General features: G+C 33.5%; 6 protein-coding genes and 2 pseudogenes across 8 annotated transcripts; 6 read left to right on the top strand and 2 right to left on the bottom strand.

The window, feature by feature from the left end:
- Window positions 1-314: 314 nt before the first annotated feature.
- On the top strand, window positions 315-1,428 carry LOC143548779 (protein LURP-one-related 8-like). Its single transcript, XM_077039866.1, has 2 exons — window positions 315-635; window positions 943-1,428. Exons 1-2 carry the CDS (start codon window positions 366-368, stop codon window positions 1,321-1,323), a joined length of 651 nt encoding a protein of 216 aa, XP_076895981.1. The 5' UTR covers window positions 315-365; the 3' UTR covers window positions 1,324-1,428.
- Window positions 1,429-16,679: 15,251 nt separating this feature from the next.
- On the top strand, window positions 16,680-17,817 carry LOC143548780 (protein LURP-one-related 8-like). The gene is made up of 2 exons (XM_077039867.1): window positions 16,680-17,147; window positions 17,436-17,817. The coding sequence occupies exons 1-2, from the start codon at window positions 16,872-16,874 to the stop codon at window positions 17,802-17,804; spliced, it is 645 nt and encodes a 214-aa protein (XP_076895982.1). The 5' UTR covers window positions 16,680-16,871; the 3' UTR covers window positions 17,805-17,817.
- A 9,315-nt stretch (window positions 17,818-27,132) lies between these two features.
- Window positions 27,133-34,499, top strand: LOC143548782 (2,3-bisphosphoglycerate-independent phosphoglycerate mutase-like). Its single transcript, XM_077039870.1, has 9 exons — window positions 27,133-27,331; window positions 27,845-27,972; window positions 28,921-29,071; window positions 30,481-30,684; window positions 31,248-31,672; window positions 31,951-32,143; window positions 32,258-32,353; window positions 33,531-33,683; window positions 34,186-34,499. Exons 1-9 carry the CDS (start codon window positions 27,170-27,172, stop codon window positions 34,345-34,347), a joined length of 1,674 nt encoding a protein of 557 aa, XP_076895985.1. The 5' UTR covers window positions 27,133-27,169; the 3' UTR covers window positions 34,348-34,499.
- Window positions 34,500-39,237: 4,738 nt separating this feature from the next.
- LOC143548783 (uncharacterized) lies at window positions 39,238-45,888 on the bottom strand. The gene is made up of 8 exons (XM_077039871.1): window positions 45,460-45,888; window positions 44,758-44,905; window positions 43,679-43,829; window positions 42,814-42,939; window positions 42,653-42,733; window positions 41,347-41,539; window positions 40,161-40,431; window positions 39,238-39,627 (listed from the first exon to the last, which is right to left on the bottom strand). Exons 1-8 carry the CDS (start codon window positions 45,682-45,684, stop codon window positions 39,407-39,409), a joined length of 1,416 nt encoding a protein of 471 aa, XP_076895986.1. The 5' UTR covers window positions 45,685-45,888; the 3' UTR covers window positions 39,238-39,406.
- Window positions 45,889-52,253: 6,365 nt separating this feature from the next.
- Window positions 52,254-52,871, top strand: LOC143548757 (calcium-binding protein CML42-like). The gene has a single exon (XM_077039846.1). The coding sequence runs from the start codon at window positions 52,254-52,256 to the stop codon at window positions 52,839-52,841; it is 588 nt and encodes a 195-aa protein (XP_076895961.1). The 3' UTR covers window positions 52,842-52,871.
- Window positions 52,872-58,098: 5,227 nt separating this feature from the next.
- LOC143548752 (uncharacterized) lies at window positions 58,099-59,349 on the top strand. The gene is made up of 2 exons (XM_077039840.1): window positions 58,099-58,565; window positions 59,202-59,349. The coding sequence occupies exons 1-2, from the start codon at window positions 58,099-58,101 to the stop codon at window positions 59,347-59,349; spliced, it is 615 nt and encodes a 204-aa protein (XP_076895955.1).
- A 1,995-nt stretch (window positions 59,350-61,344) lies between these two features.
- On the top strand, window positions 61,345-65,793 carry LOC143548760 (protein PIN-LIKES 6-like; annotated as a pseudogene). The gene is made up of 11 exons (XR_013138007.1): window positions 61,345-61,439; window positions 61,873-62,087; window positions 62,234-62,313; window positions 62,576-62,700; window positions 62,873-62,977; window positions 63,073-63,264; window positions 63,348-63,422; window positions 63,970-64,070; window positions 64,164-64,216; window positions 64,742-64,930; window positions 65,513-65,793. The product of XR_013138007.1 is annotated as a protein PIN-LIKES 6-like (transcript).
- Window positions 65,794-68,698: 2,905 nt separating this feature from the next.
- Window positions 68,699-69,989, bottom strand: LOC143548759 (transcription factor MYB13-like; annotated as a pseudogene). Its single transcript, XR_013138006.1, has 3 exons — window positions 69,577-69,989; window positions 69,354-69,480; window positions 68,699-69,196 (listed from the first exon to the last, which is right to left on the bottom strand). The product of XR_013138006.1 is annotated as a transcription factor MYB13-like (transcript).
- Window positions 69,990-72,089: the final 2,100 nt, after the last annotated feature.

Below are 72,089 nucleotides of genomic sequence, written 5' to 3' on the forward strand. Positions count from 1 at the left end.
GGAATCGATTCAATGAATTTTTAAGATGCTTAATTGAAATTCTCCTTTCTTGTCAACCAAAAAGAAAACAGGGGATAATATATATGGGGTCCAACGAATAACAGAAAACCAGAAGAGTGAGTGAAGTAAGCCAAAGTGGTGAGCACACTTTTCACAATTAACACCATCTTCCCATTTCTTACTCATAAATAAATCATTAAAACAACGTTTTTTATTATTCTGTCTCCAGCTCAGGGTATTTTCGTAATTTCACAGCAGGTCATGTGAGAGTATAAATAACCACTTTCCACAACTCAAATCAAATCTCAATTCTCTCGTTTTCAACATAACTAGTTTTACACAAGCCACCCTTGAATTTCTGAAAGATGACAAAAGTACACCCTAAAGCTTTTACTTCTTCTTCCGACCAACAACGGTTCTTTGGTGAAACTGAAACCTCCACCACCAGCCGGAATATTAACCCCGTTGTCCTCACAGTTTGGAAGAAATCACTTCTGTTCAGCTGCGATGGATTTACGGTCTACAATTCCAACGGCAATCTTGTCTTTCGAGTCGATAACTACGCAGGCAGCAACAAGTCGGAAGTTGTTCTCATGGACGCCTCCGGACGCTCTCTCCTCACCCTCCGCCGCAAGGTATGCGTAAACAATATATATATATATATATATATATATATATATATATATATATATATATATATGCATTCTAATTAGATTCAAACTATGGATTTGATTATTTAATTTGTTAAAAGGATAATATTAATTAATTTGTTAAGGTAGCATAGTCATTTTGTTAATATATATAGTGTTATTTACGGGGGGAAATTTAACGTTTACGTGCTAAATATGAGAATCAAGTAGAATAGAATATTATGTAGTATGAGTAATAATTATTTGTTGATCAGTTTTAACTGAATTTCGTTCGTTGATTTAACAATAACAGAAAGCACGCATAACCGACAGTTGGCTGGCGTACGACGGAGAAACTACTGCGAATCATCGTTTCTCGGTGACGAAACACGTAAATTTTATGAACGCAAAGTCTATAGCTCATGTGAGTACTAAAGGAGGATCACCAAACAACGGGAACAAAAAGAACGTGGCGTACGAGATCGAAGGCTCATACTCACAGAGATGCTGCGTGGTGTATGATGACAAGCTACGGCGCGTTGCGGAGATCAAGCGGAAGGAAGCCGTGGGAGGTGTTGCGTTGGGAGGAGATGTTTTCCGCCTCGTTGTACAGCCGGAGATCGGTTCCACGGTTGCGATGGGACTCGTGGTTGTTCTAGATCAGATGTTTGGTGCTTCTTCAACAAAGTTTTAGAAATTGGGTTCGAATGAGTTGGTAGATTGTTAACTTTATTATTGTAGTTATTCATATATTTAAAAGTTAGATTTTATTCATTATTGTTTTTCTTTTGGATTTGCTTTGATTCTTTTGATTGATTGCCTACTTTCCCATATGTTAATATGGGGTGTTTAGCCTAGCCTTTTTTTTTTACAAAAATAAACTTAATTTAGTGTTTAGTTTAGTTTAGTTTTTTAAACTTATGTTTATTAGCTTATATTGACTAATGTAAATAAGCTTATTTAAAGATGGCTTTTTAGCTTATTTGAATAAGTTTATTTGAAGATGGTTTTTTTTACTGATTTGCTCCTCAAATGATGGTGGATTATTGATTAAGCAAGATTTAACAATTTATTAAGATGCAAAATCAATAAGAGACAAATTGTAGATAATTAATAAGAAGCAAATGATAGATTTTCATAAAAGAGACAAGTTGGTGGATTATACGAGGGCATCTGTTCGAGAAGACTAGCAACCAAAATATATTGGTAGAAAAGGATACGTGACGCAAAACATAATGGCGGCATTTGATTTTAACATGTGTTTTACGTTTGCATGGGCTAGATGGGAGGGGACATCACATGATACTAGAATTTTCAATGAAGCATTGCGTAGGCCCGAAGTTAATTTTCCACGTCCAATAGGTGGTTAGTGCCTTTCCATGTTTGCTTAAACCTTAAGTTTTGTTTAACTATTTATATAAGTAATACTATTTATTTTACTCCTTATAGAGAAATATTACGCTGTTGATGCTGGATATCCAATACTAGAGGTTATCTTGCTCCATATAAAGGAACCAACATTCGTTATCATATACCGGATTTTCGTCGTGGAAAAACGGTTGCTAGTCGTACTCCTAGAGGAAATAAAGAGATATTTATATACCATCATTCATCATTAAGAAATGTCATTGAACGAACTTTTGGAGTATGGAAGGCTAGATGGGAGATATTGCAACATATGCACGTCAATTACACCTACGAGACACAAGTGAAAATCGTGTTAGCATATATGGCAATTCATAATTATATTAGAAAAAAAGATACATGTGATGAAGAATTTAACAAGGCGCAACAAGAATCTTACACTCCAAATAATGGTGTTGATAGTCGAGGATCAAGTGACATTAATGAAATAGATGAAAACACAAGTACACAACGTAAAATAGATGATTTATAGATGAGTGCAGTTAGAGATATGATTACCGGAGATCTAACCAAACCAAAATGAATGTTTGTTGAATATTAAAGTATTTGTGTAGAAGTTTTACGTTTACGATGAGTACTCATATAAACAGAGTAAATACATATAAAATATAAGATATGTGATAAAATGTAACCATGCCCCTTTTGGCCATTTTAACATAAGCTAAATAAAAAAAGCTAACACAAACACTATAAAAGAGCTTATCAACTTGTAGAATATAAGCTAATTCAAACACTTAAAAGGAGTTTATCAAATGATATAAAATAAGCTACAAGCTTCAAAAAGATATAAGCATAAGCACAAAAATATAAGCTAGGCCAAACACCGTATGGTCGAAAACATTCAAAATGATTCTTTTGAATGATTGCCTACTATTTCCATTATTTTCTTACTATGTTTAACGTGATATCTTAATCTTAAATCTTAAATATATATAAAGAAAACCTTTAAAACTTTCTGATTGCTTCCTGTATTCTTTTAAGCCATCATATTGTTTTATTTGTAAATGATTGTTTCTTATGCTTTTAACCCGAATTCTCGGGTATGAGTCTCATCAAACCCAGATAACCCTTAAACGGAAATAACATATCATTATATTAAAAATTAATCCCACCAAACATTTGATATGAAAATCCTATAAAATAGGAATATACTAAAATTAATATCCATATTTTAAAAAAAAAATACTATTTATAATTAAGGACAAATTTATAGTAAAAAAATAATAATAAGCAGGTCATATGTCTCATCAAACCCAAATAGATTTTAAACGGGTTGTAACATCTTATTTATTTGTGAAATTTTTTATCGTCAAACCCCAAGTATTTTATTAATTCCCGTATAATAAATAAAATTAAAATAAAAAAATATAAATATTATAAACGAAAAATGAAAACAACGCCCGTAATACGGGGGATATAACCAAGTTATAAATATATTTATGTTACAGTTTTCTTATGAACTTGTGATTTATATGGAAAGCCCATTAGGTGTCGAGCCTTGTATATTTTTTAATTTTACCTCTTTTGAAATTCTATTATTATTTTTGCGGTGCACAATCAAGCTTGAGTCAAGCTCAGGCTCTAATATGGTTTTTTCTCAAAATATATAAAAATAATTAAAACACATAGTTTTAATAAATAATAATTGAGCCGATCCAAACTTAAAATAAACAATTTACGAGTCAAGCTTAAGCTTTAGAAAAAGTGCTTGAAATGAGCCAACCTCGATCTTGAGCTCTTGTAAGTCAAAACGAGTCAAACTCAAGTCTAGTCAAGCTTAGGCTCAACTCGGTTCGTTTACACCCTTAGTTGAAATAAATGGTGAAAATTGGAGCTAAATGTTCTAGGTGTAGTAGGTCAGACCAATCGGGTTTTCAAAGAGGCCTGCTAACAAGCTCAAATAATTTTGTCAAATCAATGAAGTCATACAAATCGTATATGTCACACCCCGACCAAAGGCGGAACATGCCGGGGCGTAACGTATTGATTGGACAGTAGCTCGAAAGACACTAATTAAAGTGACAATAATTATTTAATTCATTAATATCAAAACAAGTACACAAATTCAATAAACAGAACAATTACATCATATTTATTGTTTAAATAAATAACCTATGGTAAAACTAATATCTTCAATCTTGATCAATGTAAATTACTTGTACCTGTAGCATGTATAAAAATAGAGTTTGTCAACACGAATGTTGGTGAGAATACATAAGTTTTAGTTGAGATACATATATAGATAAAAACCACAATTCATATGTAAATGATGAGTATTACTATTTCTATGAAAATGTAAACAACTAAATAGATGTGGACACGTTCTTATTGATACGTGTCACACCCCACTTTAGGGCCTAGGCGTGTGACCACAAGTTGGTACCTGCTTTTTAAAAACATCAGAGTTGCGGGTTTTATTTCAGCGGAAGTCTTTAATAAAATATTATTACTTTGAAAACTTATTAAAAAGTCGGGTTTAAATACCCGTTCATCGTTTACAATACATTTCTTTAGAAAACATAACTCTTTGTAATATTTTGCAATAAAATATCTGAGCCATCAGATAGCATCTAATGACTATAACTCCAATATTCTATTTCCTCTTGCTTGTATGTTCTAACCTTTCTTGTTTCCTTGTAACATGGGGGAAAAATACGTCAGCACAAAGTTGGTGAATAACGCTGACTCTAAAATCTCTTTTCAATACCTTTGTGAAACCAACAATAATACCTTTGTGACTACTCATTAGGCACCCAACTAAATTGGGATCAAATTACCCTAAGTACCATGTACAATTAATTATATACACAATATCATTTCTCTGAACAATCCCGTAGACCTTCATAGGCATGTTGATGATATGCATGGCCTCGGGGAAATGCCGAGTCACCATGTATGTTTGGATCCAGACACATGTATACTCTTAATCAGAGTGTCCGTTTCTTATTATTGTACACAAAGTTTTTAAGGATTCGTAAATCCTATGCAAACATTCTGACTCAATATAAAAGGTTTGGGGCGTATTCACCTTTTATGTTTATAATCAGTTTCTGATACTGATTACTGTTTTCTGATTCTTCTTTTTGTTTTTGTACCTTGGACCTATAGTACGAGAATAATATTTTGTATAAAGAACTAGATCAGCGATCTAGCTTTAGACCTTTAGTCTATTTCGTATAGCTTTAACCTTGATAAAATCATTTGTTCATATAAAACATTTGGACCTTTAGTCCATTTCTTTATTTACCATTTATATGCTACGTTTCTTCTTCAGGAAGAAACATCTATACTGAGTTTCTCCTTCAAGAAGATTCATTAATCAAACTATATTATTTGAATATCACATTTCTTAATAATAAAGAAATGTTATTTATTATACCCTTGGTATATAATTGCTTATGTTTCTTAGTCAAGAAGAAACTATATTTTTATTATAACATTTGCTTAAGAAAATTTATATAACTATTAATCATTATCAAGGTTCGGCTATACTTCCGACTATGGTCTAAGCCATTTATAATAAAATAATAATAACTTAGGCAGAACCCCTTACCTCGCACGGGTATTCGGAGTTAGATATTCCTAAGTTTATACGGGCAACACTTATACTCTATACGCACGTTTATCGAGACGTTCTTGATCCACCTTCCTTGGCACGCAAATCGAGGCAATGTTTGGTCACCGGGTCATGCACGTACTTCGAGACAGAATGTCGGGTTTCTTGAGTGGCACGCACTTCGAGGAAACACCGGGTATTTGACACAGATTACGATGTGATGATTGTCGGGTTGGTGGCACGCAAAACGGTGTTCGGCACGCAAACCGAGGTAGAGAGAGTATAAATTTTAGAGAGAGTTGGGAGGTGTGCATGAGAAATGCCGTGACCTGCCCTATTTATAGCCCATTTTAGATCCCATCGCGATACGCGATGGGCCCCTTCTTCATGGTCATCGCGTAACGCGATGTCGCATAATGTCAGACGTCGCCACGTGGCCCAACACGTGTGCCACCAAAGCGCCACATTGCGCCCAACGCCCTTCGCCATCGCCATCGCCATCGCCATCGTCCTCGCCCGGGCCCGGGCCCGGGCCAGTGCGCGTGCGCGTCGGGTGCTACGCACCCTCTGCCAGGACCACTTGGGGCATGATATTCATAAAAGAATATAACTATGGAAAATCTCTTCCTTATAAAGAGCTTTCACTTCTTTACCACTTTCCATGTGGGATGGATTCCATCTTCCATATTTATACCTTAGTGGAATGCTTCCACTTTCTTACATCTTCCAATGTGGGATGAAATTTCTTTTCATGTAAGTAAACTTAACTTAGGAAATATTTTTATTTCCTTATTTTTCTTATAATTCCTTATTTAATATTTTTCCATTACTTATCTTGAGATTATTTTTGATCCTTCAACTTACCTAAGTTGTCAAATTTGGTTCGAAATTTTGGGGATGTTACAATACGAAATCAATGTACTTGGGTAAATGTATGATCATACTAGATGAGGATAGATGAGGATGAGATACCAACCACCAAGCATAAAATAAACAATTAAGCACATAGAGCATTATCATAGAGCATGCAATAATCACACATAACATATATTGAATTGTGTTTTAAATAGATGTGGACATAAAAATGAGTAATTTAAATAGGGTATACATGCCACCCCCAAAATTGTAAAGCAGTAAAAAGGGGGATATGTAAACTCACTTTGACGAGTGGATTAAAGAAGATAGGATGACGCTAAAAAAATTAAGATAAAACCGCCAAGCTCCTCGGGAAACGTGAACGAAGGTTCCTAGTTGTTAACGATTATACTAATTAATAAAAAAATAATAATAAGTAATTATAAAACACGACTTATGACGGTTTTAGGATTCGATATGGTTGTGTGAAACATTAAAACATTAATAGCTACACTTTCGTTAATTATAAGTGTTATTATTATATTTATATTTGTTGTTGACCTGTTATTATTATTATTCATATTTATATTATTATTATTAGTATTAGTATTATTATTGATTTTAATAAATAAAATAAGTATTAAATAAAATAATATATTGACGGGAAGATACGAGATAAAAATAGTTTGAGCGTTGGTAAGATAACAACACGTCTCATTTGAGAGATCGATAAAAAAAGAATTTATTGTTATTTTACAACATATATCTATATATATGTATGATGCATGGTTAGAAAAAGTCCAATGACACGAAAAACATTAAACCCGGAGTTCGTTTCTTGAAGAAAATGCATATTTAAGTATATAAACATGTATTAATATCAAAAATTTTGATTAAAAGTAAACAAAAATAATAATAACAAGTAAAAACATCAAAACCGGGCCTGGGGGATTCGAACCCGCGCCCCAGGCCGGTTTAATAGTTTGAGAAAACACACGCTGACCATCAGGCCAGCGCGCTAGTTTGTTCTATCAAGGAAACTTTAAATATAAACCCATTAAGCGCAGTTTATGTTCCTCCCCAAATTCAAAGCCCTAGAATTTAAATCCGTATAATTGATTATCGTTGATTCAAATTGAGTTAGGGTTATCAATTGTTGACTAAAAACGACCTAACTACATAGATTAATTACCAGAAATGATGATGGATAAAGGGAGATCGATGAGCTAGGGTTTGTGGCTCAAGCTTGAGGTTGATGAGGGTCGGGACGGCTTCAACTGATGGAATTGACATAGGGTTTATGGTTGCAAGGTAATGAGGGATGTGTGGGCAAGTTTAATTGTAATATGATCGAGTTTATATAGTGTTTTAAGGATGGCTAAGCTGCGGTTCGTTATTAACGAGTCATAGTTGTCACTGGCTGTCAATTAGTTCATAATTTCCATAATTAGAGTGTCGGTGGAACGCGCTAAGGATCAAAGAATGATCTGGTGAAATCAATTTCGTGATTTAGGCCGAGAATTGAGGGCCAAGAATGAGGGAGGCGTTGGTGGTGATAGGAGGTAATAAGAAGAAGATGGTTTGTTTGATGGTTTTGCAAAATAGCCCTTACACTTAGGTGGTGGGTGTAAAAGTGGGTAAAATTTAGCTAAGTGGTGGATTTTGTACAGTCTTATAACTAAAATCAAATAAATAAATAATAGTAATAAAAGAATTTAAACGAGTCGGGTTTTCGGGTCCAAAAATTGACGAATGTTACAGTATTCACAACTTTTTGAAAATTTCGTCCCGAAATTATAGAAAAACATAACATAGAGAAATAAGGTAAGTGTTAAGAGATTTTTTTTTTAAATATAATACCGATCTTCAGGTGACCCAAATAACGCTACAAACGGAAGGCATGATAAGGACACTTATATATAGGATGTACCAGCGGCGTATCCACCATGCCCTTATCACATCGATATTTGTACCGTTACCCAAAATCACCCTAAGTTCCGAGTTATGACACACAACCGTATTCACTATGAGTTTCATGCGAGGATTTCGATAATTATGCGTGCACTCATAATTATTTAGATCGTCGCATGATGCACATGGTTCGTCCCGTTGTGTGGGTTCGAAAAACAAGGTAAATGAAAAGCTTTTAAGTCGATAAATAAATGGAACTATCTGAGCAAGAGCAATAAATAAATAAATGAGTGAAATTTGATTAGCATAAATAACTAGTAAAAATTTTGCAAAATAAAACGAAATTACTAAGTTAATCATCAAAAGTAATAATAACTAAATTAAATAATTAGATAGAGAGAATTTTGAAATTCAATAAATAGAAATACTTAAGATGACAACAAAATTTACGAATAAGTATTCACATAGACAGGTTCACATATCAAACGAATCACATGATTAGAGGAATATAATAACATATAAGACTCGAAATCAAGATTATAAAATCGGATGAGAAAAGAGTACCATGAGAATGAGGTGAGTTTGGAGGGTTTGGGTAGCCATGTATATCGAAATAAAATTTGTATATGTGACTCCTATTAGATAACTATGTACAACACATGTTCATAGTCTCAATTTCTAAAATGTTTGTAGGAAATCGGTTATAGGTAGTTTATGATACAAATACGGTACTATTAGATAACTATGCACATCACCATGCACATAGTCCCGATAAATAACCGGTCATAGACCACTTAAATCATGATAATAAATTGTATAACAATATATATTGCAATAAACGACAAGATATGAATAAATGAGAGATTGAATACCATTATAAATAACCATGATTCTTATTATAAATAAAACTAGAGATTTAATGAAGTTAATACATTAGATTTAAATGAAAAGAACTAAATAAAAGAAACGTCTTTTGCGTAGCATGTCTTCATAAAGGTTTAGGCTTAGACTTGGGAACCGTTGATGTAACACACTTTCCCTTGAGTAGCTTGGTCACTTGAGGTTGGTTGGTTGATTGGGATTTGGTTGACTTGAATTGGTTGAATGGGTTGGGCTTGAAATGCTTAGATGGGTTGAGCTTGGAAAGTTGATTTACTTGGGCTTGGTATGCTTGATATTGAGTGGTTTGAGTTGGGTAGGATTGAATTTGGTTCATGTGTGCGAGTCTTGGGCATGCATTGCGAAAATGGCTAGGGTCTCCACAATTGTAACAAGCTCTAATAGTTGAGGGTGCTTGAGTAAACGGTTGAGCATAAGGTAAGGGTTGGGTAAGAGGTGAGGTAAATGGTTGCATGAAAAGTTGGTTGCGTTCACGACATGTGGTAAAGAGGTGACCAAATCGATTGCAATAGGTGCATTGTCGACACTTGAGGTTAGGCGAATGGTGAAAGTTACACGTATCACATAATAGGTGGGGTCCTGTGTAGGGGTTCTTGGTGGGTTGGGTTTGCGATTGGGCCAAGACATAGTTTTGGAAATTGGACTTTCTTTTATTGTTGCGGTAATGGTAAGAGTTGTTGTGCTTGAATGATTCGGGCTTAGAAGACTCGGGTTTGGGAGATTCGGGCTTAGGTTCTTTGGTGGGCTCGGATGCAGGCTTATCATTGGGCTTCTTGGAATTTTTCCGTATATCTTAAATTACCCGTGTAGCACATGGGTTAGAATAAGTAATTTTTTTTAAATAATAACATAATGTGAAATACAAAAAAAAAATGCATCACGTATATAAAGATATATTATACAGTAAAAAAATACACATTACGCAATTTGGAAATTAAAAATTGTTAGAAAATTCATAAATCATAAATTATTTCTTTGTTATTTTCTATATCAAAACTTAGTTGTAAATGACAAAAAAATTTTTAAGCCAACTCGTGGATAAAAACTCATTCTAATCTTAAACTGCTTTGACATGAACAATGCTTGATATTTTAATCGGTTAAAGAAACCCACGCGTTTCGTATTGGTTACTTATAAAAATTTAATATTAATAACCAATGCAACACATTTTATATTAAACAAATTAATATATTTATGATTGTATGAGTTCTTTTAAATTAGGATGGAATTATTAGAAATTGAAAATGAAACATTAAAAAGAGATATGTAGTTAATATGAGAGAGATGAAGGAAACTTTTGTAATGATCAACATAGTTAACATGAGAGAGATGAGGGAAAACTATTGGACTAAAATCGCAGATTTCGACAAACCAAAGGGATGAAAACCGCAGTTCACTTAATAATAATATATTGAAAAGAAAAAAAAGAATAAAATATAAAACTACTAATACGAAAAGAAATATATATTTAACATGAGAGAAATGAGAAAATTTTGTAAGGATCACTCATGTGTAATGGCATGTGGCATTAAGACCCATGTAGAACACGAGTTAGAATAAATAAATTTGTTTAAATAATAACTCAATGTAAATATGTTCAAAAAGATATAAAGATATAATATATGGTAAAATAAATTACATATTACACAATACGGAAATAAAAGTTGTTGAACATTCATAAATCTCTAAATATTTTTTTTGTATACAATCAATCAATCAATCAATCATGCCCAGTAAAATCCCACCGACGGCAAAGCTATAAGTAGGGTCTGGGGAGGGTGGGATGTAGGCACACCGTACCTCCATCCAAAGGAATGAAGAGGTGGCTTCCAGAGAGACCATCGGCTCTAAGTACATGTGTATGAAGCAAAATAAAGGAAATCAAAGTTTAACAGTTATATACAAACTACTACTAATTATAATAATATTAATAATAAGATCACAGTTTAACAGCTATATAAAAGCTAATAATAATAATAATAATATATGTAAGGGAAATACCATTATGGTATGCGACCTAATAATAATATTTGTATACAATATATGTAATTTTAACCTAAATATCAAAATTAGTAGTTTCGTTTTGTTTTTTATTTCAACTTTAGATAATGAAACACATCACTTACCATGCGTTAAAACATGTTGTTTTTCAAAAACAAATCAAACCATCTATATTGATTGACTTTAGCTTTTATTAATCTTAATTGCAAAACAAACATAAAGTTAAAAATTTCTTTATATGAAATTAATTATATTATCTAAATCAACATGAAAATTGGTTACTTATAAAAGCTTAATATTAATAACCAATACAACATATTTATATAAAATTAAATAATATATCTATGTTTGTATAAAGTTTTAAATTGAAAAATAATTATTAAAAAGAGAAAATAATTGACTAAGAGGGAAAAAAAAGTTAAATGTAAAACTATTGATAAAAAAGGAAGTGTATTTAATAAGAGAGAGAGGTGGGAAAATTTTGTAAGAAGTTATCTTATGTGATGACATGTGGCATTAAGAATTTTTATTTATTATATAGTATAGACTAGTTAACTTTTTGTATCTTATTTATTTAATAATCTAACTCCACAAATACCGACTAAAATATAGTTAAACTTCGTTTTTGTTTTATACAATGTGTATTAAACAATTCTCGATGTTATTTAGTTATTAAAACAACTAGTTTGATGTGTTCATTTACAAAAACGTTAAGACCCACATTTTAAAAACTATTTATAACAAATTATGAAAAAGCATAACGATTTCACTTATATATATATAAAGTGTATATTTGTATCTACATCATGTTTATGAAGTTATATGTTTTAAAATAACAAGATTGTCATTTTTGTTTCTTAAAATGTGCATGATTGATGACAGTTATAATAATAATGATAACATGCAACATATTTATTGTATCATAAATTGTGAAAAAATTTTCTTTATGGAATATTCATCATTGATAGTTATTGTGTCCGTTTTCATTATGTTTAGAATATTATAGCCTGTAGATGTTTAGTTTATTATATGAACTAGGTTAGGTACCCGTGTATAACACGGGTTTAACAAATTTAATTTTGAGGAAAGTGAATACGGTGCTGTTAGGCGTGTAAGCTTACGCGTAAAACTAATCAAAACTACGTAGTTTTGATTAAAATTCCCTAAAATCCTTTTGAAGTGAAGTCACGCTCTTCCAGAATTGCTCTTTCTCCCTTGTTTGTCAAAGATTTCAGTTGCCCATTGTCTGTTTAAAATCATTTCAATCTTTAACCATAAACTCTCGATTTGGCATTAGCCATAAAACCTTGTTTTTAAAATAATTTCCTCTCTTTTTCATTTTCCTCTATTCACTGTCGAATTTTACTTTAGATGATGTACAAATCCATGGTATATAGGTCACAACTGAAAGTATTACTCATAAATCTTTAAGATTTGTTTGTGGTTGCTTTAAACTAAATGGTGCTTCTGATTTTGTGAAGAATTACAACAGCTTAATTAGAATTATAAAATAATTATATCCAACAAATTTCAATTGCAAGTGGTACTTGTGGTTTCGTGAATTGCAGAACCTTACTCCAATATAACACGTCTATCAATAGAGTATTAATTTTAATTGAATTAGGATTGGATAGGACTAGTCAGTCAATGAGCAGAAAGAGGAAGACACACCGTGAAGTAAGAATCAAGGATTTTTTTTAATAAACTTGTGCTCGTTGGACTAAGGATTGAAACGATTTTAACCAGACAATGAGCAGTTTTAATCTTTGATAGAAAGGGAGAAAGAACAATTATGGAAGAGCGTTACTTCACTTCAAAAGGATTTTAGGGAATTTTAATCAAAACTACGTAATTTTGATTGGTTTTACGCGTAAGCTTACACGCCTAACAGCACCGTATTCCCTTTCCCCTTTAATTTTATAAGCCTAAAAACATTCGAATTATCATAAAAAGAATTTTGGTATAAAATAAAGGTAGAAACATACATTGTAGTTAAAACAAATAAATAAATTAGTAACACATTAATCATAAAACGAAAGCAAAATATTATAAGACCGGACCAGATGCAGCTATTCATGGAGTGAGTGAAAAAAAAAGACAAAAAGTAGTAAATTAAAGTACCTTATTATTATAGAAATTCTTTTCGAGTTTAGAAATTATTTTCGAATCTTTGACAGTTTAGTAATTGAAAAATATTCAACATTGTTATTAAGATTATAGTTCTTGATCTCGATCTTAAAGGCGAACTTTCTTTCTAATAAAACGTTGAAAGCAGCAGGGAGCGTTAAAAATTCAGCCGACTGTGGAAAGCATCAAATATATTTATTTCAAACATTAAAAGATACATAATTTCACTATTATAAGAATATTATTATAAACGATTGAAAAGGACACTGTACTTGTTCCTCTTCGTCTAGCACGTCTTTAGCAATTTGTCCTATAAGTTTGTTAGCCTCCCGCTCAAACATTGTAAGAGTCATAGTCAATGCGCAATCCTGGACTATTATGGGGATCTTGTATCTAAAAATAAGAATGATTAAAACGAATTTAAAAGATAAAGCATGGTCACTATTGTAAATAAAAAAGTAAAAAAGAATTAAGAACCTAATACATTTGTACTACTTCATATAAAAAAAACATTTGAATCATCTCCCTTGTCAATTCTAGCCTTTTTGGTTTCAACTATATTTTTACATAAATCACAACTACAATAGTTCTATGATTTTTCATTGCATACAGTTTTGATCTTACCAACAATAATAAGGGATAGAACCTATCTAGTATTAATATAATGTTAATAATAGTATTTCTATGAATCCAAAAACAAATAATTTAAAAAACATAGCATACATCTTTTATTTCATTAATTTCACAAATGTTGATAAAATCAATTTCATTAAGAAATTCTTCTTCCAGTGACTTGACCATAGATGAAACAACGTACCGATGAGAGGGTGTTTCTTTACCAATGTTAGACAGAAAGCTGGTGTGATGGAACTTAGGACAGTAAGTTTTAAAGACGCCTGCCTGCATCTTCGTTCGTTCCCTGAAACTTTAATCTAGTTATGGGTTTAACAAAAGGAGTAGAGAAGTCAACCTTATATATATTTGGCATCACATTATGGAATTTATAACATTATATAATTAACAGTCATTGAATGAGTTTAATGGTATTTTGGTAACACAATTATTTGATTGAGCAAAAATCAATCAATTTAACAGATTAAGTATTTATAATAAATTCCATAACTAAAGCAAATTGTCAAAAAAAATATGAAGTTTACAAAAATAAGTTGAAATTTAAAAATTCAAACAGTTTGTCAAATAATGTACTACATATTTTGAATTTGAGAAATCATTTAATTTAAAAGTTTACAAATATACATTCTCGTTTTTGATAATGGAAACTAATTTAAAACAACTTCCTTGGTTAAACTCGAATAAAATCAAAATGAATCCATTTTGATTAAATTAAATGAATAATAAACAATTTATAAAATTCATTCCAAACTTATAATGTACCTTTTCTGAATAACAATTTTGTTGTTTAATGAATACATAGTTAACCATCCATAATCAGTTTTAAGAAATCTCAAATTTTTCGATCTGAATCACAATGGAAAGACTTTGTAAATCATCATAATACCAACTTAAGTTATAAAATAAAAACATATAAAAAATTGTTTTCTAAAGACTTACGACATGCGGTCGTTAAATGGTTAAGCAGTCCACATGGAGTGCCTTGTGCGTGTGAGCATGATATACAAACTCTATGACCTGTGAATATGTCATTGAAAAAGAGCATACAAAAATATGCATTCTCTGGCAAACAACTTACGCAAGCTTGTTGTGCCAAGTCCTGTGGGTGACGAGCTACTGAAATAATCCAAACCAAAACAATATTAAGCATAGTTAAGTTAATGAAAAGTTTGTCTTCATAATACAAGAAAATAGAGCATACAAATAAAAAAAACACTCAAATACCAAATTCAAATGTTGAACTAAGGGGGTGTTTGGGATTCCTTATTTTACCTCCTTATAACTTTTCATTAAGTTAATAAGTTACAAAATTGTAACTTATGGAACTTTTCCTCTCACATCAAAAGCAATCCCAAACACCTTATTACTTTTCAAAAAGTTTATAAGTTATAAGTTGATGAAAATAAGCAATCCCAAACACCCCCTAAAAGACAAACAACCATATGAACATATAAATCATATATGATGGAACAAAAGACGAAGATTATTCAATCACATTTGTAAACACACTTTAATAAAATAGAGGAAAATAATAAAAATTTAAGCATTATGATTCAAGCACTGCTGTATGTAAAGATTGATTTAGATTTTATTGAAGAAACACTACGAAATCCAGATGGAAATTTAAATAATCACAAATTTATAAGTTATACATGCATAGTAATTAATTACAAAGTTGTATACAAAATTGAAATTTAAACCCTAACATTGAATTGTATCATATGAACAAAAAATTGTACAAAGTCTTTTATGTAGGCAACATAATCACAAATTTATAAGTTATACAACTATATGACTGCCGGATCGAGGAAAACCCTAACATAACAGGAACTATAGACATCTAATAGTATGTAAAACGCATAGAAAGAAACAATTAGGGACAAATTATATACCTAAGTAGCAGAATCGTCAGAGCAAGATATAACATATCTGTTTTCTGATCTGAATAGAAGATTACGGTGGGCAGATCGATGAGACATGGATGATGACGACGACGATGATGGTGATGATAAGACAAAGTGATAAGGAATGCCGGATCGAGAAGACGTCGATTTTGAGTATCGCTCTTTGATAGACTTGCATCATTGGGAAAGGGGAAAGAATGATTTAGGGTTTATGTAAAAGATGAATGTTGTTATGTGGGTTATTAGATGATAACAGGGTCAGATAAGGAGACCCGGTTTGGAAAAGGTGTGTGGTGGGAGGCAGGAAATGGTGAGGAAGGGTGTGGTAAAAAGATGACACGGAAAGTTTTATTTATTTAGTAGTATAGATATGAATGTGAACATTTTTTTCTAGATGAAGAATGTTAAATACATAAAATGTTTTCATATTACATTTTTAACCCCAAAAATCAAGAAAAAAAAGTATAGTATATACCCGTTTTCATTAAGTTTTGATAGCACAACGTGCATACTCGCTTTGAACTTTCCTTCTCTCACTGCTAAAAGCTCGACAACAATGTGAATCATGATTTTTATTCGGATTAAAAGCGTACACCATATAAATTATTTCTAATTTACCATACCTCCTCTTTAACTGAAATTCTCCTGTCTTATCAGACAAAGAAGAAAACAGTGAGTGATTTGAGGGGAATAATATGGGTGCAGGACTCAGGAGTGTGACTACACGTTTCACAACAAATACATCTCTCCGGTCCATTTTCTCATTAATCATTAAAACAACGTGTCTCCAGCTGGGGTAGTTTGGTAATTTCACCACATGTCAAATGAGACTATAAATACCCCCTCCACACCACTTCCCATTCTAAAGTCTCAATTATCTCGTTGCCTATAAGATTAATATTACAATACCTAGCCCTGAACTTGAGCATCATGACAAAAGTACACCCTAAAGCTGTTATTAATCCTTCTCTTGTTTCTTCCGACCAACAACGGTTTTATGGTGAAACCTCTACCACCAGCCGGAATCTTAACCCGGTCGTCCTCACCGTTTGGAAGAAATCACTTCTGTTCAGCTGCGATGGATTTACGGTCTACGATTCCAACGGCAATCTCGTCTTTCGAGTCGATAATTATGCTGGTAGCAACAAGTCGGAGGTTGTTCTCATGGACGCCTCTGGACGCTCTCTCCTCACCATCCGCCGCAAGGTATGTATAGTTAATATATAAATAGAGATGAGATACCGGTACCAACCGTATAGAAAAATACTACACCAAAAACAGATGTACCTATTTTTTTCTGTTTGGTACCGGTACCAATTAAATACGGAAACTAAAGGGTACTAGTACCGAAAACTATAAAAACATGTACCAATACCGGTACCAACTGTGTTTTATGGTAACACTGTACCAGTATTGGATAAATGATGCAACATCTCAAAATATATGCATTTGATTTGAGTTATGACTGAATATGCAATTCTTTGAATTCAACAGAGAGCAAGCATTACCGACAACTGGCTAGTGTACGATGGCGAAACGACGGTGAATCCTCGTTTCTCGGTGGCGAAACACGCAAATTTTATGAAAGCAAAGTCGCTAGCTCATGTGAGTAGTACAGGATCACCCAAGAAAAAGAGCCTGGCGTACGAGGTCGAAGGCTCATACGCGCAGAGGTGCTGCATGGTGTATGATGACAAGCGGCGGTGTGTGGCCGAGATCAAGCGGAAGGAAGCCGTGGGAGGTGTGGCGTTTGGCGGAGATGTTTTCCGCCTCGTTGTGCACCCGGAGATTGATTCCACGGTTGCAATGGGTCTCGTGGTTGTTCTAGATCAAATGTTTGGTGGTTCTTCTAGAAGGTTTTGATTACAAGTAAACTAACTCCATTGATGATCGAAAGTAAATTGTTTGTTTGGGATCTGATTCGGTACAATGATTGCATTTGGATGTTCATATTTCCACCTGATTGATGTTTGAAAATGGATATTGGATTTGAGTGAGTTGGTAGAATGTGCAAATTTATAATTATTTTTCATATAAGATATTTATTTCTGTGATAACTTGATTAATCATAGCTACTACACGCTCTAAACCTATTTTTAAATATACACAATTGCCTTATATATAACTAGCTAGAATTCTCAATCACTTGATAAACAACGTACACCATAATACACCTTTTGAATCAATTGATTCATACAAAGTGTGGTCAAATTTACAACTTAGTTAATCAGACTGGTTTGTCCAAACTTTAAAAATGAGCGATACTCCTGTTGTTCAGTTGTGTAACATACTAAAATTAAGTTAAGCTACACAATTGTTTATTTTAATGATATAGATTCATTAGTTTTAATGTTCGTTTTGATTAATGTATTAATTAATCTATCGGTATATAAAATACAATTTAATTATTATACAATATAAGAAATTAAAAGACGAGTGTATTTTTGTAGTTTTGATATCTAGATTTGAAATATGAGCTGAAGTTAACTACTCGTCGCAAATCAATTAATGAATAATAGCACTACAAAAAAATTTGGCAAAATCAACCCGAATAGGTTTTTATACAGGGAAGGATCTAGCATAGATTAAGAGGTGGTTCCCACGCTATCCTTAACTTTTTTGACAGAGTAGTTTTTTAATGCAAAAAATATTTTTTTCTTCAAAATATTTTAGCTAAAATTAATCCAAAACTTTTTTTCTAGATTCGTCACAGTTCCCACCGATTGTATTATAGCATGTCATTTTGTGGCCATTCAAAATTGATGAGTTTATGTGTTGTTAGCGTGTAACTTATTTGATTTTCAAAACACAGGTGAATTAAAAAATCAAAAGTTTGTCATCATGTTGACTTGCGTATAAATAAAAATATACTACTAATGTTATCTTATACACTCGTTTAATATCAACCGTTCGTTTCAATTATACTTTTAGTTTAAGCAATATATACATGGAATAATTCAACGTATTCTAGTTTAATTTCAACCGTTTGTTTCAATTATATTTTTAGTTTAAGCAATCGATATATATTGAATAATTCAACGTGATCTAGTAAAAAAACAAATGAAAGGATGTATCTTTTGGTCTTTGGATATCTAATCTTTAAAATAAAAGAATTACTTAATGCTACCTATGAAATAACGAAAATCAAATCATGGACACATTATCATAATTAATGAGTATGTCATAATCAATCTGTGTCCTAGGTTTTATAAGATAACAATAGTTTGATTGTTGTCGACTAAGACTTGTCTAGAGTTACACATTAGAAATTATAATTATTCAATAGTTTACCAAAGCCTAAAAGAAAGGTAAACTGTTTACGATTTTCACTTAATTTTTAAAAGCAAACAAAAAAACGCTACGTCATCAACAATCAACATACCTTCTTCTTCTTAATAATAATAAAATAATAATAATAAATGATAGGATATAAGTCGGTAACAGATATGAAAATTCGAAATCAAACTGAAAACATATACGCAACGATTTTTCAAGATACATAAACACCGCCCAAATTGATCGTTGAACAAATTCTAAACTTGGATTGAGATACAATTCCACCACTCAACCCTAATTTAGATACCAAAAGAACACTGTCCAAGTTGCTAACCTTGAACTAGCAATTGAATTGATCAAATTATGAAGGATTAATCTTAAATTATTAGTAAAGTTAAAGGTTTACTTTGTTAAGTTATAATTTAGTTATTTGAATTGTAATAGGATTAGGAAAGGTATGTCTTGAAGAACAAGTTAAGTAGGTCTATATATAGGGTCTAGATTATTAGTTTTATGAGGTGAGAGTTGAGAGAGAGTCAAGGTGTCTCATCTCCATGTACGTTTGATAAGTTCGTGAAGTTCGTTTGTTAAGTTCGTTTGATTATATAAAAAGCGTCGAGGGTTGTCACCCCAATATCGCGTGTTTGTTTGGTTGATAAGTTCGTTTGATATGATTGTTTGATCTGTCTGGGCCAACAATTGGTATCAGAGCTTTGGCTCATTTAATTCTCGGTTGGTTCGAATTGTCGTGTCTAGCTGTTTTTTTTTCGGTCGATCTTGAAAAGGTTTGTTTTGGGAGTTGTTGTAACATTTCGATTTTTCGCATTTTATTTTAATAAATTGTATTTGCATTCGAATCCATATCCGTATTTATAAACCCGACTAAGCGATTTTAGCATTTCATTTGGTTAATAAATAGTTATATCGTATTGATCGATAAGCGTGAAGTTCGTTAGTTTGTCTTCTAGAGGATCGTTAATAAACCGTAAGGATTGGAATGGTCATTTTTGTTAAGAGTTCATATATTCCATTCAAGTTTTAAACTATTAATAAAGGTCTAGGGTCCTTTAGGTAAATTCGCTAATATATATATAAATCTAAACCAAACCCTAGCCCCAATCTCTTTCTCTTATTTTCCGGTTCCGTTTTCCGGCGACCGGAATTGGCTCCTGCGAGTCCCAAAGCACCACCACCGACCTCCGACACCACCACTCTCCTTCTCCGGTAAACCCATCACCTCCGGCACCCTCTCATTTCCTTTCCCTCGTTTTTCCGGCAACAGTTTCGGTGGCTGCAGCGCTGGTTCAGGGCGGTAACTCTCAGCGACGCGGTCGCGTGGATATACTATTTGCTTGATTTCGAGTTCGTATGACCAAGTTATGAGCAAAACAAGAAAGGGTTCGTATTCCGGCTGTCGGGTCAGTTTTCCTGCTGACTGTTTGGTTTTCCGGCGACGGTGAAGGTGTTTTCCAGTGACAAAAACAGGTACAGATAGTGGAGTTCAATGAGACGGTCGCGTGGATATCTTATTTGCCTAAATCAGAGTTCGTTTGTTATGGTTTCGAGCAATTCGACTATTTCTTTTTGTAAGTATTTTAAAGGTTATAAAACTTATAAAAATTAATATTAAATATAAATAAACTTTTTCGTATTAAAACCGAACACCCTTATAACCTGTTTTCTCGGCTCGACTCGTTAAACTAATTTAATCTATATATATATATATATGTATGTATATATCGTAAATATATAAATAACGAACATAACTTATTTAAACACCCGACACCATCTTTTGGGTAAAGTTGTTTACATAAAAGATGTACACTCATGATAAACGTAAGCCTTGAATCAAAATCTGTTAAGTTGGAGCTTTCGGTGGTCAAATCGATCCCGGCCCGTTAAGGGGCATTTTAGTCAATTTTGGAATAATTCGAATACTCTATCTTCTGGTTAGAACTAGCTTTCGGACCAGAAGACTTTTATGTTCGTCATAATATCTTGAGTGTAGTGGTCAGAACCCGACTCCAGACTCGCAGTTCGGATTCTGAACAGTACCAGCTCGCTTAAATATTGTTTATTTCATAACTCAAGTTCTAGACATCCGTTAGACCTGTTTCCAGCGGCTACGTTCTCGTTTTTATTTTTAAATTATTCCCTCAAAGTTTCAGGTTTATCTATTTTCTGACCAGTCAGCTCGCTTAACCACATCCTTAAATTTCTCGTTAACTTTATTATTTCAAGGTGAGTACTTTCATACCCCTTTTTCTTTCTTCCGTTTTGGGGTGACATTTCATACTTATCAAACTAAATGCTTTATTACTTGAACCTTAAACCCACAAACATGATTGTATACTTTACTTGAATAAATGCTTGATTTGGTGTTCTATGCTTACATGATTATGTGCTTATGTGTTTATCGCTTTTGGATGGTGGAACTATAAATCCTAGACCATTTGGCAACCCCTCTTGGCAAGGTGTCGTTAACGTAATGCAATTAACGATAATTGTTAAATCCTAAACTATTTGGCATCCCCTTATAGTTGGGTGTCGCTAACTTGATTAGCGATAACTATGTTTACAGCTTTTGGATGGTGGAACTACTATACCATTTGGCAACCCCTCATGGCAAGGTGTCGTTAACGTAATGAAATTAACGATAACTATAAAATCCTAAACTATTTGGCATCCCCTTATAGTTGGGTGTCGCTAACTTGTTTAGCGATAACTATTTTATGCAAGTTTATAGCTTTTATTTATTGTTTTGTATACAAGTTTTGTGGCTTTTTATTACTATATATTTATATGCTCAAACTTATGAATTGCTCACCAACCTTTGTGTTGACAGACTTTATTTTATGAAATGTTACAGGTTTGATTTTTGTTGACTCGAGGACTTGACGAAAACGTTACCAAGACTATTAGGTTATTAGTAAAATGAACAGTATAATTGCTACTTGTATTCAGTTTGTTTGTGTGAACGGGATGTGTTGTTTATTGATTTGTTGAAATAAAATGAGTTGAATAAATATTGTCACTTTAAATAGTGTCTTGTGTATTTGGGCAATCGGTTGCACCCCGGCATGTTCCGCCGCCTTTGGTCGAGGTGTGACAGTTGTTTTGACACCGTTTGTAAGGAGGAATTAATTCATATTTTCTCTAGTCAAGTTGGAAGTCATCAGTGCGTCACCACGAATTGTATTATTTGTGTTTCTTTTATTGAGATAAAAAATTACTACCACCGCTGGAGATTTGTTTACCCATTCCAGCCACCATATATTAATAGAAATGCAATTGGTTCTTTTTTGTCTTATTCACAAAGAGGAACAGTATATATATTGTTGTCTTGTGTGATACACAAAGTCAACCCGACCAACAATTGATTGTTTTGTTTTGTTTTATATCATCGAGTCATGGCTGGTGATAAAGAGGTAGGAAGCTCAAGAACTATGAAAGAATCGATAGGTGGTTTTGTGTTACAAGCACCGAAGTTAACTTCGACCAACTACGCGTCATGGTCGGTTATGGTGAAAATTATTTTGGGTGCAAACGGTTTGAACGGTGGGATTGATAAAGAAAAGGATGCAGGAATTGAAGAAAGAAAGAAGTTTATGGCATTGGGTGTTATCTTTCAAACCCTACCTGAAGACGTGATGCTTCAGATGGCCAAGTATTCGGAACCGAAAGATGTTTGGGAAGCGTTAAGAGTTCGTTATCTTGGTGCAGAAAGAACTCAAAAAGCTCGTGTTCAAATGCTAAGAACCGAGTTAGATGGATTGAAGATGGGGAAGACAGAAAGTATTGATGATTATGCAGCGAAGTTGGGTGGAGTACAGTCAAAGTACAAGAGCTTGGGAGAGGTACTTGAAGAAGAGGTTTTGGTAAGAAAGTTCTTGAACTCTATGCCGGATAAATATTTACCCGTTGTTTCTTCGATGGAGCTACTCGCAGACATTGAAACAATGGCATTTGAAGATGTGGTTGGACGCTTGAAGGCAAATGAAGAAAGAAACAAATTCAAGAATGTGAATGGAAGTTCATCCCAAAGTCAGCTCATGTTCACCCAAACCGAAAAGAAAGTTGAAAACTACCGAGGACGTGGTAGAGGCCGTGGAAGATACAACGGACGAGGAAGAGGGAATCCAAGATGGAATAGTGAACGTAAGAATGATGAACGGGGTGAATACCGGAAAAGGAACCCTGAAGAATGGGAAGATAGAAGGAAGTATGTAACGTGCTACAACTGTGATAAGATTGGGCACTACTCGAATGAATGTAAAGAACCAAGCAAAGGGAATGATGAAGTGAATTTGACAAAGAAAGAAGATGATCTTGATCCTTCTTTGTTCATGGCAGTTGGTTCAATAAAGAAGTTAAGTTTTAATGAAGAAAGGGTTATCCCTGGTGTGTTTGAAAACGATGAAAAGAATGAAGGTACGTGGTACTTAGACAATGGTGCAAGTCATCATATGTCAGGAAAGAAAGAGTTTTTTACTACCTTGGATGAAGGAGTTTCGGGTCAAGTGAAGTTTGGTGATGGATCCGAGATCGAAATCAAAGGTAAAGGTAATGTGACTGTGGTAAGTAAGACTAGTGAAAAGAAAATGTTTTGTGATGTTTACTATATCCCTAAGTTGAAGACCAATCTTCTTAGCTTGGGAAAGTTGGATGAAGAAGGATGTAAGATTGAAATAGCCAATGCAATGTTGAGGCTATATGATCAAAATGAGAGATTGTTGATGAAGGTTCAGAGAAATCTGAATATGACGTACAACATCAAGCTTCAGGTATGTTGTAATCCTAATAACTTTGAAGATGATAAGAAAGAAAGTTATGATGTGAAACCGATTATGAAAGTGAAGGATATTCGGTTTGGAACGATCCCGAATGACTTGTTTCGAGTACGTGAGAGTATTGGTCTAGAACGAGTTGATGAGAAGAAGCGATTCGAGAAAGAAAATGACAATGTGGTTTCAAAGTTAAGCACTGAAGGAACGAATGCTAAGTTTGAAGAATCGGTGAAGCAAGTAGCTATAGTCAGTTGAAAAGGAGGAACAAATGCAAAAAGAAATACACTTTAAGATTAAGAGGGTGAATGAAGGATTAATCTTGAATTATTAGTAAAGTTAAAGGTTTACTTTGTTAAGTTATAATTTAGTTATTTGAATTGTAATAGGATTAGGAAATGTATGTCTTGAAGAGCAAGTTAAGTAGGTCTATATATAGGGTTTAGATTATTAGTTTTATGAGGTGAGAGTTGAGAGAGAGTCAATGTGTCTCATCTCCATGTACGTTTGATAAGTTCGTGAAGTTCGTTTGTTAAGTTCGTTTGATTATATGAAAAGCGTCGAGGGTTAATATCGCGTGTTTGTTTGGTTGATAAGTTCGTTTGATATGATTGTTTGATCTGTCTGGGCCAACAAATTACTCATAATCCAATGAGATAATTTAACGAATGAACTTTTATCATATATAATAACAAACCGCACATATTGGAAATAAAAGAAAGCGCTACCGAAAACATGCAAACTGACTTTGAGTTGAAATAAAATGCTAAACATAAATTGGATACGTGGGAATTAAGTTGAAATTGGAAATAAATTACAAACTAAAACATGGCTTCATTTTGCTGCAGATGAGTCGAATTATGGCGGGTCTTTGGGTGAAGGTGAGGTTAAGCATGCGATTCAATTAACCAATTTCATAAATCTAACCTGATGTATATCAATAAAGTCAAGTTAAAATATGAAAAAAAAGACGAGAAAAGAATTCATATCTTTGTGTGATCTTTTATTATTATTATTTATAGAGATATAATAAGCATATGAATATTTCTAGGTCTGTTTCTTTAGTTTAGAAAATTCGTATGAATTTAATTTGATAAACAAGTAGCAACATGTTTCTTACATTGTAGAAATAAAATAAATTTCTTTTGTCAAATATTCGTTCACGTAGGTGTTGAATAGCATAAAGTGCAAAAGGATAGTTTATTTATCACAGGCCTATTTTTCAGTTAAGAAAGAATATCAACTATCAAGCATAAAAAGTAGTACATGATGGCCTTTTCGAACAATCGAAATCAAACCAGTATCGGGTTTATGGGCCTATCAGCGTATATGGGCTTGAAGGCCTGTATATGAGTATGTAGTTTGCAGTCCTGTGAACTGTGATGGCCCATGAAGCATATATGGAAAGTTGGATGGTGTTTTATTCTGACTTTGACTTCCACTCAAAATTAAAGAAGAAAGAGGCATGCAAAATGATGGTGTGATTGGTGTCAGAAGCCACGCAGTCGACAGCCACTGTTGGATGACGCATTGACGTGGCTTTCTTAGATGCTTCTCGAATATTCTTTCATTTTCAAGATCAACCCTCCAAATTTGGACTTTGAATGAACTTGCCACCCTCTTTAAGAAGAAAGTCAATGAAAATGGGTTTGGAACAAGTATATCAATAATGTTACATTGGATTGTAAAGCATGTCTCAAGTTTGGCCAAATGCCCGTGTGGTATTTGACAAGTAATTAGCTATCAGGTAATGAACATGCATATAGTTTGTTAAAGTTATCACTTCCTCACGTACTAACTTACTTCCTATTATTATCTTTTTTCCATACATGTGACTATCCATTTTTCATCAAAATTCCCTTGCTGCCACCTATATTAATTTCAAATAAATCTCTTCCTCAATTTTCCAACCTCACCTTCTATTCTTGACCTCGCATAAAAATGGGCTACTTTACTTGCTCAAAAATCGACTCTCAAAACGGCGTTCTTGTCGAACCTGGCTCTAATACCAATTGCCGAACAATGGATTTCCCTCTATAGTATTCCTTTCATGATGTAGTTTGTAGGCGTTGTTGATATTTCCCTTTCGTTATTTGTTTTGTGTTATTAAAGTTGGCCTTTCAAAAAATAAAAATAAAAAATCTATTTATGCTAAACATATAACTTAGAAAACAAGACAACTCATTATAGGAAACTAAATAATCTCTAATATTCTTAACTTCCTAAAGAAACATACCAAATAACTTAACTCTTTTATGAAACACCCCTTTAAGTTTCACTTTCTTTGAACATATAAAATAGGATTTTCAAGACATACAATAGGATTGTTCTCTTTTAAAATGACTAGTCAATGTATTCAAGATATGTCATTGAGTTTCTCAACGACCCTTTTTATGCAACGTGCAAGGTTAAAGAGTTTTCGTTTTATACATGCTTTCCTGTAAAGTTCCCAAACTTCTCATCTGGCCATATCTTGTATACATGACATTCTATTATCTCTTCTTAGACTTCTTACAAAAACACAACCTCTTATCATATCGTAATCCTAATTCCATAATATAAACAAAATCCTATTCTCATTTGGCTAACTTAAAAATTAGTTTTAATATACAAATGATGTGTATAGAAAAGTAAATAAATATATATCAATCACAATCTTAATTAAAAACTTGCAAAAATCACGTAAACATTTTTTCTTATTACTTAATTATTATTTTCAAAATACTTTTTAACCTGCACCGTCCACGTCTCATATAAATATCATTATCTTCCATACACTTGTACACATGAATTCACAATTTTTACAATTCTATACCGATTATGTATTAAACATTTTCAAACCGACCTACTTATTTTTCTTTTTAATTTATATTTTGAAGTTATTATAATCACACTTTGATTATTCTAACATCTTCTAGTTGTTAGTTACAATCATGTGAATTCAATTAAAGTGTTCGTTGATAAACCCATGGGCCATTCTTAACCATGTGCCATACTCTAGGGACTTCCCAGTCCCAAAAATATTACTAAAAAATAAAAAATTCAAAAACCAGTCAAATCACACTATAAATAAATCAGCAGCAGAATAATATCTTCTTCACTATATCTTAATACCTAACATCTTCCTTCATTTTCAAACCCTAACCGTAGATCTATCAATCAATCAATATGGGAAGCACTGGATTCTCATGGAAACTGGCCGATCACCCTAAGCTTCCCAAGGGTAAGCTGGTGGCTATGATTGTTTTGGACGGTTGGGGTGAAGCTTCGCCTGATAAGTTCAACTGCATCCACGTGGCCGAGACTCCAACCATGGATTCACTCAAAAACGTAATTGATTCATCTATGCTTATTATCTATTTGTTAATTGTTGAAAGTGTTAATATGTTTCTGTTTAGATCTGATTGATGACGGAGTTTACAACGCGATCTGAGTTAGTTAGGGTTTATATGTGGTTTTTTCAATATGAATGTACATACCGAGTTTTGTATATATATGATGTTTTAGTTTTGACTACTAGTCGGTGTGGTATTGGTATTCGCTAGCGATTAATCAGCACCATGGATCTGAAGAATCTTACTTGACAAATATGAAATAGTTAGTTAATCATTGTAGAGTATGAAAATAAGTGAGGTTAACTCAAAAGAATGAATTATTTTGACTTAATGTTTTGTATTATGTTTTAGTAAGATTTGAATGTCATGGTTGGTTCAAGGGCTAAACAAGCAATATCAACAATTTTTTTTTATGTTAAAAAGAAGGGTTGCAGGCTTGCAGACTAATTATTTACATGTTGTTTTGATCTGTTAGTAACCAATTGTGTTGGATAATGTTATGATATAGGGTGCCCCTAATAAATGGAGATTGGTGAGGGCTCATGGTACTGCTGTGGGGCTTCCTACAGAGGATGACATGGGAAACAGTGAAGTTGGACATAACGCTCTTGGTGCTGGAAGAATTTATGCTCAAGGGTAATTTTGCTTCGCTCATTTGATCTTAGTTACCCCTTTTGAAATTTTTTCTTCTAATTTAAGTTAATATTAGAGAGAGATTACTTGCTTTCATAGGGTATACTTCTAATTTTGAGCCGATTAAGAATTATCAGTTTCTCAAACTGTTTACTGGAAATAATCAGTTAAGCATAAACACTTTTATTTCATCCAATCACTCAAAAGCGCTTATATGTTTTCAGAAAATACAATAAACAGATATGCTGTTTAAATATGCAATCTCAAAACACCTTAGTTTCTTACACATTATAAATACAGAAGAACAGTAGTCTCTCTCTATTATTAATCGCCAATAAAGGCAACATACTTGCTATTCATTTTCAGATCTTTAGCCTGTAAATTAACCAGCTTTCAGTGAATCGTTCGGCGAGAAGTTCCTTTATTTTCGTTCATTTAATAAACAAAAAATATATGAACACATGTTTTTGTTTAATTGGTTAAATGAGCAAACATAACTCTTCGTTCATGTATGTTCGTGAACGCTCGTTTATGTTCGTTCATTTACATTTGTTTATTTTTGTTCATTTTTGTTTGTTTATAGTTCATTCGTATAAATATTCATTCAAATTTATGCATTACTATTTAAAATGTTTGATGTAACAATGTGTTATTTTAGACTAAATTTTTTATTCACGTTTACTTCTAACTCATGTTGGTTTATGTGTTTTCATTTATGTTCATTTGCGTTCCTTTATGTTTATTTATGTACACTAATGTACTTTTGTGTTTGTGTACGTTCGTGGACCATTCTTTAGAATACTAATGAGTGAACAAAGAACATTCATTTAAGTGTTCGTGTTCTTTCAGTTTGTTTACAAGCCTACGGGCCTATCATACTATGGTTTGTGAATATTATTTAATCTATTCAGCTGTTCTTTACTTATGAATCCTTTGTTTACTTTCTTGTAGTGCGAAACTTGTTGATCTTGCTCTTGAATCTGGAAAAATATATGAAGATGAAGGATTTAATTACATCAAGGAATCTTTTGCAACAAACACCTTGCACCTTATTGGATTGATGAGTGATGGGGGTGTGCACTCACGCCTTGATCAGTTACAGGTATATACAATTGATTGATGCAATGCAGTTTAGGGTTGTAAATGAGCCAACAACCGAGTCAAGCTCGAGATCTGCTCATTGGGATAAAAAATCTTGAACTTGGCTTGTTTGACCCTATGTGTAAACTTGAAACCAGCCCGTCGCATGACCTTTACGTGTTTGTCAGATAAAATTTATTATACACCCGCACAACACGTATATTGTTTATTTTTCATTTTATGGATGTGTTTATATTATTTTAATCAATTATACACGCAATTATATATAAACTCGTTGAAGCTCTTGAGCCTAATTAAGCACAATGTTAAAATTCCGGCTCAAGTAAGGTGTAAACAAGCCGAGTTCGACTAGGCTTGAGCTCGGCTCATTTAACATACATAGATCCCGGGCTCTGGTCGTGAGTGTTTTTTAGGCTCGGGCGCAGCTTGTTTTGAGCTCTACTTTTTGAAGCTTGAGCTCATCTCGGGCTTGGCTCCTTTATTATTTTACTTAATATATATACGTATATTTCTGTATATCCATATATATTTTTTAATAATTATATATACAACATAAAAAATACTTCTTAGTTATTAATAAAGTCATATTAAATAATAATAATTATTATTATATAAGTTAATATTTAATATATTAAATAAATAAACATTATATAGATAACAGGCTCGTTTAGGCTCGCTAGTTAACTCGGGCTAGAAGTGAAGCTTGGTATAGGGGCTTGTTTATTAAACATGCTTACTTTTAGGATCGAGCTTGTTTAAGCTCAGCTCGATTTGAGCTTTTAGCGAGCTGATCTAGAGAAGCTCATGAGCAGCTTGTCTTTTTTACACTCCTAAGCTCGAGCCTTTTACTAAACAATCTCTAAGTTAAGCTTGAGCCCAGCTCATTGCTAATTTAGTTTGAGCCTGCGTGGTTCTTTTACTTGATCTACCTTTGGTGATAATTATGTTTAATATTGGAGTGCAGTTGTTGATCAAAGGAGCTAGTCAGCTCGATTTGAGCTTTTAGCGAGCTGATCTAGAGAAGCTCATGAGCAGCTTGTCTTTTTTACACTCCTAAGCTCGAGCCTTTTACTAAACAATCTCTAAGTTAAGCTTGAGCCCAGCTCATTGCTAATTTAGTTTGAGCCTGCGTGGTTCTTTTACTTGATCTACCTTTGGTGATAATTATGTTTAATATTGGAGTGCAGTTGTTGCTCAAAGGAGCTAGTCAGCTCGATTTGAGCTTTTAGCGAGCTGATCTAGAGAAGCTCATGAGCAGCTTGTCTTTTTTACACTCCTAAGCTCGAGCCTTTTACTAAACAATCTCTAAGTTAAGCTTGAGCCCAGCTCATTGCTAATTTAGTTTGAGCCTGCGTGGTTCTTTTACTTAATCTACCTTTGGTGATAATTATGTTTAATATTGGAGTGCAGTTGTTGCTCAAAGGAGCTAGTCAGCATGGTGCCAAGAGGATCCGTGTTCACGTGCTTACAGATGGACGTGATGTCTTAGATGGGTCAAGTGTTGGTTTTGCTGAAATACTCGAAGCAGAACTTTCAGAGCTACGAAGCAAAGGCATTGATGCACAGGTGGCTTCCGGTGGGGGCCGCATGTATGTCACCATGGATCGCTATGAGGTAATAACATCTGGTTGGTTGCACGTGTGATTTTGTTACTTCTCGTGTGTGTATTTGCATGACACCAGATAATGTAGTCATTGCTTGTTTTTGTTCGTTCATTTAACTTCAAGCGAACAAATGAACGAACAGGGACACTTAAATTAACTTATTTTTTTGTTCATGTTCATTTGTTGAGAAAATGTACGTCGTTGTTGTTCATGTTCATGTTTGTTAGTTAATATTCTAAATGCATGGTTCATGAACATAAACGAACACAAATGAACATAATTCAACACAAACAAACATAAATATACGATTACTTACAAAAAGTAAACGTATCCCCAAATTTAACTCCAAATTATCATGATCATTGCACCCAACGTCTACAAAAGAAGGTATATAATAAAGGGCTTAACTTCGAAATTCAAATTGATTTTAAGTTAATACTAGCACTGAATAAATTTGAAGAGTAGTTAATAGAACATGAACGTTAACGAATGGGACATGTGTACTGTTGTTGAACGGCTCATTGAGCATTTGTTTACAGGCCTAAATCATCTAATTAACACATTTCTTTGCAGAACGATTGGGAAGTCGTGAAACGCGGTTGGGACGCTCAGGTTCTCGGTGAGGCCCCACACAAATTCAAGAATGTTGTTGAGGCAATCAAGACACTTAGACAGGCCCCGGGTGCAAACGACCAATACTTGCCTCCATTTGTCATTGTTGATGACAGTGGAAAGCCTGTGGGCCCTATTGTGGATGGTGATGCGGTCGTCACTTTCAACTTCCGTGCAGACCGTATGACTATGCTTGCACAAGCTCTGGAATATGAGAACTTTGACAAGTTTGACAGAGTGCGGTTCCCAAAGATTCGGTATGCGGGTATGCTTCAGTATGATGGGGAATTGAAACTTCCAGCTCATTATCTTGTTTCTCCTCCGTTAATTGAAAGGACATCTGGCGAGTATTTGGTGAATAACGGGGTCCGCACATTTGCTTGCAGGTGAGAATATCTTTTCAAATTTTTGGTCAGATGTGGGAATGTTAGTTTGTTTAAATCATGACAAGTTAAAGTTGATACTTGGGTCCTTATTTGGACCCACATAAAATTACCCGTTTTAACCCAAACCCATTTATTGGCTTGTAACCTAACCTGTCAATATTGTTACGTCTATTCTAGTGAGTGATTAACCAAGCCATAATTGATTAGCTTATTTGTTCTCTGTTTTCTCAAATGTATCTGAACTTCACAACAATTGTTTTACTTGTTCTTTTCAACAGTGAAACTGTAAAATTCGGTCACGTTACATTTTTTTGGAACGGAAACCGTTCTGGATATTTCAATTCAGAGTTGGAAGAATATGATGAAATTCCAAGTGATAGTGGAATTACCTTTAATGTTAAACCAAAAATGAAAGCTTTGGAGATTGGTGAGAAGGCCCGTGATGCTATCCTTAGTGGAAGATTTGACCAAGTAAGCTATATTTAATACTGAATATAAAATTATTAGTTAAAAGTATTCATTCATTTAGCTGTTATTTTCATTCACAGAATCATAATAAATATGTTTGATTTGAAAAATAACTAGGTACGTGTAAACATACCAAATGGTGATATGGTTGGACATACCGGTGATGTTGAGGCTACCGTTGTGGCTTGCAAGGCTGCTGATGAAGCTGTTAAGGTAAAACTATATGAATCTATTAAGGGTATTGTAGTCATTTTATGCCCACTTAACTAGAAAAATTAACGCCCATCTGTTTCAAGGACCATACATGTAATTTTTTGAAGTTAAGGACCAAACTTGCAAAATGGACATACAACAAGGACCTCTGAGTTATTAACTATATTTAAATTTTGAAAGCCGCTCACGATGTATTTTTAGTTGTGGTGCTTGTTATTAGATTCGGTTCGTTTTGCAGTTGCGACCAAAAAGCCGAATCAATGAACACCCTTAATTTGTTATAAAGCTTTGTGTATTCAAAATGTTGGATTTCATCATCAGTAATCATTTTTTAACGCACTTAGTACTACTGACTATGGTACACAACTGTCATTGTTCACACATATGTGGATTGGTGGATTTCTCATAGTTGGTGCTGCTGCGCATGCAGCCATTTTTATGGTAAGAGACTATGATCCAACTACTCGATACAACGATCTATTAGATCGTGTTCTTAGGCATCGCGATGCAATCATATCACATCTCAATTGGGCGTGTATATTTCTAGGCTTTCACAGTTTTGGTTTGTATATTCATAATGATACCATGAGCGCTTTAGGGCGCCCTCAAGATATGTTTTCAGATACCGCTATCCAATTACAGCCCGTCTTTGCTCAATGGATACAAAACACCCACGCTTTAGCATCTGGTGAAATTTAAAATAACATTAAATTTTGCTAAATTCACACGCAAGTCCCTATATTATCATTTTTTTATCAATCTCCCAACTATTTATATAAAGTAGACATTGTTTCGAGTCAACCCAACCTGTTATACAGGTCTGTAAATGAACCGAACTTTCACTGAACCGTATGTGCTGGAAGTTTTTTTAATTAATGAATGAGCGAAGATGAACATTTGTCTTGCTCGTTCATTTTTTTTGTGAATGTTCGTTCATTTAACTTCGTTTTTGTTTGTGCGTTTCTGTTCATTTATGTTTGTTAGTTTTCGTTTTTTAAGATCGTTTGTTAATATATGCCGTAAAATTTTTAGGCCTGTTACACTTTAGTCCGGTTGTAATATCATATTAGATCCAACACATTTTGTTAAAATTTCCTTTCAATTGGTTTTCTCGTTTATGTTCGTTCATCTATTTTGGCTTTTGACCGATTTTGATTCGGTTTTGGTGTTGTTGCAGATGATACTTGATGCGGTAGAACAAGTGGGTGGAATATATGTGGTGACTGCTGATCATGGTAATGCTGAAGATATGGTTAAAAGAGACAAAAAGGGTCAACCTATTCTCAAGGATGGTCAAGTTCAGATCTTAACATCACACACACTTCAACCGGTACGTGTTTTACTATTGCTTTTATATTTAGTCAAGACGTGATGCTGGTGGTAAATTACATTTTCGTTCTTGTCTGTTATGTGCGAAAACTTATGAAAATTGTACCTAAGCTTCAACAACACACCAGAGGTCCTTAACTTTCATAGTTTGTTACAGTTTTGGTCCCTATGGTTAATCTCTGCAAGAAGGCTTCATTAAGATTTACGGGTAAACTTCAGTGTATTCATGTCGAGGGACCATACTGTAATGAGAAAGGAAAGTAGGGACACACATTGTAGTTATCGAAGTTTAGGGATGGAAAATGTAATTTAAAAAATCGAGTTTAAACAAAAACTGATGCTTGATTTTGTCCTCGTAAAACCAAACTTTTGGTTTGGTTTTGCGTGTAACCAAAACCGACGTGACCGAATTATGGATTTCGACGCGACCGAATTATGGATTTTCGTTATTAATTTTTTTTATTTTAAGTCGTAATTGAATTAACGACAATTGTTTGAATCAGGTACCAATTGCGATTGGTGGGCCCGGGTTAGCAGCTGGTGTGAAGTTCCGCAAAGATGTGCCAAGTGGCGGGCTAGCAAATGTAGCAGCGACAGTGATGAATCTGCATGGATTTGTTGCACCTGATGACTATGAAACAACTCTTATTGAAGTTGTTGATTGAGTATAAGTAGGGAAAAGGTGGTTTTGATTTTTGTTTGAATCTCGTGCTTCAAAAATTTGATGGAAATAGAACAAATGACGATATGTTTTGCTACATTTTCTATATTTCCTCGCGACGTTGAGTGAGTTTTAGTTGACTTTATGTTTGAAAAATGCATGTTTTATAATGTAAGGTCGATAAAAAGTTGAAAACACTAGGGATGTTTAAAGTATGCTGTAACTGACCGATCTAAAATCTAAATCGAATAAAGCCGATTCTAGATCCAAAGAGTTTATATTTGTGCTTTGGCGGTGTGGTCTGATTTGAAACTCGGCCGTCATAATGGGCATTGCATCTGTTTAGACATGAACTGACAGCCCTACTTGGAACCTGCCTTATTCCATGGCTAAAGCCGGGCATTACACAAACCAAGGCCCCCCTTAATACAAACTGCTAGTCTATGTTTCAACCTATTACCAGTTAATTGCTATAAACGGTAAAAGGCCATTCGTTGAAGATTGCTAGTATGCCATCATCCAATGCTTAAGGCTAATTTAGCCTATCATATTATTAAAAAAAAAAAGTAATCTATATAGAAAAGATTACTTCATCTCTAGAGATTTACACAATCGCAACTTCAATATTTAAAAGGTGTTTAGGATTTGTTTTTGGGGGGACGGATACCGTACAAAGTAATATTTCGTACTAAACGTGCTAATCAAACAATCTGGCGATGGCAAATGTGTAAATAACTAGAAATCCCCATTGTCCCCATAAACCCCAAATTCGTCAATACAGAACCATCAAACCCCCAAACAAATTCTCTCCACACCTAAACAATTCTCTCAAAACTATCTACAATCATCGATCAATTTCACTTCCATCCAACTCGAAATCATCAATATATCATCAATTTCAACAATTTAACATCTTTGGAACATCGATTATGAACAAAGTTAACTTAAAACGAACTGATGTTGTCGATGTGAACGAATTGAAGAATTAACAATCAAATTAACAATGAATCTTTGACTAATCATGACTCAATCATCAATTTAAGTAACTGATTTATGTAATTATTAATTATTACGATGTAAAAGCCCTAATTTTGGATATAGTAGTAGACGTGGAAGTTGGTTGCATTTCTTTCTGTTAAACAAGATGAAGTTAATATGTATGGTTTCAATATTACTCTACTCGTATAAAGAATTACTCTACTTGTAAAATAATATTACACTAGTTGAAATTGAAAATTACACTAGTCGGAAGTGAAAATTACTCTGCTTGAAATTTAAAATTACTCTACTTGTAGTTTTATATCATACTACTTGTAATATAAAATTACACAACTTGAAATTGAAAATTACTCTATGTGAAATTTAACTTACTCTACATGTAAAATAAAATTACACCGGTTGTAATTGAAAATTACTCTATGAGAAATTTAAAAATACTCTACTTGTAATTTAAAATTACAATACTTGTAATATAAAATTACTCTACGTGAAATGTAACTTGTAATATAAATTTACACTACTTTTTTTCAACTAGAGTAATTATTATGTAAGTAGTGTAATTATCGAATCTGCTTCTTCTTCCTCTGCTTCAAAATCATGTTGGTTCAAATATCACACTGTAGCTAAATAAATGATTGGAAAATCGCACAACACTGTGTAACAAACAGTCCGAGCATGGACATTTACTTCATTAATCGTAACAAGAGTCCAACGAAATTGAGCTTTACAATTTAACAGTCGTTATTTTACACATTCAACTAAGACATACACAAACATGTTGCACCACTCACCAGTAACATGTTGAGAGCATTTGCAAACACATACAAGACTAAGAAAACACTATGTTTGAAATATTACACTACTTACATTTTGTATCGTAATATAATTACTTTACATATATAACTTTATTACTCTACTTTATTATAAAATTACTTTACTTGAAATTTGATTGTAGCTTAATTACATATTCAAAGTAGTTACATATCTTCTCTTCAACCATCGCAGAATCTTGATTGCATATTTTTAATTTAATAACTATGTTTATACCGCGCAATTTGTTCAAATGATTTTGCACACGTTGTTGCTTACAGTGATGTTTAATTCCTCTATGAATCGTTTATAGTAGTCAAAATTAAGAGTCTATCTGACATTGTTGATCGACTAATCAATCGCTAATGTCTGTTGATTGCTAATTGACTGACGCTTAATAATTACAATATTGCCACCAAGGGATTCCTAATTTTCCTTTGATTCGCACGTTTAGCATGAAAAATTAGTTTGTATTTGATCCAACCCCTTGTTTTTTAAACTCCAAAAATGCTTTTTGTTGAAAGTGCTTAGACTATGCGTAGTTAAAATTAAGTTCTCTAGGACATTTTACGTTAAGTGGCGCCTAGCCAACATTTTATCATTTTGCAAACAAATGTAGTTAAAACTCTGCAGCAATCATTACTCAATTATTATTTTTTTGCTTTTCTAAACCGATAATATTTCATTAAATAAATAAAAAATAGATTAAAAAAAAACTACTCGTCACCCTCGTTAATGTCTTCGTTAGCGAACATGTCTTCGTATTCATGGTTGCCCTCGTCTTGGTCTTCATGAACACGCCGAAGCATCCAAGCATGTTGGACCGAATCCACCATAAGAGCGTTATGCGTTTCCTTTGAACGTACGAAATACGAGTTTTCCAATCTCTGCTCCATAGTTGCTAGAGTTCGTGGTGGATTATCGTCCTATATATATAAGCTGGACATATTGCTCTCCCATCGTCTTCAATGATCATGTTATGCTATATGATACACATATACATATCACTTTTCATTCATTCCAACAACTATAAACGACAAGGGTTTTTAACAAAATGCAACGTTGTTGAAGAACCCTAAAATACCTCTCGGTGTCCTTTCTCGTAGACTCTTGTCCTTAAAATACTCTCTCTTTTCATCGACTGGGTCTTTAAACGTTTTCACGATAATCGAATACTCTAAATATATCCCATCCCCCAAATAGAAACCGTGTGGGTAGTAATTATCGTTTGTCCAAAACGAAGCGGCTGGTATGGCGTCGGAGATGTAACCCTCCATCACATGCGACTGTTCTAAGACGTTTGTGTCATTGTTGGAACCAGGGACACCAAAGAACGCCGACCAAATCCAAAGGTCGTATGAAGCAATCGCTTGAAGACTGAACGTTGGTCTTTTTTGGTCACGTCGTGTGTATTGACCTCGTCATGCGTATGACAAGTAACCCAATACAAATGCATACAATCTCATGTCGGGTAAACAATGAACCCTTGCATGCGTCTTGTAAATTCGTGGTGCATGGTTCCAAATGGCCGTTCTTAGATTATGTGGCCTTATAGCTTTATTATTCATATATAAAACAATTAATTAAAATCAATTTAAAGAAAAACAAGTGTTATAATCTTCGGGTTCTTGTATATCGACGACTCATTGACGTGATCTACCATCAAACGAGCGTTCGCGCCCAAACGGTCTCGTTTAATATATGCTCTTTTCAAAACCGGGGGATGGAGAACGAAGAGAATTCATATAATTTGTCGCGAGCATAACCACACTCGTAATCGCCTCTTTCTCCGCGTCGTTATCGGCATGTTAGTCGATTCCCCAAAAAAGGTTGTATATAGAAGTGGGAGAATTCGTAGGTTTGGTTTTGTAGAAAATTGGTTGTAATAGAGTTTGAGAAGACAATTTTACAGAATTGTGGGTTTTGATTGGAGAGTGGATGAATTATATAGGAAAAAAAAATGGATTTTCTTATTCTAAAAGTCATTGGTAAACGGCTAGTTTAACCTAAATGGTGTCTCCAACCACGTTGTATCCACAAAACTCATCCCCAAAATTTGCCCAAAAACGGCCACGCGAGAGGGGGGGGGGGGTGCCCAAAAACGCCACCTACAAAACCCCACTACGCTCGGTCAAATTGACTTGTGGCTTTCAAAAGGAGTTTTAAAAAGGTCTTTGGGTTAACTTTTGTGGTGGGAAAAGTCAAGAAGTTTTTTAAAAAGTGTGTTGGCTTAGGTTATTCATGTTGAAAGACCAAAAAGGACAAAAACCAGGTTGATTAGCAATGAATGTAGACGGAAGGTTGGAAGTATTTGTAACTTGGTATTCTAAAAGCCAAAGCAAAGCAAAAAGTCAGACTCAAAAACAGCTTTTTAACTCGTACCAAAAAGCAAAAATGCAAAGCACTTCTCTAACCTAAATGACTTATTGGGTTTATTTGTCTTTTGAAAAACCAATAAACACTTTTTAAAAGCAATCCCAAGCATTCCTTTAAGAATATATGGGGAATGAAATGGATGAGAAATTGGATAAACAAGGAATACAATTGATCATTACCACCTCGGGTTGCCAAAGAAATTTCACCCCGAGCGGCACAGCAAACCCGACACCCTAAAATGTTTGAGAAAATAATAGAAGAAATTGGGACTAAACTGGCATACAGGCTTTTTAACCATCAGTACCAACCCAAAGCAACACTCCATGCCTCACAGTACCACAACTGATCCCGAACCACCCCATCCCGAAACCACAAAGAAAACTGAACAAAACAGCTTTTTTTTAATGTCTAACATCATCAGTTCACTACACCCAACGTTTTATTCTTAAATTTATTCATTCTTTCTTTTTCCCATACAGCCCAGTAATTCTGTGAGAAAAAATTAATCATACTATAACCAATAACTTTTAACCATATAAAATCATAACCGAACTATTTAAAGGCCAAATAGTTTCAATTTTCAACATCCCAGCCAATTTTTGGGTTTGGTTTTTTGGAACAATATCCAAATTCCAAACCATCCTGGCCCGTACACCCCTACCAACAGAGTAAAAGTAGGATTGAAACATATGTTCCGAAACTTAACCAAACTATTCATATTTAATGCACATTAAAATCAAACAAAAAACCAGAAAAATATCATGAAATCTGCACTCCACAACCTAAAACCAATCTTATATTCATACTTAGTACCGCACACAATACACACACTTGAGAAGCTATTTAATTAGAGCAGTTAAATTAATCTCTTGCAATCTTCAGTTAGACCAAACATGAACCAAACCGCAACTATTACCCGTATAAATCTCGTTACGTTCTTCATCAAAGTAAAGTGCGGTTATCTCTTCAAGCGCGTCTGCAACCATTTGGTTCTTACTAGCTCCTTGCCTTTTACTATCATCACTGAGAACCACATTGGCAGTGTTTATTTTAGCCACACATTTTCCTGTCCATATGTTGCTAATATTAATAGAACCAGCTGCAACCACAAACAATATGTGTAAGAAGTCTAAAAGGTGCCAATTTTGACTCGTTTATTGATCAAAGAGTTTACTTTGATTATGATATGCCTCTAATGGGTCATATAGGGGTGTGCATGAAACAGAAAAAAAAAACGAGCCTTAACTGAAATAACCGAACCCAAACAAAAAAAACAAATTTTCGGTTCGGTTTTGGTTTTGCACATATCTAAAACCGAAAAAACCAAACCGTTGCAAATTTATGGAGTTTCACGTCTAATTTTTTACTTTTGAGTGTGAAATAATATCTAAGAATTTAATAAAAAAATGTAGCACAAATATTCTAGCTCAAGTGTAAACTGATCAATTAATTATTATTTTGAACCAATTTTTTTTGACCAAAAATTTTAAGCTTAAATGGTAAGACCCATAAAACCAGTAAAGTACGAATACATACTTGGGTGGCATGTAAAGTAGTTTTCAATCTATGGGTGGGCTTCACCTACATTATCCCTAAAAGCAAATATTATTACAGTAGTGCATAAAAACATACCTTTGCCACTAGTTCGTTGATCATTTGAATCACTTTTGCAGAAAGAAATTATAAGTCCTTGATCACTTGTGATATAGATATTATTTGTATTACAGTCGGAATGCCATAACTCATGATCCTCAAATGATGTCACAAGCTCTCCTCGAAAATTCCAAACAGAAACAGTTTGGTTTCTGAAAGTTAGAAATAACTGATTTTCGTATAGAAAAATAAACGCAGATGGAGTCATGAACTCGGTTTTACTGACTTCTTTCACCTCAGCATTTCGTACCTACAGCAGAGAAAGTAGTTAATGGAGTATTTACATACACTTAGAGAATCAGGCAGAATCAAGTATTGTTTTTATACGTAATTAATATTATTGAATAAAATATATTAAATTAAAAGTATATAAATAACAGGCTCGCGAACTAGCTTGAACTTAATAAGTGAAGCTTGGGCTCAGCTTACTTTTAGGCTCAACCTCATTTAAGCTCGGCTTGATTTGAGCTTCTGGCGAACCAATATCGAGTAGCGCACATGAGCGGAATTCCGTCTATATTCTTCTAAAGGTTAAAATATCATATATATAGTTTTCCAAGCTCCATTACATCATGTTTATCTTTTTCAAAACACCAAAAATATCATACTCGTCTAAAACAAAATCAGTTATATATAACAGCATGTTTCACTGAATAAACGAATTGATATAAGAAAATACTTTTAGTTTATTTACCATGAAATGTGTAAACATGATACTCTTTAGTGCTTGGGAAGAGTAAATACGATATGATGAAAAATACAAAGATGTGTGAACTTCTAAGCTTGTAAAAGGGTATACAGCATTATAACTATATATGAAATTAATTATATATATAAAAAGCTCTAAAGGTGGCAACATGAGCGGGTTGAATAACGGGCTAAAACACATTCGACTTGAAATACTGGTTAAAATAAGGTACGTGGGGTTGACCTGCAAACAATTTTATGTTCTTTAAAGCGTTAACATAATTACAGAAGTATCACATAAACATCTAAATCCTCAAATATATACAATTAAGGATGTTCTATCCAGTCAACCCATTGACCCATTTGAGATTAAAAAAAATCAACCAACCCGTTCATAACTAAACGGGTAAAAATTGCCACCTCTAGTTAAAGCTCTAAAACGAATTATAATAGTAAAGAAATGAAATATGGAACATACATCAAGTATCTGAAGGTTCTCGTTTTCTTGTTTCACAAGAAGCTTTTCATTGAATTGCTCTATAAAATCCACCTTCTTATTGCGATGAAGCAAATGACTAAAATCCTTTAAAACTGTGCCATCTTCTATTGATAATATTTTTAAAGGAACATGGCTCAAAGCCCTAGAGAAAATCAATAACATGATCCCGGGACTGTTACAAAAGGAAAAAAAACATTAGCGATAAGATAATATATTAAAAATCATAAGACAATTCGATGGAACAAAATTAGATGAAATCAGGATATGATTCTGCAATAACAAATTAAAAAATATACGTTTCTCCTTCAATTTAAAGTCATTGTTCAACCACCTTTTGTTAATCTATAACTGTAAACTACTTGTTAGTTGTTAATAAGACTTTAGTAAAAATTTTTTTACCATTTTACCCAAGTTAATTCTGTTTGTCATTTGGCATGTACGTCTTTTTTTTTTCATTTTACACCTTTCAGCTACAACAAATTTTCACAAAACACTTTTGGGCCTGTAAATGAACCAAGCGTTTTAGTGAACTGTTTGGTGTAAAGTTTGTTTATTTTTGTTTATTTAATAAACAAACGAACACGATCAACATTTAGTTAAACAAACGAACATGAACACATGTCTCGTTGGTTCATGTATGTTTGTGAACTTTCGTTTACGTGAGTTTATTCAGTAAACAAACAGACATGAACAGTTTATTTAAGATCGCATATGTTTGTTCGTTAATGTTCATTTATGTTTGTTAATATCCGTTCACTTATGTTTGTTCGCTAATGTTAGTTCACTTATGTTCTTTCGTTTATATATTCATTAAATTGATTTATGTCCATTACATCTTAGTCTAGTTTTATGAAACTAAATTATCACTATTTACAATTTTGTCTAGTTTTATTAATCACAGGCTTAACAAATTGATGTTCATGTTTGCTTTTAATGGTAATCGCTCAAATACGTCATTTATGTCCGTGACCCATTCAATTATACTGTTAAAGAACGAACATTAACGAACACATTCATTTTCTTAACAAATAACACGTCGGTTAATCATTTGTGATCAATATTTTATTCCTTTAAAGTTAAGTAACGTGAACATCCACCATTCATGTTCATTCTCGTTTACAGCCTAAAAACTTTCCATAGGTCTGAGTCTCTGAGAGCTACACCTCACAGCGAGAGCTAATTTTACCACAATACCCTTCAATATGTTGACCTCCAGAAAGTCAAACAAGAATGCATCAAGGATGAAAGATTATAAAACAGAACGTAAAAGTATATAACAAATTACCTGATCTTGATTTCATCTACATCTTTGTCTGTTATAGAGTATAACAATGTATAATTCTTCAAGTCAAAGACCTTGTATATGCTTTAGTCAAACAAACAAAAAGTCAACAAAAATCGTTATTCGGTCAATGAAATAATAATATTATAAAAAAATGAAAATACCTGTCTTGTGCGGAGTATGTAAGCACCTTCCCATTAACATCATCGAACTCCACAAAACCGGGCCACTTTAAAGACTCTGATTCAAATAGAGGAAAACCAGCATCTGGTTGACCTCTTTGTATGTATCTAATATTACAAAAGAAAGTAAATATCAATACAAAATTACAAGTATTTTGGAAACGAACCGAATGGAGACGAACACGCATGGACTATCTGTGTAATAACCTTTAGTACCCAAATTTGTTACGTTACTTTAGTTTTGACAAACCCCATGGACTATCTGTGTAATTAACTGTTAGGCGACTTTCAAGCTTCAACTAGCTAATTTATTTATTTGGCCCGTTTGAGACGACACAAAACATATCCCAAATCAACCCAACCAAGTAAATGGGTCAAAATGGTCAATAGTTTTTTCCCGTTTCTTATAACTATTTATAAAATTACTTAATGCCCTAATTATGATTACAAAAAGCAATATCATCTCAACAATGATCTAAATCTTTGAACAAAATGATTTAGAAGGTCGTATACATTAAAGATTTAGTTATTTTCTTATTTAACAGGTTTGAGATAAAACAAAACCAAAATCGACCCATTCACAAAAGTAAAAGAGTAAAAATTGCCAACACTATATACCCATCTCTTAAAACATATTAAAAATTTAATGTGTTAATTATTATTAAAAAAAATATTATCATGGTAGTTGCCTTAATCTTTAGATAAAGTAGCGTTTGGTCAACTTTTGACCCTTTGGGTCGTTTCCCTTTTAGTGAATATTTTAACCCAATTGAAGTAAATAGGTCAAAATTGTCACTTGTAAACTACGGATGCAGAATATATAAAAGCAAATAATAGATAGACTCACTCTATTCTAGCTGATCTGCATTTGAGTGAACTGAAATTGTCTGAAGCATATACAGAAACTGTAATTAACGAGTCGTTATTTTTATTGTAAAACAAGCTACGGATGACTTCATCTGGAAATATATTCAACATACATATCCTTTTGTTTGTATCTGCATTAAGAGTGCCAGCCAAAAGAAACCTTTATATAAGACTGTTCTGGCTTTAAATATAGCGAAAGAATAACACCTAGTACATCCTTCAAATAGTTTAAAATTTCAAGTATATCCATCTAAACTTCATAATATCATATTCAACTTTTCATAAAACATACCATAATGTTTTATCATTCCATAGTAAGCTAACTAATATCAGTTACTTGTAACAAATTAACAATCTATTTCACTGAACAAATGAAAAGAAATACAGCAGTATCACTTTTAACCATCTCACCTCATAATGTTCTCTTTGTTTACTGGGTGGCACATATACAGCAACTGACTAGGCCTCTAAACAAACCAAACAAACACGAACGGGGCATGCTCATTCGTTTAACTTTAACCCAACAAACGATCGAGCACGAACAACTAATGAACGTAACCTTCTTGTTTGTGTTCATTAAGAAAATGAACATGTTCGTGTTAGCTTATGTGTGTTTTCTAACATTATAAACAAAAGGTTCATCAACGTAAACGAACAGACATAACTGAACATAGATGAACGAATATAAACGACATAATTGAGCGAACAATAATCACAGTAAAATAAAATGCTAATTTGTTGAGCCAAAATAAATAATAAAACACGACTAAATTGTAATGAGTGATAATATATTATCATAAAATTAGACAAATAGTAATGGGCTTAAAAGATTTAAATGAATATATACAATGACGAACTCAAACGCGTGTAAACGAGCAAACATGATGAACATAAATGTGATATTTTTAGCATTTTGAAGAGATAAAAATATGATACTATGATATTTAGAAGGATTCACATGTGTGTATATGTATATGAAATTTTGAACTTTTAGGACATGTATGGAGATTTTTACATGATAATAAAAAATTGCAGATAATAATATGTTAGCGTCATTACCTCTACTAAAAGCTGCACAAACACCAGAACTTGCAAGAGCAAATACTATACCATGTGCTGCCACTATTTCAATGACTTTTGCCCTTTTAGTCAAGAATGGCAATACAAATGATGATTGTCCTTTGGGATCATGAGTATCATATTGCTCCTGTTTGAATTCAGAGTACAGTTATTCAGAAAAACATGGACATCTTATTTCTAATTTGTAAGTAGCAAAATAAAATAAAAAAACATATGGATTCTGATCATGCAAAACAAATCAGTAACACAAATTGTTCCTCCAATTTAAATTTAAACATTTAATATATTGAAATTGCATGTTGTTACTAATTTATAGAAATCAGTAACATAAATTATTCCTAACAGATTACTAATCTTAAAAGAATCAATGCTAGTTAAATTCTCGGTTAATATTTCGTTAAAAGGATTCTCCTAACAAGGAATGCTATAAGAGCAGAGAATTAGGGCTTTTTCAAAAGTATAGATTATACTATAGAACAGAACTTGCAGATATATATTAATTCATATAGCGTTCAAAATTTACTATAATTCGATATCGTATTGATAATTACGCAGCATAATTAACTAATTCTACATTAGCAATATAATTACCTCCAATTTACAACTAACAACAAAACCTAAAACTATACCAATGAAAGTAACCCTAACATGTACAGCAGTAGTGAATTGGGAGTAAATTACGGTCAAACGGATGTTGCGAAAGCGGTGAGCAGAATTAGTGAAGGAAACAGAACGGTGTGGTTTGGAGGAAATCTCACGCCTGTGTATTTTTTTGACGCTGTTGTTGACCGACAGGCAGTGGGCAGAGTGACGCTGCTGCTTCTTGTTGGCAACCACTCTCCTCCGGCGGGTAACGCTGCTGCTGCTGCTCGCCATCGTAACTCTGCTGCTAGTAGAGCCGTCCATTGCCGGACATTCAGTAGGGTTCCGGCAAGTGGCAATTGATTATATTATGAATGATTGAATTTGAGTGAGGATTTGAATCGGAGTGAGTAATAAGGGTTTTGATTTGATTTGAATCGAAAGATAGAAAGAGTGAATAATTGAGGAATGCGTTACGCGTATACTCACCACATCATAAACATAAATAGATACTCGTGACTGACTACAAACTATAAACTATATATTTTCGGTAAGCGAACCCGACGTCCGTGTTCGACACGAAGTTCGTTTATGCTCGCCCGTTTAATAAAAGAACCGGACATGGACAAAAAAAATTTGTTTGGTAAGCTTAACGGATGAATACGGACAAGGGCCAAGTCCGTTCGTGAATGTCCGCTAACGTTCGTCCGATTACGCCCACTAATGTCTGTCCGGAATCGTTAGTGTTTAGATCTATCCAGTATTGTAATTTAATTGTAGAATTTCTAGTGTTATTAATCACATGGCTGATGTCTCTTATATTATAGCGATCTACTTTATATTAATATATAGAGTGTTAAGTATATTTGGATGTTGTATTGTGTAATTCCAAATTTGTAGGTGAATTGGTTTAGATTTATGTTTGGTATTAATATGTAAACGTGTACATTTGTAGTGTCCGCTTGTTCATTATTGTTCGTTAACGTCTGTTTACAATATTAACGAACGGACATGGACGGACACTGACATGAATTTTCGTTCGGTAGAATGTTCGTGAACCGTTCGTTTGTCCGTCAAAAGCTTAATGAACGGACACGGAAATGCTCTCGTTTGGTCCGTGTACACCCCTAGTTTTCGAAAAAGTTAACGAATAAATGAAATTAACGTGCTAAACGTGAGAATCAAGCAGAGTTGTTTAGCGCGTTACTTTCATTTGTATTTTATCCAACCCATATGTTTTTACCTTTATTTATACTTTCTAATTTCTATGATGATATCATTAGTTGCTTTAAAGAGGTATTTTGTGACCGGAACTAGGTTGGTATTGATTCGGTTTGTTATGATATCGTTGTTTGCTATAGTAAACAACATAGGTGAGTTTGGTACTGGTACCGGTGCTGAAATTACCGATATCGAAAACCACCAAAAATGCAAACTGGTACCGGTACAGAAAATGCTCAATGGTAAAATATAAGTACTTTTGCTATACTGGTCCCGAAACCTTAAAAGGTGGGTATGGAAGATTATCAACAAGTGCGACAAGATGAAAAATCTTGTCATGAAATGGATCAAGGATTAGACACAATAGTTGTTTATAGGTTGTTTTGATTGTTGTCATGTTTTCTTTCAGATGTATTATATATAATGTAATATAAAATAAAGAAAGAGTGCTTTCTTTGCTTTAAAACTTTGTTTTACTTTATTCTAGTATGTCTAGAGAAAACTAAGCAAACAGCAATCCCTCGATCAAAACAAATAACAATGTGAGCACTACCGAAGAAAATATTAAAAGCAATACATTAGTGGAATCTGTGATCTTATTAAAAGAAGCCGTCTCCCCGATCATTGATGTATTACAAAATAGCCCAAGTCAAAGAAGCTCCCCACAAGCCACAAAGAGACTCAGTCGTGGTCGAAGCGAGTCTGTTCACATAAAGAAAGACTCATAAAAGAATAAGGAAGAAGGTTACCACAACTACTCAACCGCTGAAAAAACAAGCTTTGTAGCAAGACAAAGAAAAAGATTCACCAAGGATGTGACTTTAAATGGGCATATAATAAAGTTGATTTTTTTAAAAAATAACGTAAAAATGGTTAATTTTAATTTGTTATTAATGAATATGGGCATATATATTACTTTAACTATTTGGTAAGACCATATGATATTTTAGTTATTTTGTAAGAATATATATGATATTTTAAATTTTTGCTTGAATATATACTATATTTGTATTGTTTGTAAGGGTATGTATGAAATTATCCTATAACATTTTAATAATGCATTTGAAAATAAAAACGTGTAATGAAAATCATTTATGTTTGAAAAATGCATTTTTTATAGTACATATTATGGGTTTTGTAGTTATATTATGGTGTAAAGTTAAAATACAAAGGATAACAAAAATGAGAAGTGTGAGAAGGAATCAAGTCCATTGATCTTATATTTGAATAACTGAGATTAATTTAATAAATAAAAATTGATGGAAATTGCATGAAGGTAATAACCCACATTTGTTGACTTCCTCTCTCCACATGCAAGGTGTAAGGCCCCGTTACCGGTAGCCCTACTTTTGTGTTGGATTTACTCATAAACGCAGTTCTAAATTTCATAGTTAATTAAAACATTCGCGGAATATAAAAGCTTTCATAAAACATTTCATAACAAAACACGTCTTGTCTTAAAACATCATTTTGTCTTTCAAAGTAAACGAAACATTACACTTAAACGTCTTGAGTCTTCCGATGCCAGCCTCTTATTCAGTGCCACGTGTCTTCTCAAGCGAGCTGCCTCATCCTACTCACCTGCGTGCATACTAAAAGTCAGCTACGCTGAGTGAGTTCTAGTTAATCATACACTATACAATACACATAAACTTATATTCTTTCATTCATACTTTCATACTTTCATACTTTCTTTTGTATTAACTTACTTTCATATCTTACGTTATAAAGAGCATTACGCCCTACATTCCTCGAGTATTATTAGGGCTCGGTACCCTCTTTCCTCGAATATTAGTAGGGTTCGGTTCCCTAGTTCTCGAATATTAGTAGGGTTCGATTCCCTCTTCGTTACCATACAACCATACATCATACCTCGAGTATTATTAGGGCTCGGTACCCTTTTCGTAACCATACAACCATACAACCATCATTTCCTTCTTTTATTAACTTTATCACGTTCGTACACATAAGCATACATATCATACTTACCTTATACATAGCGTTACAACCTGACAGTACGTGCAATATCCGAAGATCGTTCACGTACCATCAAGCAATCATTCATACATTTCACATTATTCACATAAGGCATACACTTATCTCTTAGGATAAGTGTATTAACAAACATATTGAGTATGCACACAGCCCCGAAAACATAACACATAGATGGGGCTAGAAACTCACTTGAATCCTGTTACGCTCTCCGTTAATCGTTATTCCCTTCTTGAGCTGTGCACGGCTAACTGTATAATATTTACATGTATCAATTAACTACTACTACTCATATCATCTTTCTAGTCTTAACTACTACCCACAACGAACGGGGGTCCGGGGGCAGCGCCCCTAGCAGCGGGGTCTAGGGGCGGCAACCCCTAGCAGGGTCCAAGGGGCAGAGCCCCTGGCTGGGGTCGAGCTGTCTTAACACATTTTTTCATTAGGTTTTAATTTATTTTCTAATTTGCTAACTCCAGCGAACTTATCATTAAGCGAACTTAACAATAAGCGAACTTAACATTAAGCGAACTTACTTTAGGCGAACTTAGTGTTAAGCGAACTTACTGTAAGCGAACTTAGTGTTAAGCGAACTTAACATTAAGCGAAGTTAAGCATTGAGCGAACTTATCATCAGGCGAAGTTAAGCTTTGCAGGCGAAGTTATGCTTTGCAGGCGAAGTTATTCAGTTCAGCTACAGGTTTGGTTTTTATCAAGCATTTTGGCGATTTTAATGGTTCGACATCACCCACTAACGTTCCCTAACCGTTTTCGTTCGTATATATATCCCGTATATACCATAAAGCTTGGACCTTTAAGCTTAAGGACGTTCAATACAAGATCTACGGTTTATCTTAAACGAACCGTACATGTTTATGGGTTTATTAGGTTCGTCATAGCATCAAGTTCGCTACTTTATGCTTCGTTTAGATCCGATCTATTATCGTTTCAAGTTTCAAGGCTAAACGTTCAATAAAACGTAAACTTTAAAGGTCAAGAACATACCTTTTGTGCTCGTTCGATCTTGGTTAGCTTGTTTGGGAACTCTAGATCTCGTGTAATAAAGATTTAATACCAACTAACGTTTACTCTCTCTCGGATCTTGCTCGTTTCTCCCTCTCGGCCGCCGGCCGTATATGGTGTGTGTGTGTTTGGAGTTTGTAGAGATTAAGATGGAAATGAATGAGGGTTTAGGGTTTTAGGTTGGTTTAGGAGGATATTTATATTCCCCAAGGCCCATGGACCTAAGGCCCATTACCCTTAACCCATCTTAATTAAATCCAAGTCCATGATCTTTTCCATATTAGACGTTGGTTAATATTATTAAACGCACGACAATTTAACGCAACTTTCTTTATTTATTATTAGAATATTTAGGATGTTACACAAGGCACATGCCAATTCCCCAATCTTTTTAAAATGTCCATAACTTTTTTCATATGACATTATTTTTTAAAAAAATTCACCATAATAATAAGCGTCTTTTATCTTTAATACGAGTATCATATTGTTATATAAAAATAAAAAAAAATTAATGGGTTTTTTAATTGTGTTTTTTTGTTGTTCATTGTGTCATTGTGTAATATGCTGTTTTCATTGTGTCTTACGTTTCAAGTCATTGTGTTATATATATTCACTGTTGTGTCTTACGTTTTAGGCCATTGTGTTATATGTATTCACCGTTGTGTCTTATGTTTTAGGTCATTGTGTTATACATATTCACCATTGTGTTTTACGTTTCAAGTTATTGTGTAACATGTATTAATCATTGTGTTTTATGTATTAGATAATTTGTTGTTATTTTATCATTATTTTTACATATTATTATTACACAATGGTGTTATTAGTATTTAAAAAAACATAATGATGAGTTGAAAGACACAATGACGAAAAAACACAATGACGAAAAAAGACACAATGATAAGCGACAAGACACAATGGTGTGCGAAAAAAGACACAATGGTGTGCGAAAAGTGCAAAAAGACACAATGGCGAAAAAAGACACAATGGTGTGTGAAAAGACACAATGGTGTGCGAAAAGACACAACGACGAAAAAAGACACAATGATAAGCAAAAAGACACAATGGTGTGCGAAAAGACACAATGACGAAAAAAGACACAATTATAAGCGAAAAGAAACAATGGTGTGCGAAAAGACACAGTGACGTGATTTTTGTTTTAAATTTTATATAACAAAAATCATACTCATATTAAATATAAAAAAACGCTTGTTATTATGATGAATTTTTTTTTAAAAAAATATATCATACGTAAAAGTTATAAACGTTCTAAAAATGATGGGGTATTAACATGTGTCTTGCATGTGAGGAGAGAAAATGTGTACAATTACATTTATACCTTTTTTCCTTTGGTCCTCACTTGACACATGTCAATTATTTATGACTTCTCACACTTCTCATTTTTTATTACCCTTCGTAGAATAACTTGACCTTAGATTATGTGGACCCAAAATGAGAATAACCAATTGGAAATCAAAATTATAAAAAAAAGGATAAATTTGAATAAATATCATATTTTGTGTATTGTCTGATAATAATCTCACCTTTAAAAATCATAACTAATAGTCCAACCTTTCAACATTTTGTCTCAGTGGACCTCCGTTAAAAACATTTAACGTCGTTAAGTTTTTTCCTGAATTTCAAACTAATGTTTTAGATCTAATTAATTGGAAGCAGGATACGATTCGTAAAACTAATCTCGAAACGGTGATTCAAAGTTTCCACTGAATTTCAGTGTCAAAATACGTTTAAAACAACTTTTTCATTCCTCTCTCTAACATTCACCCCGGAACTCGAGACCATTCCCATTTCCACGCAATCTGATTATTAAGCCACCATACCCAATCTCTAATCACGCAAGTCTTATTTTTTTCCAACTTAAACAGTTTAGGAAAATCACACTAGAAGCAAGAATCTCCAACCCAAAGGCCCGACCAATACTTGATATCTTTACCATTTCCACTCTAATTTTTTCATCCCAACCCCACCTAAGTTGTATTCTTCCACGATGTTGTAATTATTTTATTAACCGGAACCGTTTTCCCTCGCCGTTTTTTCGAACGTGAACGACTTCAATAACCCTTTTGCACAACCCCTCCTTTTCCGTTCTAAACCTCCAAACCCATTTCGCTAAAAGAGCATCATTAATATCCTTGGGCCCAGACAAGCCAAACGCCCCTCTCTCTTTGAGTAACGCCACCCTCTCCCACGCCACCCAATGAACCTTATTGACATCGTTGGAACCACTCCAAAGTAATTTTCTCATTATCCCTTCACGTTTGTCAGAAAACTTTTAAAAACCGACTTGATTAAAGTGACCCTAAATAAACATCTTACAAGTTCATGGTTTTATTTAAAAAAAAATCAAGAATGTTGTTAAGAATTAATATTAACATTTTTTTATTTAAAAAATTTCATCTAAAATTATAGGATTATAACATGCAAAGGAAGGAAGTTATTGTAAATCATGCATGATCCACAATTTCCACCATTGATTTCCATTTCAAACCAAACCACATAAATTCAAACCAAATTAAATTCAATCCAATCCTCTTATTAGTTATTACCACCCCCAATACTCCAATTCTAATTCCAATTCCATATTTTATTCCATTCGCGGAGCATATATATATATATATATATATATATATATATATATAATGGAAACCCCTACATCCGCGAAAGGCAACCAGCTGAAACCCTCCTCTTTCCGCCTCCGCTCACCCTCCCTTAACTCGGTCCGCCTCAGCCGCATCTTCGACCTCTTCGACACCAACCATGACGACCTCATCACCGTCGACGAGCTCAGCCGCGCCTTGATCCTCCTGGGCCTCGACACCAACATCAGCGAGCTCGACTCCATCATCCGAACCTTCATCCAGCCCGGCAACACCGGCCTCACGTTCGACGACTTCCAGGCATTGCATAAGGAGATTGACGACCTCTTCTTCCAGTTGGATGATAATGAGGACTTAAGTAATAATAATCACGATGATGATAATGAGGATGAAGGTGGCGGTGAGGAGGCGGCCGATATGACGGAGGCGTTTAAGGTGTTTGATGAGGATGGAGAAGGGTTTATTTCGGCCCAGGAGTTGCAGGCCGTGTTGGTGAAGTTGGGGTTTGCGGAAGGGAATGAGATTGGGAGAGTGGAGATGATGATTTCGTCCATTGATCGGAATCATGATGGTCGTGTCGATTTTACCGAGTTTAAGGATATGATGCGGAATGTCGTGGTTCTCAGGTGAACAGGTAGGTGTGTGATCATGGGCTTCTCCAGCGGCCGAATGTCTCGGCCGCTGGAGTTTGATATTGTATACTTATGTAATATATTGATGACTAGGTATATCGAAATGATATGAATTTGATATGAATTTAACAATGTTCTAGATGATTATAATTAACAGACATAATGTAACATCATTCATTCACGTATATATCATTCAGTTTCGGTTTTATATTATTTTCCTTGTATGTATATGTGATGTATGTAATAGACTAATAGTCGAATATTGAATGAAATGTCTTGCTCACATTTATTCTCTCTCGTTTACAGCATGTAATCTGCACCCTAGCTCTCTATAGGTTTTTATTGATGAAGATCTTATGGCTCTATTGATTTTATTCTTGAAGCTATTGGCGCATTGCGTTTTTAATCCTATGTTTATCACGCCGACAACCAGTTAACGCGAACTAAGCTTCTCATCCTTATGTTAAATATGAAATTGTGCTTTGATGGGAAACGGAAGAAAAGGTTATGGTAATTTAACTGCGCTTCAGAATGCCAAACTTCCATCGAAAATCCATAAACCGCTAAAGATCAATCTTGTTTGAACGCATTAAGAACTTTATTGGCCTCAAAATCAAAATTCACTCAACGTAAGAATATTTCCAAGTTACATATAACAGTCATTTTAGAGAAACAAAAGGATTTACCATCTAGAATATTGCATAAAATAAATCACAACATGAAACATGCATGCATGATAAGTTACTAGTCAATATATTTTGTAACATGTGACTTGATAGAATAACCAATAGCCATCCAATAAGTAATCTAAAAGTCAATAGTCATCCGATAAGCAATCTAAAAGTCTCACAACGAAAACACTTATCACATGTGCAGTGAGTTTTGTTGGCAAATCATTTTTTAGGCCTCCTGAAGCAAAACTTCTAAAACGAGTCCCACTTGTATGATCCTATAATTTATATGTGAACCAATTTAAATAGTTTGTGGCTTTAAGTGATGCATATCTAACCATCACATGTGGATTCTTTAGCTGCTTGAAATGTAGCATTTGTCTTGCTATTAGACTAAATTATACATGAGAATTCCACGTAATAGAATATGTCACCTCTATATGAGGGCATACTGCTGGCGGCTACACTAATTAAATAAAACCAACAGGCTGATCACGAGGAATCCTCAATATAACCAGGCTACAAAGCTAACCAAGTCGGTCTCACATGAAAATTTTAGGTTGTGCGGTTTATGTACCATTACCGCCGCCACTACGCACCAAAGGGACCACATAAAAGACTTGGTGTTTACATTAGTTTTAACTCATCGTCATTTTTTAAATATCTATAAACATTGGCATGAGACTTAATTACAGATTAATATGTTGATTGTCGAATTTAATATGATACACCAGCCTTAAGGGGAGATCAGTACAAGGAAAGATGTGTAAGACAAATAAAGGGACAATAAATAGCATAGAATGTATCAAGTTTGATCCCCGAGTGATCAATGTAAATCATAAGTCCAAAAGAACAAACACATTTGCAACAAATAACAAATGATTTACCAAACGCTTTCACAAACACAAATATATTGACAAATAGTATCAAAGTCAACTGTTTGAATTGAAGTAATTTAAGATAGATTACCAAACATAGAAAACGTGGAAGACAAATTGGCAGGGCTGTCCCAACTTTATATCAAATCCAAGCTAGGGCTTTGGGCCCCCAAAAATTTAAAGGCCCCATTTTAAATAGAGTTATATATATATAACATATATAATTGTTTATTTGGCCATAATAAGGTAAATACGATTCTACCATGGTGGTAGTTTGCACCCTTTATGTTTTGTGATGATAACCAGCCACCAGGGTTCGAGCCCCTCACTTCTCAACATAATTAATATTTTTTATAGCCCCTTGACCTCTGAACATAATTAATAGTTTTTAAAGCCCCAAGAAATAGAACAATTAAAGCTCAAATGAAAAATCATCTCTCTAGTATGTTACATACCTCTTTCTATTTCTTTTAGTCTGTTCCTTTTTTTTAAGTAATCTTAAATAATATTATGTATTAATTCAATGACTAAATATATATTGTTAAAATTAATAAATAATAATTTAAGCATATGTAGTAGTTTCTAATTAGCGATCCAAACTTGTTTCGAGTTTATAAGGTTAATATTCAACATTATTATATCAAGCTTATTTTTTCTCAAAATTAAAATGATATATATGTGTATCATAATTGTAAACGTCAATGTTGAAAAAGACCAATTTGTGTGTTGTTGTCCACATGATGTTTTTCGGTATTCTACAATTAAGTTGTGTCATGATGTGTTTGAACAAATTTAAATTATTGTTAGTTTTTTTAAAGAAAAAAATAATCATGTACTAGGTTATATTATAAAATAGAATATTTAAAGAGAACTTAAACTATTTTAGTTAAATTTTAACGTATTCATTTCATTGAATGTGAAGCGGGATGACAATTTTTTGAAAAGTACAACTCTAAATTTCTTAGAAAAGGCCTCCATTTTTTACTCGCTTTAGGCCACCAAAATCGTTGGGCCAGCCCTGCAAATTGGTCCCAAACATAACCCTTAAAGCCTTGAACACCAAATTGCATGTTGAATGTTGAGGTGACCTTGCACTGCGAGAGCGTTATTTGCTTATTCGGATGGCCGATTCGCCTCTCGTTGCGTATATAGCTACGTATATGATTAAATTTGTTTAGAAAAAACAAAAAGCCTCGTGACATCAATAATGGTTCATGCAAAATTATCATGGCAATGCAATGTCATGCCAATTGCCACACATGATTTTTAATATTAGTAACATTATATAATATATTGTTCCCCCTAATGGTAACCAACTTTTAGAGAGATCAAGGCCCTTCAAAGTCTTCAAGTTTTAATCACAGCCGTCTAAAGTCTTAAAATTTCTTCTAGAAGCAGCAGTTGAGGGCAGTTCCACACTCTCTCCTTAAATCATTCAGTTGGTGAACGGTTTCTTACTCTCCCGTAAAACTGTTATTCCATCTCCACAATCAATCTGCATCGCTAAATCGTAGTTTTCAGGCGACAACGCGAACTCAGCAACAACAATCCTAGCTATATTTCTCATGATAGTTTCATCATAATAAAGCCATAATGTGCTACTTTGTTGGTAGAAGAGCTCTAATATGTCTTCTTATTTATGTCATGCAGAATTTTTGGATGCTGAGCATGAACAACTCACTTGCGTTGTGTAAGTGCATAATTATAATGGGAACATTATTAGACATATTAGAAGAATTTACTTTATAGGTCATGTTTATAGAATTTACTTTATGGGTATAAAGATTTTCAGTGATACTTGTCATCTTCTTCATATAACTCCTGAGCAAGTGAAAAATAATTGTTTAAATTCCTTTCTGTCCTTTATATTTATGGTGGCGATGATTTTAAAATTAATAAATTGAATTTGAACGTGCAGATATGAAGGTGCGGTTAATAGATTTGTAAGTGAGATTAATGCAGTAGCCATTTATCAATGATCAACCCACATTACACATCAAGTAACATAAGTTGTAAGTCATTTCTTTGTTGTTGAGATTACTTTATAATTTAGTCTACTAATTTTACTTTTAATGTCTTTGTTGCAGTTGACTAAATATTTACTTTTTCATTAAGTTCACTAAAAATATCAATTAAACCAATTTAGAGGTCAATTAGGTACCACTTTGGTTTTGCTTATGCCGACTCTGAAATGTTCTCTTTTTATTTTAAAGCGTTGTCACATACGAAGCTTATACAATGATAAAATAGCATTCGATCTATTCAATATATTTCTCAAAGTTAATTTGATTAAATGTGAAATAACTCGCATTAAACCCCCAATTTTAAAAGTTCTTTCGATATAAAAAAAAAGTAAAAAAAAAAGAAGAAGAAAAAAGTATGACATTGTTGTTTTATGAGCTTGGTTGCTTTACATGTAAATCTACACAGCCATATAACATATTCATGGGCATGATGAAGGCAGACAACCTGTTTAGCAGACAAGAAAGAAGATGTGTGAATCCTCAATTATTCTAACACAGGTTTGTAAGTTTATTATTTTCTAGATGTTAATTCATCCATTTACTTACAAATATGTTTGTTATATAAAGGCTCAAAACGAGTTAAATTAAAGTATTAATGAAAAGAAAACAATTGAAAAATATCATCTTTACTGAATGATATATGATACACATAGACAATGAGTGCTAAAACATCAAAGGAGCAAGAAGGCATCTTTACTGGATGGATCTCGATGTGTGAATTGGATCTGTACAAATGGTGGTTGGTAAAAACAAGCTAGGGTGAACCATGGATGATGTGCAAACAAGAAGGCGTCTGAATCCCAGCCGCTTCCGTTCTGCGACATGTGGGTTGATTGTTATATATCATGTTTGTATATAATATGTCTGATCTGATGTTATTTTCTGTTCACTTATTGTTTAAAATCAGTTCCTGTAAATGTGACTGCATAGAAATGTGTAATGTTTTTTTCTATGCAATTATTGTTTAAAATTTGTTTGTGTTCAACATAGTTTTTTTTTGTTTTTTTGTATTGTTACATTGGAAAGACTTTTGTTCATACATCATAATTGTATCATTATAACAATAAATGCCCATCCAACGGACGGGTATAAAACTAGTTTTTTTGGGTCTCCATATCAATTTCCTTCACCCTTACATAGTTTCTAACAAGTGCAAGTTATTTTTCATAAAAGTTAAATTAAAACCAAGAAAATAACTTTTTAACCAAATAAACTCAAATAAAAAGTAATCTTCATTATTTTTTTTTGAACAGCCAAGAGGGACCATATCATCAAATTACTCACAAAACAAACAAGCATCTTAGCAAGCAGCTAAGGAAAACAAGAACAAACAGAAAAAAATTTACATCAGAAAATTAATCCCCTCCAAAGAATACCATTGATCCATGCTCAAGCATGGATCACTAATCTTCATTATTTAAAAATACTAAAAAAAGAGTGTGACGTGTAAAATGATCTTCGAACTTTTATTGTTTTTGATTGTTTTTTTTCTAAACAAATCCCCTAAAACTACTCATGCCCCTCCAATTTAATGTGTTGAAGCAAAGCAAGTTTTTTATCACAAACAATGGCCTAAGGTTTGGTGGCTGTCCTTATTGACATGCCAAAAGAAACCAAACATTTCATCCACCATCTTCCCTCCCATCATCTATAGCGGGACGGGGCGGTGGTGTGGCGAAACAATGTCATCATCCATTGACAATGGTGGTGGTAAGGCGGTACAATGGCAAAAGATTATGGTTGTAGCCGAACCAACCCGTGAATCAGCAGCTGCTCTCCATTATGTTTTATCGCGTGTAATTTATGATAATGACATATTGTATCTTCTTCATGTTGAGCATCCTACATTTTGGAAGCATGGAATGTCATGTTTCAAGAAACACTCATCTTCAACCGCCATCAAGACGTCCACCACGGAGACACATGGTTTTCATGGTGGTGTTTGCGGTTGCATTGGCGGGGATATTGACTTTCTTGACCAAATGAAGAGCGCGTGCAAGGTTGTGCACCCTCGGTTGAAGGTGAATGTGTCGAGGGTCGAAACCGACGCAAAAGATAAAGCTTATATGATTATGTCACAAACCAAAGCGCATGGAATTGACCTTCTTGTTGTAGGAAAACGTCAAAGTTTAGCTAATGCAATATTAGGGTAAGTTGTTTATTGTTCTTGCCAATTTCCCATAATTTGACTCTAGAAAGGACAAACTTATCAATCTAATTACCAACATTACCATTGAATTAGAGCTGTAAACAAGCCGAGTCATTTATGAGTTGCTTGTGAAAAGTTAAAACTAAGCCGAGCTTAAACAAGTTCTAAATTTGACATCATATCGAGCTTGATTAAAATGGCGAGTCTAAACAAACCTATTATTTATGTAAGGCTAAATTAAATTACCATGCTTAAACTTGGCTCGGCTTGGATCATTTTGCAGCCCTATATCAAACTTGTTCTAAATTTGAAAATCCTTTTGTTGTAAAAGAAACCCGCATACTTTCATAAAACATCCAGTTAAGTCCCTCCAACATTTTATGTGACTGATTAAGCCTTTGTAATTTGTTAAATAGGTTAAACACTTAAACATATACTTTATAAGTTCAACATGTTACATGTTAGCCCATTCACGATACGTTTGAAGTTAATGTCTTTGGCACGGATAAAATCATAAATATATGTCTCTTGTTTGGGTTCCATCAATTTCAACCAGCTAACCCATCAACCTGACACGAATATCACCACTATTGATAATAAGTTGAAACTTACTTTTTGATGAAACTTTGGATGCAGGCAGAGGATAAATGGGACAATAAGAGAGACAGCAGAGTATTTGGTAGAAAACAGCAAATGCACTTGTGTTGCGGTTCAAAGAAAGGGCCCAACTGGAGGCTATCTTCTGCATACAAAAAACCATAGAAATTTTTGGCTTTTAGCATAAAACAAAATTCCTTCAATTTGCTTAACTAAATATCCTCATTCCTCTGTTTTTGTTTTGTTGCATTAGATGACATAACTATGCTAGATCGTGTGAAACGCTATGTTTGACGATTGAAGTCAATATGAATGGAAACCGTGTTTGATCACAGAAGTCAAATCTGAAAAAAAAACCGACAAGAAAAGTACTTGTTTAAAAACGTATAATATGAAAGATTGCGTTGATCAAGAATATTGAAGTACATGATTCATGGGCATTGGCGGACCTACACCTTTGGTGTAGGTGTCGGCCGACCCATGTGAAATTTTATTTTAAAGGTATTATATATGTTAAAACTCTGATCGACCCCTGTAAAATTTTGACAACGACCCTTTTCCGATCCATGTGAATTTTTTTCCTGGTCCGTCACTGTACATGGGTTATTCCAAGTCATAGTCAAAGTCAACATTTTGTTCATTATATATATTACAATTGTAAAGGTCGATTGGGTTAATTGGTTGTACATCCTGCATGTGGATGGGTCATTTTTTACCCGTTTATTTATGAACAAGTCAATTTGGGTTATGTACTATCATTAACGGGTCAAATAGATAAATCAAGAAAATGAACAAGTCAGGTTAAAGTTGACGTAACTATATTTGTTGCAACAGGTAAACCTCTAAAATTGATTAATTGAGTAAATTAGATTTATGATTAACATTAGTATTTATATGTTAACACATGACAGCAGCTTTTCAGCTACACATAATTCCAAAGTTGCATCAATTTGTAAAGTAAAAACACGTTCAGATTTTCAACTTTACACATGTGAACTAATGTATCAGATAGGAAACAATTTCAAATCATAATTTTGTTGAATCAGGCCTTTGTGCACAAATTATGTTAGGTGTTCTGGCCCAAGTTCGGTTTGACACTTGTTTCTAAAGGAGTAACCGGGACCGATAAGAACCAGTTAACATAAACAGTTATGATATCGGTTTATAATCGGTTTCGAATCCCAAACTCTATATGTTGATTTGGGCTGGACTAGAAGATAAATTCAAATGGTAGATTAATTAAATTAAAGACTTTGACCCATTTTATTTTAATTAACACATTGTATGCTTTATTGGAGAACTAATTAAAAACCTTAAATTTTTCGTTAAAACTTTCTACACATTTTGATATTAATAAAAAACAAATTAAATTTCTATTTACTAACTAACATAAATAATAATTTGTAAGTTGATAAGAAGAAGAAAATATGAATCACGTTTTGAGTTTGACACCATCAACTCAATGCCTCATTTTATTTCGGGAACTCAAAGGGGATATTATTTTTGAGTCCTTTTATAAGAGTAGATTAAATTTGCAACATATAAGTTTTTCGTAATCAACTGATCTCTTTTATATATAGTATAACCAGGTGTGGCAAACGGGTAATGACACGACCTGAAACCAACAAAAAAAAAGTTTTTGCGTCGACTAACATGACCCGTTTAATATATGTATCGGCTTCGGGTTGACCCGTAGAAAAATGGTTTGACACGTTAAGTAAATAAAAAACTCTTTTATAATTATATTTTATTTATATTAAATCCGTTATTTTAATATACAGTTTCCAATTCATTCTCAAGATTTTTAACAATTTTTTAAAAAAAGAAAAAAAAACCATATTACTCGTTCTAGTTTACTGGCCTTAAATTATATCAATTTTGTTTTTAATATTTTTCTGAAAAATGGGTTGTGTCCGGATTGACCCGAATCTATGTGTGTGCATGTTAGGGTCGAAATCTTTAACATAAATGAGTCAGGTTCGGGTTTTCACATTATTTGGAACTTTATGAAAGTTAAGCATTAATTAATTAAACTATGTTGATAATATAAGGAAAATAAAAACAAAATGGAAATATGTATTCGTCCCGTATATTCGGAAGGATTCCAATTGCCAAAGAAATTAAAGAGGATGAATATGAATAAGGCGTTTATTTCGCAGCCTTTAGATGACTTCAATCCATGTCACCTGAAACTTCGTAACCAATTGACTTAAATTAAAACCCTCTAATTGGTCATCAATCATTCCAAATTACCATTCAATTGGCGTCTTTCTCAAGGTTTCATTCCATCATCTTCTTCTTCTTTATTATTAACCTTTTTCTTTCCGCTTTATATCTTTAATAATCATTTTTTTTTGTTTCAAATAATTAGTTTACTGAATGAAATTTACTGTTTTTATGTTATATAACATTGATTCTCATCTGGGTTTATGCAGTTTCTCTTGATTGGTTACTTTTCTTTGCAATTCAGTTTCATGACTGAATGCAATTTAAGAGATTGATTCTCATCTGGGTTCATGCTAGTTTTCTTGATTTGTTAGTTTTCTTTGCAATTCAAGATCAGTTCATTCAATTTCATGAGTTTTTGTTCTTTATAAAGTTTGATAGAAGAAATTTTCATCTGTTTATGTCAGCTGAGATGTTCAGTTATAGAGTCACTTTGACTTTTGGCTCTCTTTGACTTATATTTTGACTTTAATTTGGACTGCAGAGTCAAAGATTTGAGGGGTTTGACTTTTTGACTCAGGGTCAAGATGAATAGGTTCTTATCAGAGGTTTTAATGGACACCCAAGGGGGCGGACAGTCACTGTTGGGTTCTATCAAAATCGCGGTTTTACCGATTGCCCAAGTTTTCACAATGTGCTTCTTGGGATTCTTAATATATTAACATTTTGCCTCCAAGTGGAAGGAAGCTTTTGAATGGGGTAACTAAATATTTAATCTTCTATGCGTTTATATGAATTCACTTATGTTTTACAATTGTTATATACATAAACATGATTTTATAAATTGTATGATCATGATCTCTATTCATGATCTGCTTAAACGGATTATTTCTGTTTAAATGTAGTTGGTCTTTTCGCTTCTGCTACCATGCTTGATATTCTCTCAACTCGGACAAGCCATCACTTTTGAGAAAATGATTGAGTGGTAAGATTTCGATTTAGTGTTTAAAATTAGAAATGAAAAAGAAAAAAAAAATTGCAGCACGCACGATTTTGAGATTAAATCCAACCACGGCTATTTCTTAATTAATTGAAGTCAACTCACAAAACTCAACACACCACACACCAAATAAAGCAACCATAGAATCTATATTATTACTTACCATAAGGATCCAATATTAATCTAACTCGAACTCACCTTTAGTCAGAAATTCGGGTAAATTAATCACAAGTTTACTATTTTACAGGTGGTTCATTCCTTTTAACGTTGTGCTTGCTACCATATCGGGTTCGCTTATAGTATTACTCGTTGCTTGGATTGTCAATCCACCGTACCCATACTTCAAATTTACCATAATTCATATTGGTGTAGGTAAATTTTGCTGTTTTTAATTAATATAAGGTATAAGAGATATTTTATTGAGATTAATAGTATTTTTTTAACATGTTACAATCTACGATATATATATATATATGTGTATATATATATATACGTATATATATAGATGCATTTTTTATATTAAAGTTTGAATGATCTCATGTAGGGAATATCGGGAATGTACCACTCGTCTTAAAGTTTGAATAATCCTTTTGGTGATTCCGCTAAATGTGCTCAAGATGGAAACGCCTACATCTCTTTTGGGCAATGGGTAAGTTATGTTTGTTTTTAGTTTTTCGTTACACGTTTAATGAGACTTTAAATTATTTAATAATATTAGTATCCTAAAAATATTGATCTATACAGGTTGGTGCTATTATTCTCTACACGTATGTCTTTCAAATGCTTGCACCTCCTGTCGAGGGGTCTTTCGATATTGAACACAATAATCTTCCAATAAAAACCATTCCAAAAAGTAACCGCAATCCTCCTGAAGAAGTTCCTTTGCTTACTCATGAGTCCGAACTGATAAATGAAGAAGTTCCTGTGAATGGAAAGGTAAGAATTAATACTTTTCTTGATATATATTTTTTTTGGGTGAATGTTAAACTGTCATGAAAGTTTTATTTTTTTTATTGTAGATAAAGAAATTCTTGAAGTACTGGTATGAGAAGTTGAAGTTAAAGCAAATACTCCAACCCCCTATTATCGCCTCTGTAAGCAACTTTATTGTTTTTCTTGATTTTAGAAGCAACTTATTTGCAAAACAGAAACCGACTTACAAATTATAATAATTTTAGCAACCAACCTCATTTTTAATTGCGTACGACACTAGATGATGTCATGTCAGTTGTCACATCATATGGCCACATATGCAAAAAATATATTGATGCGAATTTTTTTTTTAGAATTTGTGTTTAGAAATGTTCGTAAAATGTCACGTCAGATGTCACATGGCATATGCATATATACTAGAATGACAAATAAGCTATCACATCAAATTTTTAAAACTTTAGCAAAAAAATGGCATGCCACCCGTTGTATACGATTCATTGCTACACTTGTTAAAGAATTGAAACTATCTTGCTAAAATAGTAATAAAATGTAAATTGATTTCTAATTTGCGCGTAATTAAAAAACACTTGCTAAAATAGGAGAAATCTAAAGTTAAATTTCACATGTTTAACTCAGTTATTTAGAAAATGACGTGTGCTATTCACTTGTACCATTTCTAACACACTCATTATTCTTGGTTTATTATAGATACTGGCTATATTATTTGGATGTATACCATTCTTAAAGCAGTTGATCTTCACACCTAATGCACCACTCTATTTCTTCACTGATAGCTGCTTGATTCTTGGGTATGCATAATTTTGATTTTTTTTTTCTTATTTTTATTTTACTTTAGTATCATATTTGAAGATAGACATAACTTATTTGTTTATTGGTATCAGGGATGCAATAATCCCTTGCATTTTGTTGGCACTCGGTGGCAATTTGATAGATGGTAAGTTTTACTTATTGTTTATGTTCAAAGGGTGTTTGAATTTGCATATTTAAAATAAAAGTCACTAAAAATTACAATCCATAATATCCTTAGCCAACAATCCGTAACATATTTAAAACAAAAGCCCATATAAAATTCTTAAAGAACATCACGTAACATACTTAAAATAACAAGATCATAAGTCGAATTTTCGTTAATTAGTTATGCCGCCTAGAGTTTGGAGTTGAATCTGTTTAGACACGATTAGTTAAACGGGTATGCAGGTTCAACTCGTTTAGACACATTTTAAGCTTGTCGTTAACGTGCTGACCCGTATACGACCCCGATCATGTTTAACTCAGACCCTAACCCGCTTAAATTGGTATTGAGTCATGTCGTAAATTGCCAGCTCTACATAAGTTAAGCAATGCCCCTGAATCTATAACTTTCAATTATTTTTAGCACGCCCCTAAATCTGTAACTTTCAGTTTTTTGATATCTGTTAAACCTAGATATCTTTTTATTAATTTGGAACAATAATTGCAGGACCTGGGAATTCAAAACTTGGGTTAAAAATGACCGCTGCGATTATTTTCGGGCGATTAGTTTTGGTTCCGCCAGCTGGATTGGGGATTGTGACGCTAGCTGATAAACTTGGATTTCTTCCACCTGACGATAAAATGTTCCGATTCATTCTCCTTTTACAACATTCAATGCCCACGTCCGTTTTATCAGGTACCCACTAAACTCTTGATGAATTTTCTTGAAATTGACCAAGAAAAAGTCAAACTTGCGTCTTATGTGCATTTGCATATACATTCAATGTCTGTATTTGTATTATCAGATACCCATCAAGAATCTTGATTGATTTTCTCGAAATTGACCAAGAAAAAAAGTCAAACCTTTTCTTGTGGCATTCAATTTCTATATCTGTTTTATGAGATACCCATCGAGAATCTTGATGGATTTTGTAGTAATCAGCCAAAAAAGTCAAACTTGTTTCTTATATGTATATATACATTCCTGTGACCTTGTTTAATGCGGAATCTTTTCTGAGACCCACTAAAATCATGATTGATTTTATAAATATTGACTAAGAAAATGTCAAACCTGGTCTTTCAGTGTCCAAATATATATTATCAAACACCCACCCAAAATCTTGATATATTTTGTGGCATTGACCAGAAGAAGTCAAAGATGTACATTCAATGCCCACATGAATATTGTCAGATACCCACCAGAAATCTTAATTGTTATTGTACTCATTGACCATAAAAAGTGAAACTTGATTCTTATGTGTGCATGCATGCAATGCAGGTGCTGTTGCGAGCTTAAGAGGGTGTGGGAAGGAGGCTGCAGCCATCTTGTTTTGGGTTCATATCTTTGCAATCATATCAATGGCCGGTTGGATTGTTTTGTATCTTAATATCTTGTTCTAGATTATGTTTCTGAAAGAGAGATGAATGCAGAGTGTATGTAAGCCTCTCTTCATTGGTTATTTTTGCTCATTACATTGAATGTTACTATTGATTTCCTTGTAACTTGAATGATATATTTTCATTTAAACGCGGTTGTGAAACTCAAAACTTGATTTATAATTTGTATTATTATCGATTTTGGTTTTCTAGGTTTATATCCTTCCTTCTCATGTTCATTATTTGATTCACTTATATCCTACGTAAATTCAACCTTTCGTACTTGTTTTAAAAAAGCGTGCATGGCCTTTTTAGAATCAAACGGTTTATAAAACTTTTAGAACCGACATTTTAGTTTTTTATTCGATTTGAACTAAAACCGATTCAAAATGATCCATGCACACCCTTAAATGTAATCTTACTAGCACCAATAAATGAAATTAAAAACATAATTATAAATATAATGATAAAAGCGAACAAAAGGATGCAATAGTACATTATGTTGCAAATTATAAAAATGTTTTAACTGATCGTGTTGTCTAAAAAATATTTTTGCACTGTATATCGATCTCTAATTTATGATTCGGTACGTCGACCGACTTTGACTTCAAGTAAACCTGTCCCCTCATCCAGCCTTTAGTTATAAATTATAATTATATAAATGTTAAGATAATTCAGAAAACAAAAGAAAATACTAGTAACTTATTATTTTAACATTCCTATGGATGCAAGATAAACAAAGTTAACAACATCAAGTTTGGATCGCACATAGTAATTAAAACTAATATGAGAAGAGTTGTATCTTTTTGTAAGAACATATGCATGCTAGTTATAACATTAAGAGCATCCACAACAACAAATCTTCACAAACCAACACATCAACGTCACATCATATTTCAAACTTTTTACAAAAATCACAACTTTCTGCTACAACAACAAACCTTTACAAACCTCATTAAAATATCATTAAAACTATATATATAATATAAATGTATATATTCATGTGAGAGGGTGGAAAAATGGACCCACCACCCCTGTTTATTGCAAGTTTGCATAAACAAACTTCAATACAATAAATTAAATCCACACCTGTTTGTCTTTCTTGCCACCTCATTCAAACCTTGGTCGTTGCACCCTATTATGGATGCTCTAACAACGAGGAAAGCTTAATAATAATGGTTTTCGAGTCATGTCATCCTTCTCTTACAAAACCGTTTGTAATCACAAACTTCTCTCCTTTCTCTCTCTCCTTCGTTTGGCTTTGTCTCTCTCGCCTCCATGTGGGTTTCAAACACTTTACAAACAATACATTGAAGATGCTCTTATGAAATATCGTAAATAGTGAACTGAGAAGTGTCAACCTTTTTGTCAAAAAAAATCATCAAAAACGTATCTCTTATTAAAGTATAGTAGATCCCATTATTCCATGATGTTTTATGTGTTGATGGATTATAAGATCTGGCATTGGCACATACAACATTATGCAAAAGCTAGATGAGTTAATCTTAATCGATACATGATAGCCATGATCCAAAGAACTTCAACATTAATTACATGTACTAGAGATGCTTTTAACTAAAAGAACTCTGACATAGTGATATCAAAATGTTTGATAAAGATAATCTGTTAGCCTTAGACATTCTTAATTGTGTGATCAAGCTCGACACGGAAGATATGTGTCGTTTATATAATTGGTTAAAGTCTAGTTCTGATTTGAATTTAGGTTGTGTTTGTTTTTGCTTCAAACATCTGCAAGAGGCTTATGTCTGCGGGCGCGCGCACACATAAGCCTTTGAAGACAGTTTGTTTCAAAAAAAAAAAAAATCTTAAAACTGCTTTTATGGTCTTAAAAGATAAACTAATATCCACCATCTTCACATTTCTTCAAACTTCTTAACATCCTACCAACACCCAATGTCCACCACAACCACCCACCGTCCGCCACCACCACACATCGTCCACCACCACCGTCAACCACCCACCAGTACCACCGTTCATCACCACCACCACCACCCCCATTGGCCACAACCACCACCGTACGCCACCACCACCACAACCACCACCCCCGTCCCCTGCCACCACCCCCACCCACCGTCCGCCGCCACCGTTCCCCCACCACCACCACACGCCACCACCACCCACCACAACTGTTCATCACCACCACCCACTGTCGGCCACCATCATCGTCCACCACCCACCACAACCGTCCATCACCACCACCGTTCACCTCCTACCACAATCGTCTACCACCACCTACTTCCATAGTTCGTACACCACCACTCACTTTCATAGTTCGTACATCATTACAAATTATTTTAGCAGTTTATATTTGTTAAATGACTTTCTATCTACTATGATATATATGATACGTAACAAATTTTCAGCTTATGCAGACGATATCCGGTTTATAAAATAAACAAAATTATATTTTCAAATTACATACATTCAGACTAGGGATGAGATCGGGACCGTACCGGTACCGACCGGTCCCGGTCCCGAAAATCCCGGTCCCGAAAATCGCGGATTCTTGGTACCAGTACCGGTATTTAAGGTAAAATTTCGGGACAATTCGGGAAATACCGGTCCCGTACCATACCGGTACCGAAACTCAAAACGTTGGTACCGATTCGGTACTGATGGTACCAAATCGGTACTGATTTCGGTACCGGTACCGGTACCAACCGGTACCAGTCCCGAATTTGGCCATCCCTAATTCAGATCACATCTTCAGTTGCAAACATGAAATCAGATTTAAGACAATTTTTGTCTTAAAAAACAAACAACACCTTAGTCATTTACATATTATGTGGTTAGTTATATAACTACCGGGTAGTATAAGTGGCCTACAAAAGTTAACTAACCATCACAGTAAGTTTGTTATTAAAAAAAATAATAATTGTTGTTAAGACTAAGTATATTCAAGTCCCACAAAAGTCAACTAACCATCACAGTAAGTTTGTTATTAAAAAAAAAAAAAATGATTGTTGTTAAGACTAAGTATATTCAAGTCAGAATATACGTACTTTTCCAAAAATAATGATAATGTTATTTTAGTTGTAAGTTGTAACAATATGGTTACACCAAATAAAACTAGAAATTGTTAAACAAAGTCCATAGTTTTATTTTTATTACATTCGTAGCGACTCTTCTCCTTTCGTGAACACATTGTACCAAAATTCCATGTCATCATGCAGATTTGCGTGGTACCCACATTCATTTGGAAGTTGACCAATGTTTTCATGGACCATTGTCGTCAAGCTGTCGTCTGAGTTCTCACCTGAAAAAACCTCTGACCAAAACTCATCATCCATATCCACGAAATTCTCCAAAACCATTTCCTCCATGCACAAGCTATCATTTGTACTTGTACTCACAGAACGTATGTCGGTACACGAAGTTTGCTCCAGATCAATTCGATTATAACTCGACTGACTGCATGTTTTCGTGTCTAACGGCGACATTAATCCGGCCTTTTCTTCTTTAGCAACATTATGGTTAGGTTTTTGTTTTACTCTCTTTTTTAAATGTGTGTGCCATACATTTATCTGTTCGTCCTGGTAATCTTGCAGCAATAGCTGCCCATCTGCAATAATCCAAAAAAAAAAAAAATAATATCGAATCACAAACATTTTTTTTTTGTATTTTAATATGAAACAACTTAGAATGAGGGCGGTGGGTACGTTTAGCATAACCTAGAAAAATTATAAATATCCGACGAATGATTGAAACATGCACACACCTATTTCCCAATTCTTTGGTGTAATTGCAAGATTGTTTCTTCTTCTTGTTTACTATAGTTACCCCTTTTAATATCGGGCCGTAAGTAATTGGTCCATCTTAGCCTGCAACTCTTCCCACACCTCCGTAAACCTGATAAGATCATCACAAAGATTAGACATTGATGATCAACATGAGCACGACAAAGAGTAGTCATCGAGAGTGATTGAATCATGCTTTGATGATTACCGGCAAGTTTAGGAAGAGCGCGCCAATTCGGGTGACCATACTGGTTTATATAATTCACGAGGATTCGGTCTTCTTGGTGACTCCATGGGCCTTTCTTTACATTCGTCTTTTCACAGCATGGAGCTCTCACCATTTTTGTCCAGCTTTTGTATGTTAACTAGTTAATGGAGTTGTTGAAGGTTGAGAAGTAGTGAGGTGAAATGTGAAAGGAGCATGGGCTTAAATAGGGGGTGGATGATAACTACGACGAAAAGGATAGTGGAGTGAGGATGTAGTAGCCAAGCCAACCAGTTTGACCAATATTATTAATAATATATAATACTTGTTTTTTATTTATATGTTTAAGAACATATTATGTTAACAAGAGTGAGAAACACACGTAGAGTTTTGAATGTAATAAGTTTTGTATGTAATACATGAATAAGGGAATCCGGATGATACAATTCGAGATATGCTCCATAAAGTCATCTTCATGATGAAAACGCTAGCAAATACTAGTAGCTAATCCTGTAAAAACTGTCAGCCTTGTTACAAGAAGAGGGTTCTTTCTGTAATCACCGCCCTCTATTTTGTAGAATTAGTTGTTGGTATTTGCAAGCGTTTTCATCATGAATGTGAGTTTTACAGAACAGATCTGGATATTATATCTAGAAGTCATTCTTCAATACATATAAAGTGATAAAACATTTACATAAATGTATTAAAATTAATGTATTAACTGGTAAATACATATAGTGAATATATCATATATCATATATAGTGTTTAGTTGTTCTACAAAGGCCAACAAAATGAAAATTGTGAGAAACTATAATTATTTGACACGCGTCAAGTGAGAACCACATAAAAAATAGTAAAAAAGTAATTTATACACATTTCATCTCTTCACATTAGGAGTGTTCTTCGGGTTATTTATTCGGGTTTCGGGTTGTTCGGGTCAGGTTGTTCGGGTTTGAGCTCAAAACAAATTGACCTAAAAATAAACCCAAATAAGTTTGGTTTGTTCGGGTTTCGGGCTAAATGGGTCGGGTAAATTCGGGTCGGGTTTCGGGTTTAACAAATTAAAACAATTTATCCACCTTTAACAATGTCAAAAAAAATATTTAAATATATTCCAAGCCGTTATAGAACCGTAATATACAATCATATTCAACAATAACTTATAATATTTAGCGAAACATGAAATTTATTATACAAGCATACATTAGACATGATGGAGTGTTGTAGCATGTGGATCAATACTTGTGTAGATTGAAGAACATGCTCAATACATATTGGTTTAAATATTATACTATTTAAGTTTTTGAATTAAATATACATTCTCAACATGCTTTATGGTAATTAATACATTGTGATCCAATGTGATAGATCCAATATTAATTGTAGTCTTAAGAAAAGCCGAACAAGAATATATATGGCCACTATGTTACTTCACCGCTAAACTACCCTATACAAATTAGGGACACATACATCGATGTATCATACTTCGGGTTATTCGGGTCAACCCGAATTTGGGTATTTCAACCCAAACACCGACCCGAATATTTTATCTCGGGTTCGGGTTAGGAGTTTAATTGGTTCGAGGGAATTCAAATCGGCTTATTCGGGTCTCGGGCCACTTCGGTTCGGGTTCCTTATTCGGGTACGGTTAAAAAACACACTTCTACTTCACATGCAAGTCACATGTTAATCCTCCCATCATTTTAAAACATTTATAAATTTTTTATATGATATCTAAAAAAATCACCATAATAACAAACGTTTTTGTATCTTTAATACGGGTATGATTTTGTTATATAAAAATTAAAACAAAACTTACGTCACTGTGTCTTTTTTGCTAATCTATGTGTCTTTTTCGTCATTGTGTTTTTATGTTTATCATTGTATTTCTTTAAATACTAATAACACCTTTGTGTAATAATAATATGCAAATATAATGAAAAATATCAACAAATTATCTAGTACATAAAACACAATGATGAATTCATATTACACAATAACATGAAACCTAAAACACAATTATGAATACATATAACACAAATGACCTGAAACGCAAGGCATAACGGTGAATACATATAACACAATGACTAAAAACGTAAAATACAATGGAAACTACATATTACACAATGACTTAAACGTGATACACAATAAACATGATACTATTTTTCTCATATTAAATGAATGTCACATGTCAATTCCGAACAAAAGACAATAAACGTATTACACAATGACTAAAACACAATGATAAGTACCAATTGAAAAACATAGTGACCAAAATCTATAACGCAATGCATAGAAAAACTCAATTAAAAAAAATACAATGAACAACCAAATAACACAATATATTATTTTTATATAATAATATGATATTCATATTAAAGATAAAAAACGTTTGTTATTATGGTGAACTTTTTTTTAAAAAAAATGTCGTATGAAAAAGTTATGAACATTTTAAAATGATTAAAGAATTGACATGTGTTTTGCATGTGGAAAGAGATCATAAAAAAAAAGGAGT

This window comes from Bidens hawaiensis, unplaced genomic scaffold (assembly GCF_021521415.1).
Source record: "Bidens hawaiensis isolate Kalapana, Puna unplaced genomic scaffold, B.hawaiensis_p1.1 tig00015249_1, whole genome shotgun sequence".
Taxonomy (NCBI): Eukaryota; Viridiplantae; Streptophyta; class Magnoliopsida; order Asterales; family Asteraceae; genus Bidens; species Bidens hawaiensis.

Coding starts and splice junctions, on each gene's coding strand:
- LOC143548779 (XM_077039866.1), top strand. CDS start 366: ATGACAAAAGTACACCCTAAAGCTTTTACTTCTTCTTCCGACCAACAA. Junction 636..942: donor TCCTCACCCTCCGCCGCAAG/GTATGCGTAAAC, acceptor TAACAATAACAG/AAAGCACGCATAACCGACAG.
- LOC143548780 (XM_077039867.1), top strand. CDS start 16,872: ATGACAAAAGTACACCCTAAAGCTGTTATTAATCCTTCTCTTGTTTCT. Junction 17,148..17,435: donor TCCTCACCATCCGCCGCAAG/GTATGTATAGTT, acceptor TGAATTCAACAG/AGAGCAAGCATTACCGACAA.
- LOC143548782 (XM_077039870.1), top strand. CDS start 27,170: ATGGGAAGCACTGGATTCTCATGGAAACTGGCCGATCACCCTAAGCTT. Junction 27,973..28,920: donor GGAAGAATTTATGCTCAAGG/GTAATTTTGCTT, acceptor ACTTTCTTGTAG/TGCGAAACTTGTTGATCTTG. Junction 33,684..34,185: donor CATCACACACACTTCAACCG/GTACGTGTTTTA, acceptor TGTTTGAATCAG/GTACCAATTGCGATTGGTGG.
- LOC143548783 (XM_077039871.1), bottom strand. CDS start 45,684: ATGGACGGCTCTACTAGCAGCAGAGTTACGATGGCGAGCAGCAGCAGC. Junction 42,940..43,678: donor TGCAGATCAGCTAGAATAGA/GTGAGTCTATCT, acceptor TTGTAATATTAG/ATACATACAAAGAGGTCAAC. Junction 42,734..42,813: donor ACATACTCCGCACAAGACAG/GTATTTTCATTT, acceptor GTTTGACTAAAG/CATATACAAGGTCTTTGACT.
- LOC143548757 (XM_077039846.1), top strand. CDS start 52,254: ATGGAAACCCCTACATCCGCGAAAGGCAACCAGCTGAAACCCTCCTCT.
- LOC143548752 (XM_077039840.1), top strand. CDS start 58,099: ATGTCATCATCCATTGACAATGGTGGTGGTAAGGCGGTACAATGGCAA. Junction 58,566..59,201: donor TTAGCTAATGCAATATTAGG/GTAAGTTGTTTA, acceptor CTTTGGATGCAG/GCAGAGGATAAATGGGACAA.